This window comes from Phyllostomus hastatus, unplaced genomic scaffold (genome assembly GCF_019186645.2).
Source record: "Phyllostomus hastatus isolate PE091 unplaced genomic scaffold, TTU_PhHast_1.1 phas_contig_308, whole genome shotgun sequence".
In the NCBI taxonomy this organism is placed as follows: Eukaryota; Metazoa; Chordata; class Mammalia; order Chiroptera; family Phyllostomidae; genus Phyllostomus; species Phyllostomus hastatus.
The window spans coordinates 1868398-1940486 of record NW_025333848.1 but is presented as its reverse complement, the minus strand read 5'-3'; the positions used below and the strand labels follow the sequence as shown (position 1 = coordinate 1940486).

The window sequence follows — 72089 nt, the reverse complement described above, 5'->3', positions numbered from 1 at the left end:
AGGTAAATGTGGAAAGTTGTGAATTTGTCATATGAATAAATAAGAGAATGATCATAGAGAGATTGTTGTATCTATTTGTATATTTCATTATTCAAATATATGCATTAAAAATCTAAAAGACCATATTGATAAATACAAATTAATTCTTGAGATTGGTTAAACCAATATTTTTAAGAATGGTACAGTGTGATCCAAAGTGTTTTGAAATATTCCTCCCCTAAATATACATTATTTTATTAATTTTCCTTGGGGAAACCAATTTTATTTCAGATTTTACTGCTCCTAAACAATATACCAAATTTTAAACTAAGCAACTAAAATTTGAGCCCTGGCTGGTGTAGCTCAGTGGATTGAGCATGGGCTGTGAACCAAAGTGTCGCAGATTCGATTCCCAGTCAGGGTACATGCCTGGGTTGCAGGCTATGACCCCCAGCAACCGCACATTGGTGCTTCTCTCTCTCTCTCTCTTTATCTTCCTCCCTTCCCTCTCTAAAAATAAATAAAATAAAAGCTTTAAAAAAAGAAACTAAAATTTGATGTTTTTTTAAAACTAGGTTTATTTTTATTAGACAATATTTGTAAAGCACTCTACTGTAACACACATTACTGGGTATTAAGACTCAATATTATACAGTCAACACTAAGCTATGGGTGAATATAGGTGAAACTCCTTTATGTATTTATTTCAGATTTGATAGTTTTCTTTGTTTAACTTTATTTAAATCATTGTTGCAGTACAATTTTCTATCTCTTACTCCAATCCCAACCCACCCAGCCAACCCTCCCCTCCTCCCTCCCATTTCCATCCACCCCTAGGTTTTATCCATGTGTCCTTTATACTTGTTCCTGTAAACCCTTCCCTTTTCTCCCTGAAATTCCCCTGAACTTCCCTCTCCTCTCCCCTTTGAACTCTGCCAGTCTGTTCTTTATTTCAATGTCTTTGGTTATATTTTGCTTGTTTCTTTGTTTTGTTCTTTAGGTTCCTGTCAAAGGTGAGATCAGATGGTATTTGTCTTTCACCACCTGGCTTATTTCACTTAGCATAATACTTTCCAGCTGCACCCATGCTGTTGCAAAGAGTAGGAGCTCCTCGTTTTAATTCCATCAGTATTAATTTTTATTTTGAGAATCACCGTAATGTTTTCCAGGTACTGTAAAACTGGAGAGCAGCAATTTGTCCACAGCAGCAAGGACAGAAAAAGATACATTATGATTTTCAAAGTTCTGTTTTTAGTACAGTTTATATTTTCTCTGTTTTCGGGAAGGCACAGATATAATTTGTGCGGAAGAATATAAATGATGAAATTAGCAATAAATATTCATAAATAATGATTATAGGAGAGTGATTTTTTTCTCATGCAATATGAAGTAGTATATATTTAAAATTACCATATCCAGGCCTGCCTCAGTGGCTCAGCTGATTTGACTGTCATCCCATATGCCAAAAGATTGCTGGTTTGATCCCTGGCCAAAGCTCATACCCAGGTTTCATGTTTGATCCCTTTTTATGGCATGTACAAGAGGCAACTCATCAATATTTCTCTCTCAAATCACTACTTCTCTCTCTCTTTTTCTCCCTTCCTCTCTCCTTAAAATCAATAAGCATATCCTCATGTTAGGATAAAAAATAAGTGAATGAAGTAAAATCACTCACCCTTTGAAACCAATTGGCTTATATGTCCTATGGCTCTAAAAGATGAACAAATAACATTACTATCCTACATAAGAAGTGGTTGCATTCATTGATGTTCTAGGCATTAGAGAATAGATATATTTGTTTATATGCTTTGGAATGTGGTCACAAACAATAGGAGATGAGAGATGACCTTCCTGCATGATGCGTATATGAATGCTTTTTGTTTACATGTATCAGCTTGTAAGTGTGCACAGATATTGTGCTGATATATGCATATACCTATGCATATATGTAGGATAATTTTGTTTTTTAATTCAAATTGTGTTCAGTTAAAAATTCATTGTTTTTATGTTCATCAGAGCTTCTAAACACCTCATAATATTATAAAGTCTCATTTTAAATTATGCCTATAGACTAAGAACAAAATTTTACTCTGTACAAAATTTGTCCAAGGTTAAATATCAGAACAATTTTAGAGAGTAATTTATAAATATATGTATCTATACATACATATCCCATATACATCCAAAGACACACACACACACTTGTATCATATTCAAGACTTTCTTTAGGACACATCATTGAGAAATACAAATAAGTTCTTCTTATTGATTAGATCAAAACTAAGAGATGGTGAAGTTTGATTCTCAAGGCTTTTGAGATATTATCCCCCAAATTATCATGGCTTCATTAATTTTTCTTGGTAAAATCAATTTTATTCTAGGTTTTTTTAATCCTAGAAAATATACCGCATTTCAAACTAAGAAACAAAAGTATTATGATTCATGTAAACCAACATTTCTTTTCTATAATCATTACTTCTTTTTCTAGCTAATGTAATACTGGTACAAAATAACTCTTCTTTCTTGTACATAATATAAATTATATATTACTTTAACAGGGAAACAGACAGTTACAGCAGAGAACCATACAGGGAATCAGACAACAGGGAACCAGAAAGGTACCTAATTATTTTCTATGTTCTGATATCAATACAGCTCCTACCTTGTCTCTAACACCGTCAATATTTATAGGGGGGTTTTTTGGTGGGGGAACATAAATTATGATACCATGCAATAAGTGTGCATAAATAATCAGTAAGAAGGGTATATTTCTTATGCAACAATATGAATATATATTCATTTAAATACAGTATGCTCATTGTTGCCAATTGATTGAAAGATAATTTTGGTATTATAAAAATGTGGTTTCATTCATTGACATTCAGGACATATAGAAAGTGGATATTTTTGTTTGTGTGTTTGCTTAATATGGGCACATAAGTGAGGGAGTGAGGGGCTGACCCTTCTCTGTGAGGGCATATGAGTGTGTATGAGTGTATTATGCTTTATATATGCCAGTCTGTGAGGGTCTATACATAAACTGTGCACTAATTTGTCTCTACCTATGCAAATACTGAAATTAATTTTCATTTTAAAATTCACATTGTTCTTGGATGACAATGTATAATCTTTCCTCAGCATATCATTGTGGTCGATGTCCAGCAGAGTGGTTAATGTACTCCAACAACTGCTATTACATCAGCACTGAAAAAAAAACATGGAATGAGAGTTTGATGGCCTGTGCTTCTAAGAGCTCTGACCTACTCTATATAGATAATGAAGAAGAAATGGTAAGATTTTTAATGTTTCCAACATTTTATTTGAAAGAGTATTTTATTTTATATTTCTATAGAATTCATTCATGTTTTTGTATATATCTAAATTATTGTAAAGATTGTCAGTATTTTATTGTTTGACTCTATAACATTGCAGTTCTTGATTTTCACAGACAATCAGGCTTCTATAAATAACTTTTTTTCCTAAAGTAAACTTTGCTACTTAGTTGTACCATGCATCATGGACAGTATAGATGTGATTGTGTGTGTTACAGACTGCAATTGGTCATGATATAGTAGTTTCCAGCCCGCTCCTGTGCACTCTCTCATAACTTCTCCTCTCTCCTCACTTAACCTCTATTCAGAGATTTTATATCACAAATTATTTGTGCTTAATTTTGAATTTTATGTAATGAGAATCATTCATTTTGCATTTTACATGTGTCCATTAACTGACTCATGATATATTATGAATTAATTCATATAACTGAATGTACTTGAAGTTTGTTCATTTTCACTGCTATATTTTATATACCTGGCATTCTTTAATCTATTCTACTCAGAATAGAAATATTTTTAATATGTGGTTGCTATGAATAATTATTTCTTAAAAATCATTCTGTATTTCTTTTTCCAAATAACATATATTTAAAATAATTTATACATAATAGTACATATAATATATAAATTGATATACTCTAGATGTTATGTTTGCAAAATGTAATAATAATTTATAAATGTAGTTATTCTGATGGTGTATGTGTATAATTAAAATGTATTGCCTTTTTGCATTAGAATGAAATTGCAGGGTCAAAAATACATGTGTATGTAAATTATCCCTGCACTTTCTAGTTTGTTGCATAAATACACATTATATTCAATAGTTTCATGATCCAAAGTTTAGTACTACCAGAAATTTTAGTGCCATCAGTTCTGATCTTTATATAAAAGCATCATTATGACTTCCATAGGTATTTTCCTTATACGGATCAAGTGAACACTTCTTTCAGAGCACCGTTCATTATGAATTTCTGTACTGTGAGAATGAGAAGTGCCCATTCATATCTCTTGACCATTTCTCCTGTATGTTACCTGTTATTTCCCTTCTTAGAAGTAATGATATTTTGGATATAACTCCTTTTTGAATTTCTGAGATGCAAATGGCTTTCTGGATTATTCATTACATTTTTCTTCTCATATTCGAGTTTTTTAATGACCAGGATTTATTAATGTTACCATAGTCTAATATCTCATTTTGGACATTGGTGATTATTTTGGACATATTTCACAAGTTGTTCAAAGTTCATGGAGGTAATCTATTGCATTACTCTGTATGGTTTATTTTTCTCTTTATTGATGGGCTTTTAGTTTTAGGTTTATAATACTTTGAGAATGAATACTTCTGAGATGCTGTGTTTGTGATACTGTGTGGTAGAGATGTAGTTCTCACTTTTCTGCATCATTACCAGTTGATACAGCATAATTTATAGCAGATGATCTTTTCTACATAACAACTTTATATACATCAGTCTATATATTTAACATAAAATTTAAGAAGATGATCACTCATTGTGTCTCAAAAATTGTTTTTCTGTCTTCTTTTGTCTTTCTTTTTGTTCACAGGCAATAATTACATCTAAGTAGGTTTTACTGATAAAGTTCTATAAAGGTCTCCGAGGTTCCATTAGTTTTTCTATCTCATTCTCCCTACCTGCAGGAATTAATTATTTCTGTCACTCCATCTTTATTTCATCAATTCTTTCTTCTACATGTCAATATTTATGTAAATATATTGAATTTTGTAATGTAGATAATGATTTTTCAACTGATAATTTTGTTTGATTCATCCATACAGTTTTTATTTCCCTAATTGTTCCATCACTGCCATCATATTGCCATAGAGTTATTTGAACATAGTTTTTAAAATACATTTTAGGTACGTATATCTTTATAATAACTAGTATTAAATATTTGTATAAAAAAACCCAATATCTTATCCCAGCAAAACTTATTTTGTATGGCTGATTTATCACTCTGACTATGGAAGGTATTTTTTAGTTTGTTTGCATGGTTTTAAAGTTTGGGTAAGTCCACATTTTCAATAAACATAGACCCTCCTACATGCTTATTAGATTTATACTTTTGTAACTTCAGTAAACTATTACTGTAGAATCATCTCTTTTGAAGTGTGCTGAGTTTTTGAAATTCTTGTTATAATTTTATTTTTAGGCTCAATTACTGGGATTTCCCTTGGGCCTGCATAGCTTACTTGACAACCAAGGATTTTTAAAAATATATTCAAATACCTCAAGTCAGTATGGCTCCACCCTCTGCTATTTGGTGAACTTCTGTGTGTGTGTGTGTGTGTGTGTGTGTGTGTGTGTGTGTGTGTGTGTTTGTAAGGTAGTACTCATAATTTAAAAACAGTTCTCGAATCAATTTTGGATTATGTTTTTTACTGGATCATCTTTGTTTCTTCTACACAGTGCAAATATTTTTTCCCACCAATCAATTAGGTGTAGATAGTTAATATCACCTCTTGTACTGTGCTCTCATATTGAGTACCTTCCTGTTTACAGCTGACACAGACTAGAAAAAGGATGGTCTTCCTCACTTTTAACCTAGTGAGTTCAGCACTTTGACATGAAAATAGAGTGGGCAGTTTAACCACCACTTCCAAAGTAATCAGACTCCCCCCGTGGCAACACCAGTGATGTCTCAGTGTTCCCCAAACAGTGAGAATTACACCTCTTACACACGAATTGAGATGGGTATTGGGGGCGTCTTAGACACGAAGAATACAAATTTGCTCTATTTTTACTGGAACATCTAGCTGCTTTTTCCAATAATAACTGCTCCTGGTATTTTTACTCTTTGATCAAGTTTCAGAGTTATAAAATTGTTATGCTTGTCCCTTCACTTAATCGTGCTAATACATTTTCTAAATGTGTCCAATATATAAAAGTATATTATAAATTGAATCACTCTAACCTAGAAAAAAACTGTATTTGGTTTTTCATTTTTTAAATCAGCTTTATTTACATTGCAAATATACAATTTAGTTACTTAATATATTTTTAATTCCATTTCAAGTATCATAGCTTGCCATATACAACATTACCTATTTTTGAAACTGCTATGTAAGAACACTATAAAATACAAACTGTAACCTATATAATTCCCTTTCTGTATTCTGATTCAAACCTTAAAACAACATTGATATAGCCCCAATCTTGGTAGGTCAGCTGGTTAGAGCATCATCAAACTACACACAGCATGCTGGTTGATGCCCCATTATGCATGCACACAGGAAGCTCCCAAGGAATGCCACACTAAGTGGACCGACTAACTGGTTGCTCTCTCTCTCTGTCTTTCATCAATAAAAACTAAATTAACAAACAATAGCATTGATTTAAAAAGGGAAGTTAGTTAATGGGCATACATCTATTTTTTCTAATGAAGAATGGTAAAAAGAGCTACCTATGTAAGTAAATTAAGAGTAGCTAAAAGCTTGTGAATTTTGAAACTTTTATCAAAAAGGTCTTTTGTAAATTGCCAGTTATAAAAATCAGTCACAACAATGCAAAGCACAACATGGAGAATATAGTCAAGAATATTCTAACAAATATGCATGGTGTCAGATGGGCCCCCAGATCCATGGGGGGTGGTCACCTCTCAAGGCAAACAGAGGGTCCAAAACAATATTGAATGTGAACAGTAAAGAAAAACATTTTTTAAAGTTGTTTTCAAAACAAGTTCTCTGAAATTATCATTGTCACATATTTTCTAAGGCCAATTTATTTTGTCCAAAATCATTCTCATTGTCTAATATTAAAACCTGCATTCAAATACTCAATGTACAAATCAAACCACAAGCAAAAGCATTATAATGCTTAATACAGTCATTTAGAATATAAAGTTTGTCCTGACTGGTGTGGCTCACTTGGTTGGACATTATTCTGTAAAGGGAAATGTCACTGGTTTGATTCCCAGTCAGGGCACCTGCCTGTGTTGTTGCAGGATTGGTCAGGGATCCAGCATAGGACAGGCAACCAATTGTTTCCCCGTTCTTTCTCCCTCTCTTCCTCTCTCTCTAAAATTAAATAAGTTGAATCTTTAAAAATAAATAAAATAAAATATAAAGGTTTAGACTTTTGTTTTATTCTCCCATGCTAATGCAGTCATAGATTTGTAGTTTTCTTAAAAGTCTTGTGCATCTCACAAACATGCAGGGTTCTCTTTCTCATATTCTGATACCCTTGATGGTTGCTGGTGGGCTTCTTGCACATGCACACCTGAATTTCCAACTTAGCTTCTAATGTGATCACACCTCTTTTTTTTTCATGAATTATCATTCCCAGACTTTTGAAAAGTTTATTAATATCCATAATATCAGCTTCCAGTTGCCTAAGAGAAGACTCTTTCATGAATAAGGTGGAGGTCATCCTCTGTAATTCCCCCACCCTGCCCCTGACCTTGAGGGTGAGTTTGGCTTTTCCAGAACACAAGAGTCCTTTTTTTTGAGCTCTCCTCAGGAGTTCCACCAGATGCTCTGGAGCAGGCTCCCCACTCATGCAGAACACTCTTTCTCTTTCTCAGCTGCTCACCTTTGGGGAGTTGGTCAGTGATGCTATGAATTCAGCCACTGAGAAGTAACCTGTATTTTTCCTTTCAGGCTGTTCACTGAGGGTGGTAAGAGGAGATATGGACTGTTTCATGGACTTACTTGTCTCTTTGGCCAGTTGTTTAGAATATTATTAGTTCTGCTGCAGCTGTTGCCTCAAATGAGGTGATTCTTCAGGTGTTCCACATTGATTCAGAGTCCTTAATTTTTTCACACAAGGTCCTGTGATCTTTGGGTGTTGGATATGCTCAGACAGCTGGGTGGGGTGACCAAGAAATCGTGGATGGCAGGGTGTGGTTGATTGCTTATTCACTAGTGTCATCAGATTTTGGAGGGCTGTGCAGTTTAGTTAGCTATCACCTCCCCCTCTAACTGTGAGCCCACATTTTTGTTTTGCAAATACAAATTAATTTTATGTAATTTCTCATAAAATTTCTTTTATCATAGAAGTTTTTGAACATTTTCAAAATATATCCATGGACTGGACTGTTCCAGACAAATAATACTAATTCTTGGGGGTGGACAATTGGCACAACTCTCTCTTCTGAACTGTAAGTTTCTTTAGAACTCATATATATTATTCCCTCATGCTTTCAATCATGACTTAATCTCAGAAACAAAAGACAATGATTGAACAAGTATGTGAAGGAATATTTAATTGTTTCTTAGAAAAATGTTAAGAAATATTCAAATTTACTATGCAAATAATACTATAAATATTTGTTTATTTAAATATTAAGTTATGTAGCCTCAGATTAATGATTTATTATCTCTGCATTTCAGATTTGCAAAAACTTCAGAGTTGGACAAGAATTGCGTATTTTGGAATTTTGAAACACACAACTTCTATTCTGAATCCTGTCTAGAAAACAAAACATATATTTGTAAGCACCAGTCACATTAGCTCACCTAAATTTGGTATAATGTTACTCTCACCATCCCTAAAGAACACATTTCTAGTTTCTTCAAGAATGCTGCAATTATTTTTGTAAAACTAAGTTTTAAGAATTATTTTGAGATCAGTTTTGGTTTCAGCACAAAAATAAAAGGAAGGTGCTGACATTTCCCATGTTCCCCTGCATGCAGAGCATCCCCACTATCAGCATCACTCAGCAGAGTGGGACGTTTGTCACTGAGAATGAGTCTGTGCTGACACATGGTAGTCACTTAAGTCCATACTTTATCTGACGCTTCATCCCTGGTATTACAGAGTTGTTTTGATATCTATATTTTTGTTAACCTTTCAAAGTCTATATCCAGGTGCATATTAAACATTTAAAAATCTTGTTATTAATTAAAATATATCAAGTATAAATCATGAATTGTAATATCAAGCACTGTTACTTCTAAGTCTAAATTAACATGAATAATTGTACACACACCTTCAATATAATTTTCCCCAGCCTTTGAATGTTGAAAATGGGGACTGAACATATCAGGATAACAAGGTGTATAAGGCAGTTGAGTCAGGGGAGAGAAACCAGGGATGATTTAAAGAATTATTAAATATTTTAGGGGGACAGCCTTCAGAGAGGGGTTGAAGAAAATTACAAAATATACCAAAGGTTAATCAAAGAAGATTACCAAAAGGAAGAATCATATATGACCAAGGCTATCTCCTCAGCAATGGGTTGCAGACTCATGTCAGTACAGAAGACTCTGTGGCAGACATGATGTTCACTGAATGGCTCTAGGAGAGAGAAGCTCACAGTCTGCAGGCTGATGGATCTCACAGTGTGATCGGCAAGTAGGATGACCTCTCTGACAAAGGGTCATCAGGCCCAGGTTGCAGAAGGGGGAGCTCTTGCTGTAAACAGTCACAAAATCTTGCTGGAGGGTGAATATTACAAGAACTTCCTGCATGCATGCAGATACCAGCCACAGCACTGGAGCCAAAGGAGAGAAAACAGCATGAAACCAGGAAGAGGAGTCCTTTCTCCCAGTGCCCTCCACTGACAAAGCATCAAGCCAGCTGACTGGAGAAGAGGTTGTAGGATCTGCTGCCATGATCTCAGAAAGGGCAATATGTGTAGATTTGGAGCAGAGAGAACTAAATTTCTAACTGCCCACTCGCTGTTACTATGCAACAACCCCAAGGTTTCTATAAGGAAAGCCATGTGACTATAATCCACTTGCTTGGACAACACAAGCAACACAAGTATCTTCTGAATCTATTTACTGCATCATTCTCAATGATTGTAGTCATTTTTTGGTAGAGACTAGTAGTTTCATTGGGAAATAATTAGTGTTCTTTGGTATCTCTTACATACCTGTTTTTTTCCTCTACTTGATTTTAGTTATTTTTGAAGGTACATTGCTTTATTAAGCTATTTGTTTTTCCCTTTTGACATTCTGAGTTACTATGTTTAGAAACCTACATTGATAGAAATAAATACAAAGTTAAAAAGGAGATATAAACCTTAAAAGGATAACATGTCCATGTGAGTTAAATAGTACTTATTGACAGAATGTGGGAAGAAATTTATTAATTTGACATCATTAAGTGGTAGTTTTACTATAATTCAATTACAAATGAGAGAGATCCTATATTTGTTTATCATGTGCAAAATGAATTAATAGTTTCCTATATTGATGTGTTTGAATATATAGTGTTTATACTCTCTATATTTATTCATTATGTTCATATAAAGGAAATATGTGAACATTCAAACTTTAATTCATTGTGATATGTGTATTGAATCGTATCTAATATCTGGCATTGTATTACAAAAAACCCAGTTGTACTGGCATTTGCAAACAAACATTAATTTTACTCTATTTTTTTTTCATTTGTCCATGTGTGGTTTGGTTGGTTTTCAGGTGATATAGGCTGAGCATGTATGGGTTTAGCTCCAGACCACAGATTCAGTTCAGAGCTTTTTATATCTTTTATTCTCTGAACAGTGGGCTACCTGACATGTGACCTTCTCAGAGCAACAATTAGCCACTCCCCACAGAACTAGCAGAAATGTGCTTCTTAATGCCTGTGCTCTGAACTCATAAACTGTTACTTTCACAAACATTTTATTAACCAAACTAGTCATGTGGTCAGCCTTGTTATTTTTCAGCAAAGTATACTCTTCTCATAGTGGTCAGAGAGAAGAAATGTAGATTCACTGAAAAACAATGTAATCTACAATAACAGCCATAGAAAGATGTGCAGATGGGAGTAGTGTCCCAGCAGCAGTGACCCCTGTGGGGGTTGTGGAAATCCCAGAGGTCAGAGTATGACATATCCACACCCACTGCAGACCACATTGGTCCTCAATTTACTTCAGTACTGTAAGGTATGTGTCCTGTATTTTAACACAATCAATTTGCAAATATAGAGAGTCATCATTCAATGATATAAATAATTTCTCAAATTTAAAGTACCTCTTGTCAATAGAGGGAAGCAAATAGAAATCATTAAACTTTTGTGGAGAACTCACCACACCCAATGATCAGGAGAATAAGTCTGAATAGGAAATTAGTTGATCAACAACAATATTTCCAACAAAAAAATTGTCACACTTCTTTGGGTGCTCTTGGGAAAATGGTGACTTTTGTGTTTATGGTGAAAGCCCCATTCATCTCAACAGCTGCTTCTCTGACACAGTGTGAGTCTGACACCAGCATCACAGAGATTGCAGAGTCTGTCTGAAATGCTCTGCCCTCACAGATGTTCAGTATAAATAAAAAAAGAGAAATAAATAACAAGCTCTGAGAATGGACAATGTATTTGAGACCATATCTCTTGCATACTGTGATGATTAGAGGTGAATTTACCAACGTTGCTGGTTTTTAGACCAACTTCACGTCTTCATGTAAATATTACATCCCCAGTGGAACCCAATGATACTGCAGTTTTCTCCCAGATGACATTCCCAGTTATTCTAACATTGTTCAAAATGTTTTCATACAACACTTATACCTCCAAACACGATGTTTTATTTTTATTTTATTTTTTATTATTTTAATTTTTATTCTTGTTCAATTGCAGCTCTCCCAACATTTTCCCTGTTGCCATCCCCTGCCCTGCCTTCCCACCCTGAGATCTATTCCCTCCCCATTGTCCCTGCCCATCAGTCTTCTCCTAATGTATTTTAATATTTTTCTGGGCTTGCACCAACAGTATTTCATCTGCCACAGTTGGAAGCTTAACCTCTGAGATCAAGGGGGTTGGCAGGACTATCTTCTCTGTGAAGATGCAGGGGAGACTCAGGACCATGCATTTCTCTCACTGTTGGGTGGAGCCCTCAGTCCTTGGCATCCCTTGGCTGACAGACATCTTACTCCAGTCTCTGCCTCTGTCATATCACTGTTCTCATCCTGTGCGTCTGTCTCTGTGTCCAAATGTCCCTCTTCTTATAGCATATCATATGTATTAATTAAGGGACTTCTTACACCAATATGACCTTATCTTAACTTGTTTCCATTTGCAAAGACCCTATTACAGAAGGTCACATTCTTGTCCTGTTGCGGACATTAATTCAGGGGGTTGGGAAGGTGTGGGGATGAAACACTAGAAAATGACTAAAATAAGCAGGTTAATATCCAAATCTTTTTTTATTTTATTTATTTTTTAGAGAGGGGGAAAAGGGGGGAGAAAGACAGGGAAATAAACATCAATGTGTGGTTGCCTCTCATACACCCCCACCCTGGGGACATGGCCCTGCAACCCAGGCATGTGCCCTGACTGGGAATTGAACCAGAGACCCTTTGGTTCATAGGCTGGTGCTCAATCCACTGATCCACACCCAACCTCCTAATGTCTAAATCTTTTATCTGAGTGTCATTGTAACTGGAGAGTGTATACTGTTTGTTGTTTCTAAAAACTCATTTCCAACCATGTGCTTATTGAACATTGGGAGTCTGATGTGAAGACTCTCAGAAGAGAGAGGAGAAAATATCCTGTGATAAAATCAGAACCAACAGTCCACTGAGAATCTATGTCTCCATGACATTTCAAGTCTTTCAACATTCTTAGCACTTTAAAATATAACAGACATGTTTAGATTCATGAGGAAATTTTGCACTGATTTCCACAGTGAGTGCACCAGTCAGCATTCCCACCAAAAGTGCACAAGGGCTCCCTTTTCTCCACATCCTCACCAGGACTTGTTATTTGCTGATTTACTGATGATGGCTGTATGACAGTTGTGAGGTGACATTTCAATGTAGTTTCAATTTGCATCTCTCTCATGGCTGTCATATTGAGCATTTTCATGTGTCTGTGGGCCTTTAGTGTATCCTCCTTGGAGAAGTATCATTTCAGCTCTTCTGCCCATTTTTTAACTGGGTAGTTTGTGTTTATGATTTTGATTCATTTCAGTTATTTATATACTTTGGAGATCAAACCCTTGTCTGATGTGTCATTGGAAAACGTGTTCTCCTACAAAATCAGTTCCCTTTTCATTTTGATGATGGTTTATTTACCCATGCAGTTTTCTAGTTTGATGTAGTCTGATGTGTTTATTTTTACTTCTTTTCCCTTGCACTAGGAGATGTATTGACAAAAGTATGGCTACATGGGATACCTGAAATTCTCCTGCATCTGATTTCCTCTAGGACTTTTAGGGTGTTCTGACTTATATTTGTCTTTCATTCATTTTGATTTTATTCTTGTATATGGTATAAGTGTGTGGTCTAGTTTTATTTTCTTACATGTACCAGTCCTGTTCTCCCATCACCATTTATTGATGGGGCTGTCTACTGCATTGTATCTTGTTGTCCCCTTTTCACATATTAATTGCTGTTAAAAACCTAAAAATTGAACTGCCTTTGACCCAGCAATTCCACTGGTGGGAATATACTGTAGGAATCCAGAGTCACCTGTTCAAAAAAACTTATCCACCCCTATGTTCACAGCAGCACAATTTACTATAAGGAAGAGCTGGAAACAGCCTAAGTGCTCATCAGTCAATAAGTGGATCAAAAAACAGTGGTACATTTACACAATGGAATATTACATAGCAGAAAAAAGAAGGAACTCCTACCCTTCATCACTGCATGGGTGGAACTGCAAAATATTATGCTACGTGGAAAAAGCCAGTCTGTGAAAGAGAAATACCATATGATCTCATTGATAAGCGGTACCTAATGAACAAAACAAATGAGCAGAATAGTACTAGAGACGTGGAGATAGTGAACAAACTGACAGTGACCAGTAGGATGAGAGAGGGACATAGTGGGGGAAAGAGGAGAAGTGTCTATGAAAGAATGTTTAGGAGGGACCCATGGGCATCAACAACAGCATGGGAATTGACTGTGGAAGCAGGGGTAGGTGGGGCAGGAGAGACCAGTGGTGGTGGGGGGATTGGGACAACTGTAATTGGACAACAATGAAAAACAGAAATTATCAAAATTTGAATTTATTTGAAGGTAAATCCTATGTTTAATATACCTCATTTTCAAAGACTGAGAGCTACATTTGTACAGTTTACAATGTGTCTGTTTTATTCCCCACTTAATATGACCAACTACACTTTCCACAGTTTCCTCATAACATTCAGCACCTGGCAATGATACAATCTGTTTAAAAGATATTTTTGTACTAATCACATACCAAGTGGAGAGATGATGTGGTGGCTGATATGGCTAAGTGGATGGAGTGGCAGCCTGTGAAGCAAAGGGTCCCTGGTTTGATTTCCAATCAGGACCGCATGCCTGGGTTGCGAGTCAGGTCCCCAGTAGCAGTAGAGGGGGTGTGACAGGCAACCAGACAGTATGTTTCTTTCCCTCCCTCTTTCCCCTCCCTTCTCTCTAAAAATAAATAAATAAGACCTTACAAAAGAAGTAGAGTTACCAGACCACATGGTGATTTTTTGCCCTTTCTGTTTCTGAGTATTAGTCCATGTTTTCCCTATCCTACAACATTTATTGATTTTGACAATTTAGAGACACAGTGAAAAGCAGAGAAAAAATAATTACAAAAAGAATGGCAACATATGTCATACCTGAGACTGCATAATTTTCTTTTGGGTGGGTATTTCCCAGATAACTCATTTTAGACTAATAGACACAGCTAAGCTAATTGTTTACAGAGTAAAAGCATCAGTCAAATGATGGTTTCTCTCTCCCAAGCTGTAATGTAAACAAACTTTTTGATGCTATAAAGACATTTCTTCATTTCATCCATTAAGTAAATTTAAAAACAGATTTCCCAAAAAATGAGCTTAGAACTTTATATAATTTTGCCTTCTCTTCCCAAAATAGAAAAACATCTGGAACCCCCTTTTTTTTTTTTTACCCAAATGCAGAAACATATCACAGCCTTAGGAAAGATGCATTGGCTTCTCAGTTCTTTTGGGTGAATGAATTACATCGTTTAAAGTCCATACATTTCATCCCATGATTTTCTGACTTAAATTATTTTCAGAGTCTAAAATGTAATAAGTAATAATGTTGTTCATGGGGCTTTCTAAAATTGCACCTATACAATGAGATCAGACCATATTACAGAATGTCTTTTTAATTTTGCAGATGCAATTTTACTTTAATTTTTATTTTTCAATTACAGATGACATCCAATAACATTAGAGAGTAGTTTCAGGTTACAGCATAGTGGTCAGACCCTTATATAACTTATGAAGTGATCACCGAATAAGTCTAGTCCCCACCCATCACTCTGTGTGATTATTTGAATATTATTGACCATGTTTCCTAACCTTTACATCCCCAAAACAATTTTGTAACTGCCCATTTTTAGAATTTACTTTTAGAACTTTTCATATACAGCAGGGTTCCGTATCAACTGAAAGTTTTATAATCTGTGTTTATTTGTTACCTTTTTCCCCTTTGGTAAGAACATTTCAGATCCATGTCTGAGTGACCTTCAGTTATGTGATACAGTGTTGTCTACTGCAGCCACCAAGTGATACATTAGATCCTTAGCCTTCTTCCTCTTCCAAGTGAAAGTTTGAACCTTTTTACCAACTTCTTGTATTCTTACTCTCAGCCCCTGACAACAATTACTCTCTGAGTTTGTTATTTTTAAATTTCACATATAAATGATACCATGCAGCATTAGTCTTTCTTTGTCTCACTTATTTCACTCAGCAAAATGCCTTCAGGTTCATCCTGGTCATCAGTGAGAAAAATTTATTTTTCTCCTAGCTGAATAATATTTCATTGGGTGTGTAAGTGTGTGTATAACTTTAATCCATTCATCCATTAAACACACTTAGGTTGCTTTTACACCTTGGTTATGGTGAACAGGCTTCAAAGAACCTGAGAATTCAGACACTTCATAATAAGTGTGTCCCTTTGGATATATACCCAGAAGTGGGATTGCTGGATGACATGGTACTTATACAATTGTAACTCACCAGGGATAATAGATAAACATTTCCTCTTTTCATGATACAACATGAGAAGGATGAAAATAATTCCATTTGATAGATACTAGATGAGTCACATTTAATGTTTAATTTCTTTTGAGATTCATGTGTCATTTCACTTGTGTTTTCAAAGCTACTTTTTTTGCCATCCCCCATTTTGATTAGGTTAAATTTTTTGAAATTACTTCTGTATTCATCCTACACCATTGTATTTTGGCTTTTGTCATTTACAACGAATATTTCTATTAAAATACAGATAGCAATTTATGATTGGAGGATGAATTAATGAATAATACAATGAGTAGCAATTTCATATTTCAATCTCTTTCATTGCATTATAGTACAATGTTGTTTAATGTTTTCTCCTTTAGAGACACTTATTTTTATCAGGGAAAATATAAATTCCTTATATAAAAATAACAAATTTAATTCAGCAATTAAAAAAATGAAGGGAGAGAAATTGAAGAGGTAAGTTTGGGCATTAATATTTCTGACAATAATCCTTAGTTGAAAATGCAGTCATTCCTCAGAATATTAGTGACAAATATCATTGAGTACCTGTTGCTAATGGGATTATGATTTTATCTTTTTCCATTATAACTAAGAGACAATGAGTGTATAAATAAATTAAAATAATGCCAGTATTTAGCAACATTTTCCAAGAGTAGGACTGAAACATCTAAGATATTGTTAACAAGGCCTAAAATTTCAGTGTTTGTAAATTTTAAGATGTAGGTAAGTTAAGAGTAGGGTAGACAAGTTTTTTTTCCCAGAAATCTTCAGGAATATGCAAGTGATTGATTTCTCAGGGGCACTTATGAATGCACAAACTAAATGACACTCTACAAGCTCACAGCCTCCAATGTTCTGGAGGTGTGTGATGAGATAAACCATCATAAAATTGCCCAAGTATAAGAGTTTCCTGTTGAAACTTTAAGTGACACAGTGATGAGAAATCTACTTTTTTTCTAATTTTGCCTCACTCTCAGTGTTCAGGGGGCAGTCTGTGAGGACCACAGACACTGCTTGTAGACGGGAGTCAGCAGGTCTCCTGTGAAGGATGCACGACTTTCTGGCTCCCAGAGGTATGTGTCTCTCCTCTCCTGTGTCTCTACAGACCCGATTTGTTTAAGGGGAAATTAGAAATGTGAGATGTGATAGAAATAAAGTACAATTAATACGCAATCAAATCAAAGAAAGCACTGGTATTCATTTCTGATACTTTAGGGTAAAGAGTAAAATAGGAAAAAAATTCAAATTTTTGCCTGTGCAAAATTACTAAGAAGCCACCACATGCATATTTTGGTTTGAAAATCAGGATAACTTAAATGGAAAGCTGTAAGCATCCTGACAAGGAGCAGTTAACTTTGGATTTTGTAATTAACAGATATAATAATTATGTGTATTACTTCATATTTAATGCAGACCATAAAATTAGATTCTTAAAATGAATTCATCCAATCATGAAGGTCAAATATAATTCTTCAAAAATTCATTTTAGTTAAATAAAAGCTATTTGACTTGCGGTAAAAATCAATTTATAGTCTCTGTAAAATGGTTATATACCTTAATTATAAATAATCAAAAGATTTTTAGAAATGGACAATATATTGCAAAAAGAGGTACCACATTGATAAGATGCTCCTGTGGCAGGAATTGTTACACTGTCTGATATAAGTAAAAATAGTAACATAGCAAATGTATTACAATTGAGTAACTTTGAAATTGAATAACTTTGAAATTAAGTAACTTTGGGAAGCTTGCAAATATATGATGGAGTATTAATTGTTTTACATGCATTGTATGTCACACGTTTTCATTCCCACCTTAATTAGCAAACTAGGTTGCTGGACACTAATTACTAAAGGCCATACATTATAAATTTCAAAGGCAGACTATATTCCAAATGTCACTGAGTGCAGCATCCAATGACCGAATTATTAAATTGCATTTCCTGATTTATTACATTTTACTGTGCACCACAGCTGCCTTCACAGAGTGTGACAGGTGAGGGGTCTTTCTGGACATTTGAAGCAACAGGTTTCTCTGTAAATGATCTACAACACGTTTATTTATCGTTTTGTGTGTTTTCATGTTTAACCATTAAATAAATTACAAGTTACTGGTGGAAAGTGTGTTGAATATCCTTTAATGTCCTATTGCTTTTATTATTTATTGAGCTTTGGGTAACTTTAGTGTATCATGTAACATTTCAACATATAAAGAATTTCATTAAAATTTAACTGATCTCTCAGGACTGTACAATTATTCAAAATAAAATATTTGATAGCACCTCTTCTCTCCTTTCACCCAATAATTGTTAAGTGACAAAATTACATTAATTTATTGCAGTTAATCACCATATATGCTAACACTACTATTCCTCCGACTTTAGATCACTCAGTCTTTAAACGTGAGTGGATTTAGAAATGTCATTAAAATTGGTGCATTTTTTTCATACAGTATTTTAGTTTTCACTGTTATTCTAACAATGTTAAAATATTTCAGTGGAATCTGACTTTATAAAGATATTATGATGAACTACTTTATTCTTGTTACTTTTCACTGCTTCAACCAATAATATCATGTCAAACATAGTATATCATTTTAAAAACCATTATTCTTCAGAATCACTGAGTTGAAGCTCTAAGTAAATGAAAACAAGACTTCATGTTGGTCAAATGCAAAGTGAGTACTGTTTCTTCTCTTACACTCCACCCACGCTGACTCTCCTAGGGATCCTGTCAGTGATATGTGAACATCACGTATTAACACTGAAGTACTTTCATCACAAGCACCACCCCTGACATTACTCAGCTGCAGAGATGGATCTTCAGAGAGAAAACGAGTCAGAACTGAATCTGGCTAAGGACTCCAGGAGACAGCAAAGGAAAGACAAGGGTGTGAAAAGTTTCATTTTACAAACAGAACAGCACCTGTCCTCTGTGGAAATCGAGTATGGAAATGCTTTACAAGATCTTCCAGGGAATAACAAGAACCACTGCACAGGTGACACATTTAACAGACACACAGTATAACTGTTCTGGGATGTGCAGTTGGCGTGAAGACGTGTGAGGGAAAGACTAGGGACTTAGCTGACATATTTTTTCATTTGTGAAGGCCAGAGCTTTAAGTTGCAAAACAGTGTCTTAATATGAAATCTGAGCAGTGATTTATTCAGACATCGTTGTAAGGTGCTGTCTTTGACCAGAAACTCAGTGAGGATTGTATTTCCTGACAAAAAGTGCTGTAACCTGGGGGGAAGATTGCAGTGGAAGACTTGGTTTGGGGGTGGTCCAAGTTTATTTATATGGATCCCTGTGCATTTGGGTTCTCTCTGAAATCTGTCCAACCAATGTCTCCATTTGTTTTTCTCTTGCTGCAGATTCACCATCCCCACCAGAAAAGCTCATTGCTGGGATCCTGGGAGTCATCTGCTTTACCTTGATGTACACTTTAGTAAGAATGATTCTGTGTAAGTAAGTTTTTGAAATATTCTAAGAGAACTTCTCACTTGAATGATTCTCTAAACATGTTAATATATTGTGGAATAGAGCTCTGCTTTTAAAGTAAGCATTTAGGTAAATGTGGAAAGTTGTGAATTTGTCATATGAATAAATAAGAGAATGATCATAGAGAGATTTTTATATCTATTTGTATATTTTGATTTCATTATTCAAATATATGCATTAGCAATCTAAAAGACCTTATTGATAAATACAAATTAATTCTTGAGATTGGTTAAACCAATATTTTTAGGAATGGCACAGTGTGATCCAAAGTGTTTTGAAATATTCCTCCCCTAAATCTACATTATTTTATTAATTTTCCTTGGGGAAACCAATTTTATTTCAGATTTTGCTGCTCCTAAACAATATACCAAATTTTAAACTAAGAAACTAAAATTTGATGTTTTTTTTAAACTTGGTTTGTTTTTATTAGACAATATTTGTAAAGCACTCTACTGTAACACACATTACTGGGTATTAAGACTCAATATTATACAGTCAACACTAAGCTATGGGTGAATATGAAACTCCTTTATGTATTTATTTCAGATTTGATAGTTTTCTTTTTATTAACTTTATTTAAATCATTGTTGCAGTACAATTTTCTCTTTTACTCCTATCCCAACCCACCCACCCAGCCCTCCCCTCCTCCCTCCCATTTCCTCTCTCCCCTAGTTTTTATCCATGTGTCCTTTATACTTGTTCCTGTAAACCCTGAAATTCCCCTGAAATTCCCTCTCCTCTCCCCTCTGAACTCTGTCAGTCTGTTCTTTATTTCAAAGTCTTTAGTTATATTTTGCTTGTTTCTTTATTTTGTTGTTTAGGTTCCTGTCAAAGGTGAGATCAGATGGTATTTGTCTTTCACCACCTGGCTTATTTCACTTAGCATAATACTTTCCAGCTGCACCCATGCTGTTGCAAAGAGTAGGAGCTCCTCGTTTTAATTCTATCAGTGTTAATTTTTATTTTAAGAATCACTGTAATGTTTTCTAGGTACTGTAAAACTGGAGAGGAGCAATTTGTCCACAGTAGCAAGGACAGAAAAAGACACATTATGATTTTCAAAGTTCTGTTTTTAGTACAGTTTATATTTTCTCTGTTTTCGAGAAGGCACAGATATAATTTGTGAGGAAGAATATAAATGATGAAATTAGCAATAAATGTTCATAAACAATGATTATAGGAGAGTGATTTTTTCTCATGCAATATGAAGTAGTATATATTTAAAATTACCATATCCAGGTCTGCCTCAGTGACTCAGCTGATTTGACTGTCATCCCATACTCCAAAAGATTGCAGGTTTGATCCCTGGTCAAGGCTCATCCCAGGTTTCATGTTCGATACCTGTTCATGGCATGTATGAGAGGCAACTCATCAATATTTCTCTCTCAAATCACTGTTTTTCTCTCTCTTTCTCTCCCTTCCTCTCTCCTTACAATCAATAAGCATATCCTCATATTAGGATAAAAAATAAGTGAATGAAGTAAAATCACTCACCCTTTGAGACCAATTTGTTTATATGTCCTATGGCTCTAAAAGATGAACAAATAACATTACTATCCTACATAAGAAGTGGTTGCATTCATTGATGTCCTAGGCATTAGAAAATGGATATATTTTTTATTTGCTTTTGAATGTGGTCACAAACAATAGGAGATGAGAGATGACCTTCCTGCATGATGCATATATGGATGCTTTTTGTTTTATATGTATTATCCTGTAAGTGTGCACAGATTCTGTGCTGATATGTGTATATACCTATGCATATATGTAGGATAATTTTTCCTTTTTTAATTCAAATTGTGTTCAGTTAAAAATTCATTATTTTTATGTTCATCAGAGCTTCTAAACACATCATAATATTATAAAGTCTCATTTTAAAGTATGCCTATAGACTAAGAACAAAATTTTACTCTGTACAAAATTTGTCCAAGGTATAAATATCAGAAAAATTTTAGAGAGTAATTTATAAATATGTGTATATATATATATGTACATATCCCATATATATCCATACACACACACACATACACACACACTTGTATAATAATTCAAGACTTTCTTTAGGATACGTCATTGAGAAATAAAAATAAATTCTTCTTATTGATTAGACCAAAACTAAGATGGTGAAGTTTGATTCTCAAGGCTTTGGAAATATTATCCCCCAAATTATCATGGCTTCATTAATTTTTCTTGGTAAAATCAATTTTATTCTAGGTCATTTTATTCCCAGAAAATATACCACATTTCAAACTAAGAAACAAAAGTAGTATGATTCATGTAGATCAATATTACTTTTTTATAATCATTACTTCTTTTTCTAGCAATTTACTTCTTTTACATAATTAATGTAATACTGGTGCAGAATAATTCTTCTTTCTTGTACATAATATAAATTATATATTATTTAACAGTGAAACCGACAGTTACAGCAGAGAACCATACAGGGAACCAGAAAGGTACCTAATTTTTTTCTATGTTCCCATATCAATACAGCTCCTACCTTGTCTCTAACACAGTCAAAATTTATAGGGTTTTTTTTTGGTGGGGGAATATAAATTATGATACCATGCAATAAATGTACATAAATAATCAGTAAGAAGGGTATATTTCTTATGCAAAAATATGAGGAAATATTCATTTAAATACATCATGTTCATTGTTGCCAATTGGTATTATAAGATAATTTTGGTATTATAAAAATGTGGTTTCATTCATTGACATTCAGGACATATAGAAAATGGATATTTTTGTTTGTGTGTTTGCTTAATATGGGCACATAAGTGAGGGAGTGAGGGGCTGACCCTTCTCTGTGAGTGTGTGTGAGTGTGTATGAGTGAATTATGCTTTATATATGCCAGTCTGTGAGGGTCTATACATAAATTGTGCACTAATTTGTCTATATCCATGCAAATACTGAAATTAATTTTCATTTTAAAATTCACATTGTTCTTGGGTGACAATACATAATCTTCCATTAGCATATCATTGTGGTCAATGTCCACTGGGGTGGTTTACATATTCCAACAACTGCTATTACATCAGCACTGAAGGAAAAACACGAAATGAGAGTTTGGTGGCCTGTGCTTCTAAGAGCTCTAACCTGCTCTATATAGATAATGAAGAAGAAATGGTAAGATTTTTAATGTTTCTAACATTTTACTTAAAAGATTATTTTATTTTATACTTTTATAGAATTAATTTTTTGTGTATATCTGTAGTTTATTATAAAGACTGTTAATGTTTTATTGTTTGGATATTATATTTGATTTATATTTATGTCATTAATGTACATTTGATAATTTTCAGTTCTTGATTTTCACAGATAATCATGCTTCTATAAATGCTTTTTTCTAAACTTTGCTACTTAATTTTACATGCATTATAGAAACTACAAATGTGATTGTGCGTGTTGCAGATAGAAATTGGTCATGAAATAGGTGTTGCCATCCTGTTCCTGCGCACTTCTCCTCTCTCCTCACTTAACCACTGTTCTGATATTTTATATCACAAATTATCTTTGTCTAATTTTGAATTTTATATAATGTGTATCATTCGTTATGCATCTTACATGTCTCCATAAACTCCCACATGATAGTTTTTCACATAATCCATATTATCAAGTGTACCTGATTTTGTTAATTCTCACTGATATATTGTACATATCGGTCATTCTTTAATCTATTCTGCTCAGAATAGAGATGTTATTAATATGTGGTTGTTATGAATAATTATTTGATTAAAATCCTTGTGTATGTCTTTTGTCCAAATAATATATCATATTTAAAATAATTTATATACAATACATATAATATATAAATTGATATGCTATAAGTGTTGTGTTTGTAAAAATATAATAATAATAATTTATAAATGTAGTTGTTATAAGGATATATGCATTTAATTAAAATGCATTGCCTTTTTGCATCAGACTGAAATTGCAGGGTCAAAAATATATGTGTATGTAAATTATCCTTGCACTTTCTACTTTGTTATGTAAATACACATTGTATCCAATAGTTTCATGATCCAAAGCTAGTACTGCCAGAAATTTTAGTGCCATCAGCTCTGATCATTATATAAAACATCATTATGACTTTAATAGGTATTTTCCTCATATTGATTAATTGAACACACCTTTCAGAGCACCGTTCATTATGAATTTCAGTACTGTGAGAATGAGAAGTGCCCATTCATGTCTCTTGACCATTTCTCCAGTATATTAACTGTTATTTTCATTCTTAGAAGTAGTTATATTTTAGATATGATTCTTTTTTGAATTTCTGATATGCAAATGGCTTTCTTGGTTAATTACATTTTTCTTCTCATATTGGAGTCTTTCAATGACCAGGACTTATCAAAGTTATCATGTTCCAATATCTCGTTTTGGGTGTTGGTGGTTATTTTGGACATATTTCACAAGTTAGTCAACGTTCATGAAGATAATCTACCTCATTATTCTTTATGGTTTATCTTTTTTCTTTGTTGATGGACTTTTACATTTAGGTCTATAATACTTTGGGAATGTATATTTTTGTGATGCTGTGTTTGTGATGCTGTGTGGTAGAGGTCAAGTTCACACTTTTCTACATCATTACCTAGTTGATGCAGCATAATTTATAGCACATGATCTTTTCTACATAAACAACTTTATATACATGGGTCTATATATTTTAACATCATTTTTAAATATAGTTTATTGATTATGCTATTGCAGTTGGTCCATTTTCCACCATTCATTCCCCTCCACCCTGTACACCCTCTCCACCCCACATTCCCACCCTTTAGTTCATGTCCATGCGTCATAAATTCTTTAGCTTCTACATTTTCCATACTATTCTTGCCCTCCCCCTATTTTCTGTCTACCATCTAGGCTACTTATTCTCTGTACCTTTTCCCCCTCTCTCCTCCTCCCACTACCCTGTTGCTAACTCTCTATGTGATCTCCATTTCTGTGGTTCTGTTCCTGTTCTAGTTGTTTGCTTAGTTTGTTTTTGTTTTCATTTTAAGTGTTGTTGTTAATAATTGTGTGTTTGCTGTCATTTTACTATACATGTTTTTTATCCTCTTTTTCATAGGTAAGTCCCTTTAACATTTCATAAAATAAGGGTTTGGTGATGGTGAACTCCTTTAACTTGACCTTATCTGAGAAGCAGTTTATCTGCCCTTCCATTCTAAATGAAAGCTTTGCTGGTTAGAGCAATCTTGAATGTAGGTCCTTGCCTTTCATGACTTGGAATCCTTCTTTCCAGCCCCTTCTTGCCTGCAAGGTCTCTTTTGAGAAATCAGCTGACAGTCTGATGAGAACTCTTTTGTAGGTTACTATTTCCTTATCTCTTGCTGCTTCTAGCATTCTCTCCTTCATTTTAATCTTGGTTAATGTAATTATGATGTGCCTTGGTGTGTTCCTCCTTGGGTCCAACTTCTTTAGGACTCTCTGAGCTTCCTAGATGTCTATTTCCTTTGCCAGCTTGGGGAAGTTCTCCTTTATTATTTGTTCAAATAACTTTTTCACTTGTTGCTCTTCCTCTTCTTCTTATGGTACCTGTATAATTCGGATGTTGGAACATTTAAAGATGTCCTGAAGGTTCCTAAGCCTCTCCTCATTTTTTTGAATTCTTATTGCTTCATTCTTTTCTGTTTGGTTGTTCCTTTCTTCCTTGTGGTCCACTCCATTGATTTGAGTCCCAGTTTTCTTCCCATCACTATTACTTACCTGTGCATTTTCCTTCATTTCACTTAGTGTAGCCTTCATTTTTTCATCTAATTTGCGACCAAAATCAATCAGTTCTGTGATCATCATGATCATCAGTGCTTTGAACTGTGCATCTGATAGGTTGGCTATCTCTTCATCACTTAGGTTGTATTTGTTCTGGAGCTTTGATCTGGTCTTCTTTTTTGGGCCTTTTTGTTTTTTGTCTGGGTATACCTGCTACATATAAGGGGCAGAGCCTTAGGTGTTCACCAGGGCGGGTCAACCCAGTTGCTAGGTTGTGATGCTGTTTGTGGGGCACAGGTCAGAGAGGGAACAAAGGCACTTGCTCTGCTCTGTGCCAAATTTCAGTCCCTTCCACCACTTCCCCCAAGTGAAGTGGCCCTTCTGGTGCTGATTCTCGTGTGGGTGGGCTTGTGTATGTTCTAAGACCCTGTGGGTCTCTCTAACAAACTCTCCTGTGAGGCTGGGAGTCTCTCCCTGCACCTCAACCCCCATGGGTGTTTTCAATCAGTGTTTTGAGGCTTTATTTCCCTGAGCTGGAACCCTGGGTTGCATGGTCTGTCTCGGTCCCCAGTTTTGCCTGATTTATCTGCACACAAATGTGTGAACCCCTGGTCAGCCAGCCCCCTTGAGCATCAGTGCCCCTCCACAATCCACTGCCTTGCTGGGTCTGCCCGCTGCTGTCTTGTGTGCCCAGGGTCTGCAAGCCACCACTCTTTTTGCCGATACCCCTCTTCCCCCAGCCGCCTGACTCCACCCTTCTCACTAGTCTGGATTAATGTGTCTATTTTAACACCTTGGTTGTTGGACTTCCATACAGTTCAATTTTCTGTCATTTCTGGTTGTTATTTTGTTTCTACATTGTTGTTCTTATTTTGGCTGTGGGAGGAGGCACAGTGTGCCTATGCCTCATTCCTAGCCGGAAGTCCCTGTTAACATTCTCCTACATGCTTATTAGATTTATACTTTTGTAACGTCAGTAAACTACTACTGTAGAATCATCTCTTTTGAAGTGTGCTTACTCAGTTTTTTTAAATTCTTGTTATTATTTTATTTTTAGGTTCAATTACTAGGATTCTCCTTGTTTATGCATATATTACTTGACAACCAATGATATTTAAATGGGTCCTTTATACATGTTCCTTGACAACCCTACCCCTTCTTTCCCATGTTATCCTGCCACCCCATCTCCCACTTCTCTGGTTATTTCAATGTCTCTGATTATGTTTTGCTCACTTGTTTGTTTTGTTGATTAAGTTCTACTTATGGGTGAGATCATATGGTATTTGCCTTTTACTCCCTGGCTTATTTCACTTAGCATAATGGTCTCCAGTTCCATCCATGCCGTTTGCAATGGGTAGGAGTCCCTTCTTCCTTTCTGCTGCATAGTATTCCACTGTGTATATGTAACACGGTTTTTTGATCCACTCATTTACTGATGGGAACTTAGGCTGTTTCCAGCAGCTTGCTATTGTAAATAGTGCTACTGTGAACATTGGGGTTCATAAGTTCTTTTGAAATGGTGTTTCAGGATTCTTAGTGTATTATCTCAGCAATGGTATCACTGGATCAAAATGCAGTTCTGCTTTTATTTTTTGAGGAAATTCCACACTACTTTCCACAGTGGCTGCCCCTGTCTGCGTTCTCACCTACAGTGCACTAGGGTTCCCTTTTCTCCACAATGTCTCTAGCACTTGTTTGTTGATTTGTTTATGATGGTCTTTCTGACAGGTGTGAGGTTGTATCTCATTGTGGTTTTAATTTACATCTCTCTGATGGCTAGTGATGTTGAGCATTCTTTCATATGTTTCTGGACCATCTGTATGTCCTCCTTGGAGAAGTGTCTGTTCATATACTTTGCCAATTTTTAAATGGATTTTTTATCTTCCTGATATTGAGTTATATAAGTTCTTTATATATTTTGGAGATCAAACAGTTTTCCAAGTTATCATTGACAAATATATTTTCCCATATACTTGGTTCCTTTTTCATTTTTCTGATATTTCCTTTAACTGTGCAGAAGCATTTTAATTTGATGTAGTCCCATTTGTTTATTCTTTCCTTTGTATCTCTTGCTCTAGGGACATATCAGGGAAAATATTTCAGCATGTAATATCTGAAGTTTTCCTGTGAATGTTCTCCTGTAGGACTTTTATGATACATGACTTATACGTAAGTATTTTATCCACCTCGATTTTATTTTTGTGTATGATGTAAGTTGGTGGTCAAGTTTCATTTTTTTTGCATGCAGCTGTTCAGATCTCCCAATACCATTTTTTGAAGAGACTATTTTCACTCCATTTTATGCTTCTGCCTCCTTTGTTATATATTAATTGGCCATAGAGACATGGGTTTATTTCTGGGCTCTCTAATTTGTTCCACTGATCAATGCATTTGTCCTTATGCCAGTACCAGACTGTTTTGATTACAGTGGCCTTGTAATATAGTTTAATATCAGGTATTGTGATTCATCCCAGCAATTTAAGATAGTACAATATTTGTAAATCAATAAACATAATACAGCATATAAACAAAACAAAAGACAAAAAAATCACATGAACTCATTACTAGATGCAAAAAAGCACTCAATAAGGAATAGCACGTATTTCTGATAAAAACACTCAGCAAAGTGGGAGTATAGGGAGCATACCTCTACATAGTAAAGGCCAATATCAGAGAAACCTACAGCCAATATCATACATACTCAATGGGCAAGAATGAAAAGCTTGCCCACTAAGATCAAGAACAAGACAAGAGCCCTGGCTGTCATAGCTCAGTGGATTGAGGATGGGCTGGGAACCAAAGTGTCCCAGGTTCGATTCCCAGCCAGGGTACATGTCTGGGTTGCAGGCCATAACCCCCAGCAACCGCACATTGACGTTTCTCTCTCTCTCTGTCTATCTCCCTCCCTTCCCTCTCTAAAAATAAATAAATAAAATCTTAAAAAAAAAGAACAAGACAAGAGTGTTCTCTTTCACCACTTGTATTCAACATGGTCTTGGAAGTCCTAGCCACAATGATCAGATAAGAAAAAGAAAAAAAGTCATCCAAATTGAAAAGGAAGAAGTAAAATTGTCATTGTTTGCAGATGACATAATAGTGAACACAGAAAACAGTGTAGATTCCACCAAAAACTATTCTACCTAACAAGTGATTTGGCAAAACAGCAGCATACAAAGTCAATATTCAGACATCGAAGGCATTTTTGTACACCAACAGGAAAATATCAAAAACAGAAATTAGAAAAAAAATCCCATTTTGTAGCAACAATAAAAATAAAGTACCTAGGAACAAACCTAGCCAAGGAGGTGAAAGATCTGTACTAAAAAATCTATAAAACACTGAAAAGGAAATTAAGGAAGACCCAAAATTGGAAGCATATACCATGTTCATGGATTAAAGAATTAGCATCATCAAAATGCCCATACTATGCAAAGCAATTTTTGGATTCAATGTAATCCCTGTTAGAATACCAATTACATATTTCATAAATATAAAACAAATGCATTCATTTTTAAGTATATTTTATTGATTTTTAAGGGTTATCATCTCTATTGTACTTTTTTTCACATTTTTCATTGTTGTTCAATTACAGTTGTCTCCATTCCCACCCCCAACATCCCCTACCCCAGCCATCCCCACTTCCCACCCTTGATCCTACTCCCGTTTGGTTTTGTCCATGTGTCCTTTATAGATGTTCCTGAAAACCCTTCCCCCTTTCCCTGCCTTTATCCCCTCCCATCTCCCTTCTGGTTATTGTCAGTTTGTTCTTAATTTCAAATAAAAAAAATAATGATAAATAAATAAATAAATAAATAAATAAATTACAGGGGGAAAAAAAAGAAACTTGGTGCCCTGGCTGATGTGGCTCAGTGAATTCAGCACTGGCCTGTGAACCAAAGGGTCTCCAGTTCAATTCCCAGTCAGGTGGGTGGTACATGAGAGGCAACCACACACTATTTCTCTCCTTCTCCTTCCCACTCCCTTTCCCTGTGTCTAAAAATAAATAAATAAATACATAAATAAATAAATATTTTTAAAAGAAAAAATAATAAAACAAACTTCATTCAAATGTCTCAACATACAGATAAAAAAAACAGAGGAAAAACACTTATGATACAGTTATTTCAAATATAAAGATTCCATTGACTAGTGTGGCTCAGTTGTTTGGGTGTCGTTCCACAAAGGGAAATGTCATGGCTTCAATTCCCCATCAGGACACATGCCTGTGTTGTTGCAGGATCAGTCCCCAGTCAAGCATTGGAGAGACAATCAATAGATGTTTCTCTTTCTTTCCTCCTGCCTTCTTTCTGTAAAAATAAATGAACAGAATCTTTAAAAGGAAAATAAAGTAAAATAAAATAAAATAAAATAATAATAAAAAATAAAATATAAAAGTTAAGAGTTTTGTTCTATTCTTCAATGCTAGCTATGTTCTAGATTTCTGTATTTCTTTAATGGCTTGTGTATATCAAAGCAACATGCAAAATACTTTTTCTGATACTCTGGTGCCCTTGATGGTTGCTGGTTAGCTTGTTGGACATACACCCCTGCATTTTTAGCTTTGGTTTCTATGCTATTGCACATCTTTGCCTATGAATTATCATTCTGCAAATTTAAAATATTCATTAATATCCATAATATCAGCTTCAAATTGCCTAACAGAGAACTCTCTCATGAATAAGACAGAGGTCATCCTCTGTAATTCCCTCATCCTGCACATGCACTTGAGGTTGAGTTTGGCTTTCCTAGCACACAAGATTCCTGTCTTTTGAGATCTCCTCAGGAACCCCACCAGATACTTGAAACTGGCGCCCCTCCAGAGCAACAAGCTCTCTTTCTCAGCAGCTGGCCTTTGGACCATTGCAAAGTTGGTAGGTGATACTCTGAACTCAGCCACTAAGAAATCTACTGTATTTTCCCTTCACACTGTTCACAGAGGGTGGTGGGGAGAGATCCAAACTGTTTAAGGGACTTATCTGTTTCTTTGGCTAGTTGGTTAGGATACTTCTGTTGCAGCTGTTGCCACAATTCAGGTGAATCTGAGGTGTTCCACATTGTTCAAAGTCCTTTATATTTCCACAGAATGTTGTTTGTTCTTCTGGTTGTTGGATATGGTGGGCTAGCTGGGTGGGGCTACCACCCCTTATTTGAGTGTAAGAGGTGGTTGATTTACTAATAATGTCATCAGATGTTGGTGGGCTATGCAGTTTAGTAAGCCATCACCTCCTCCTCCACTGCAGGCCAGCTTTATTTGTTTTTACCAATTCAAATTAGTGCACCAGCTTTTACTTAATTTCTCATGAAATTTTTTTTCATAGAATTTTTTATCATTTTTAATACACTTCTATGGATTGGAAACAATAATAATTCTTCCTACAGAATTATGTTCCTGCAGAAACAATAATAATTCTTGGGTGTGGACAAATGGCTCAACTTTCTCTTCCAAGTTGTAAGTTTTTTCAGAACTCACATGTTTTATTCTTTCATGCTTTCTAAATCAGGAATTAACTTTAAAAATTAAAAGCAATGTGTGAACAATTATATGAATAAACTATTTAAATGATTTTGTAGAAAAATATTATAAGAAATATTTCCATTTAGTATGTAACTCAAATTGTTTATTAATTAAAATATGAAACTACATATTACCCAGTTAATGATTTATTATCTTTGCATTTCAGATTCTCAGTAACATCAATGCTGGACAATAATTGTGTATGTGCAAGTTTTTACAAACACAAGGTCTCTTCTGCATCCTGTATAGAAACAAAACCATGTTTGTAAACACCAGGCACTTGAGCTCACCTAAATTCAGTACAATCATACTCTCATTATTTCTGAAATACACATTTGTAGTTTCTTCAAAAACACTGCTATTATCTTTGTGGAACTTTTTTTAACATATTATTTTGAGACCAGTTTTTTTCATAACAAAATTAAGAGGAAAGTATTTCCCATATTCCCCCTGCATGCAGAGCATCCCCATTATCGACATCACTCACCAGAGTGGTACATTTGCTATTGCATATGAGTCTACACTGACACATCATAGTCACCTAAAGTCCATGGTTTATCTGAATCTTCACCTTTGGTATTGTAAAATTATGTTAATATCTATATTTATGTTAATTTAAAAAATATATATATCCAGGCACATATTAAATATTCTAAAGCCTCTGCTATTAATTAAAATAAATCATGAATAAATTTTGAATTATAATATCAAGACTGTTATTTTAAGTCTATAATAACATGAATAATTTTACACACATTTTTAATTTAATTTATTTGACCTAGTTCTAATGTTGAACACCCTATGGTGGCAAGCTGTATAAGTTAGTTGAGTGAGGAGAGAGAAAGCAAGGAAAGTTTGATTTAAAGAATTATTAACTATTTGTTGGGGATAGTCTACAGAGAGGGATAGAAGAAAGTTACAAAATTTGCCATAGGTTAAATAAGAATACCAAAAAAAAGAAACATATGTGAGCTCGGTCTATTTCCTCAGAGATGGGTTTCAGACTTCATGGCAGACAGTGTCACTACAGAACTCTTAACAGCAGACGCATTCACTGGACGACTCTAGGAGAGAGCATTCCCAGCCTTCAGGCTGATATTAGTGAGGATGGATCTCACACTAGGACTGGAAGGCAGAAAGACCTCCCTGCAAAAACCTCAGCAGGAAGAGGCTGGAGGAACTATAGCTGTGACTAGCCACCAAACTTGCTGCAGGGTGAATACCACAAGAACGTCAGCACCCATGCAGCTCTGTCAATCACACCTCTGTAACCGAAGGCAAGAAAGCACCATGAAACTAGGAAGAGGTGTCCTTTCTGTCCATTGTCCTTTAGTGAAAAAATATCAACCCATCTAATAGGGAGAAAAAGGTTATGGGATCTGGTGCCATTATCTCAGAAGAGTCAATAAAGATAAATTTGGAGCTGAGAATAATAATTCTTAATTGGCACTCAATGTTACTATACAAAACCCCTAGGTTTTCTATAGAATAACCATGTGAGGATGCCCCACTTGCTCAAAGAAAGGAACGGACAGATTTCTTCTGATTCTACTTCGGTGTAATGCTATCAATGATTAGAGCCTTTTTTTTTTCCTGGTAGAGACTGGTGGTTTCATTGGGTAATAGTGTCATTCATATTATTTACATGTCTGTTTTTTTCTGTACTGAATTTCAGTTATTTTGGAAGGTACCTTGTTTTGTTAAATTCTCTCTTTCTGTTGATGTTCTTAATTACTATACTTAGAAAAATACTTTGATGGAAAAAATAAAATATTAAACAATGAAGAAAATAAAAATTAAAAGAATAAAATACCCATGTGAATCAAGTAGTTAGTTTTCGAAGGAATGTGGGTCGAAATTTCAATTTCATATTTCGTATTTAGTAATTTCACAATCTTAACAAATATTTTATTATAATTCAAATATATGTAGAAGAGATCCTATACATGCTTATTACTTGAAAATTATTAATAGATCCTATACATTCATCTCTTGAATATATTGTATTCCTATTCTCTATATTTATTCCTTATATTCATATAAGGAAATATGTGAATATTCTAAATTTCATATCATATGTATGTTGTAGCTATATTTAATTGCTGAAGTTGTGTTATAAACAACCCTGTTGCACTGAAACTTTAAAACAAGCATTTTATTTTATTTATTTATTTCTCATTTACCCATTTGTGGCTTGGTTGGCTTTCATTTGATATAGTCTGGGCTTAGCTCCTGACCACAGATTCAGTTCTGATCATTGTTACATCTTTTATTTTCTGAACAGTGGCCTGGCTGGTATGTGACCATCTCAGAGCAGTTCTTAGCAACTTTCAGCAGGTGTAGCAGAGATCTGTTTCTTAGTAACTGTACTGAGAACTCACAAACTGTTACTTTTATAATCACATTATAGTATCAAAACAAGTCACGTGGCTAACTTTATTAATTTCTTGCATAGTATATTCTCAGAGTGGTCAGAGGAATGAAATTTAGATTCACCAAAAATAATCTAATCTACAATAACAGCCATAAAAACATGCACCAAAAAGAGTAGTATACCAGCAGTTATGACCCCCTGCGGGAGTTATGGAAATGCCAGAGGTCAGAATATAACATATCCACATGCACTGCAGAGCCACAGTGTTTCTCACATCACTTCAATACTGCCAGATATGTGTCCTTGTATTTCAACTAAATTAATTAACAAATTAATAGAAATATTATTTCATGAGAGAAATTATTACTCAATTTAAAATACCAAATTATAGATTTCCATTTTTATTTGAGGCATGGTTAAACATGCTTCACCTCCTTCTTGAAACCACAAGAAGAATTACAACAAAACCTCAAAACAAATAACACCCAGAACTGTCAGAAAATCAAACTCTATGGTAGTCCAACAACAAAGGATTTAAAGAAGCCACTTTCATCCAAATGGGTAGGAGAGGCAAAGTTGCAGACACAGATGGAGAGGTAAGGAGATGCTGTGTGGCACTGAGAGGAGGAGGTGGGGACAGAACAGGCAGTCCCACATTCACATGTGGTAGATGAAAATCAGGAGGTACCACATGGGAGTGAACAATCCCAGGCCCTGGCCAGAGTTCACAGCCCAGGGTTCCAGAGCCAGGAAGACTGGCTGTAAAAATCGGTAGGGGTTGGGGCAGCAAAAGAAATGGCTGCATTTTCAGGAGAGTCCACAAAAAGAACCAGCAATAACTTAGAAGTTAAGCAAACCCACCCACTCTGGAATTCACCATCAGGGCAACAGCTAGAAGGGTGCCAGTTGCATACGAGAAGTGGGTGGAGTGACTGGAAAGAGGGTGAGTGTGGGACAAATCTCCAGAAGCCAGTCAGCAACAGTTTCCCTCTCCAAACTCTCCCCCTGCCACAAACAGCCACAAAATAGTGAAGGGGGTTGCCCCACCCTGGTGATTACCTAAGGCTCCATCTCATACAACTTAACAGGTGCACTAAGACTGGGAATCAAAGAAGCTCTACCTAATACACAGAAACAAGCATAGGAGGCTGCCAAACTGAGGAGACAAAGAAATATGGCCCAAATTGAAGAACAATACAATACCCCAGAAAAACAAATAAATGAATTGGAAATAGCCAATCTACCAGATACAGAGTTCAAAACACAGGTTATCAGGATACTCAAAGACTCATTGAGTAAGGCAACAACATAAAGAAAGAAGTGAAGGCTACACCAAGTGAAATAAAGAAAAATCTATAGAGAATCAACAGTGAAGTGAAGGAAGTTTGCATTCAGATAAACAATTTGGAAGATAAGGAAGAAAGAAGCATTTAACCAGAACAGAAAGAAGAAATAAGAATTAAAAAAAAAACAAGGATATTATAAGAAACTTCAGGGACATCTCTAAATATGGCAACATCAAATCATGGGGATGCCAGAAGAAGAAGAGGAAGAGCAGAAAACTGTAAACTTATTTGAAAAAAAAAGGGAAAAATCTTCCTTAATTTAGTGAAGAAAATAGACATACAAGTCCAGGATGCACAGAGAGTCCCAAATTAGTTAGATTCTAATAGGACCACACCAAAACACATAACAATTAAAATGTCAAACGATAAAGTGTTAACGATAAAAAGAGACTAAAAGCAGCAAGATTAAAGCAGAAAGTTACCTACAAAAGAGGTACCAAAAGACAGTCAGTTGATTTCTCAAAAGGAACTTTGCAGGCAAGAAGGGACTGGCAAAAAGTATTCAAAGTGATGAAAAGCAAGCACCTACAACCTACATTATTGTATCCAGCAAAGCTGTTATTTAGAATGGAAGGACAGATAAAGTGATTCCCACACAAGGTAAGCTAAGTAGTTCATCATCACCAAACCATTATTACAGGAAATGTAATAAGGCCTTGTTAAAATGGAAATGTTAAATGTTTAAATGGAAATGTTAAAAGGCCTTATTTAAGAATAAGAAGAAGACTTCTGGCCAAGATAGAGGCATAGGTAGATACACTGTACCTCCTTGCACAACCAACAGGACAAAAAAAACATTTAAAAAAAAAACAACCAGAACTGACAGAAAATCAAACTGTATGGAAATCTAACAACCAAGGAGCTAAAGAAGACACATTCATCCAGACCAATAGGAGAGGTGGGCAGAGATAGGCAGCCAGCCAGAATGGACTCACAGCAGGCAAGGTGGCAGCTGGTGGAGTGGGTGGTACCATATTTGCAAGCAGATGAACAAGGAGTAACTGAGGAGTGAGACAGACCACACAACCCAGGGTTCCAGTGTGGGGAAATAAAGCCTCAAAGCCTCTGACTGAAAACACCTGTGGGGGCTGAGGCTGTGGGAGAAACTCCCAGCCTTACAGGAGATTTTGTTGGAGAGACCCACAGGGCCCTAGAACGTACACAAACCCATCCACCTGGGAATCAGCACCAGAAGGGCCCAATTTGCTTGTGGGTAGAGGAGGAAGTTACTGAAAGCCAGCCAAGAGCTGACAGCAAGCAGCACTGTTCCCGCTCAGACCCCTCCCCCACATACAGCACCACAACACAGTAAAGGGGGTTGCCCCGCTCTGGCAAATACCTAAGGCTCAGCCCCTTACTATGTAACAGGCACACTGAGACAAAAAAAAAAAATGACCCAAATGAAAGAACAGATCAAAGCTCCAGAAAAAATACACTAAGTGATGAAGACATAGCAAACCTATCAGATGCATAATTCAAAACACTGGCAATCAGGATGCTCACAGAATTACTTTCTTTGGAGTTTTGTAGAAATCCCTATAGACTTTTAAAATATTTTCTTCTGAAAAGTTATTACTTTATTAACTTTCCTTGGTGAAATAAATTGTATTCCATATTATTCTAATCCTAAACAATATACCACATCTCAAAGTATTATGATTTATTTGGGTTAATTTTTTAAGAGTTACTTTAACTTGTGTAGCTGCTATAATACTGGAGCAGAAACATTCTTTCCTGAGAACAAAGTCCAAAAAGGTATATAATTTTCAAAGTTCTGATACTTGCACAGTTTATATTTTGTGTCTACCTTAGCCTAGGCAAAAATGTTACTAGATGTTTTTGGAGGAACATGAATTATAAAATGGGATATAACTGTTCACCAGTAATGATTTAGAAGAGTGTTCTTTCTTATTCAACTATATAAGGAAATATTCATTTAAAATCACCATACCCCCTATTGCCAATTGGCCCAAACTTCCCACTATTATGATATGATGGAGATATGTAATTTTACTCTTCTTAAGAAGCGATTTCATTCATTGACTTTTGGACATGCATAGAGTGGATATTTTTGTTGTGTGTTTGTTTTATAAGGGTACATAAATTAGGGGGAGAGTAGGTTACTCTTCTGTTTGTGTGTATATGAGTGTGTTTTGCATTATATGTACCAGCCTGTGAGGATGCTTAGATATATTATGTACATATATGTTTATACATGTGCAATTATGTAAGTTAATTTTCATTTTTAAACTTCAACTTGTTATTGGATAGTAATTCACAATCATTCTTCAGCATACCCTTGTGATTGTTGTCCACCAGAGTGGTTTACATATTCCAACAACTGATATTACATCAGCACTGAATAGAAAACATGGAATGAGAGTTTGATGGCCTGTGTTTCTAAGAATGCTAGCCTGCTTGATATAAAAAATGAAGAAGAAAGGGTAAGATATCACACTTTCTACATTTTACTAGAGGCTTGTGTCAGTCGATATTGTATGTGTAGAATTCATCTACAATTTGTGAATATTTGTAGCTATTTAAAGTCAGTATATTGTTTCATCATTTGACTTGATAATATTTTATTTTATTGCATACCAGTAATGCATATTTGCTTTTCATAAAACACTGTGCTTCTATATATGCTTGATTTCTAACAGTAACTTTGTTATTTAATTTTGTTATATCAAGAACACTAACCATATTGTAATTGAGCAGACTGATTACACAAGGAATGGAATCATGTGATTGCAAACCAGATGACAAAATGCAGTGGGCAGTCCTCCACAGCCCTGCTCCTGAGTGTCCATTCTCTCACTGCCTCTTCTCCCTCACCTCTCACCCACTGGGCTGACTTTGAGTATTTTAGATTCTCTTCACTTGTTTTTGAACCTCATATAAATGAAATCATACAGCAGACATTTTTCTTCCCAACTCTCTTCATTCCAATGTGCCATCGGTGCATTTTATACATATATATTGCATTTATCTGCTGTTTTTAAATTTTCACTGCTGAATTATGTGAACACAATGTTTAAAAGCCATCTATCTGATGTCTCTCATTGGGAATGTGAATCTTATGCTCTAAGGAATAAAGAGGAATAATGATAATAACAATTATCATTTTCTTTTTTGACTTTATGTTTATAGTTTACACTATTATTTATGTCCCATTCACCCCCTCCCACTTCCATCTGGCACCGGCCCCCATTCCCTCTGGCCATCACCACACTGTTGTCTGTGTCTGTGGGTTATGCCCATATGTTCTGTGGCTAATCCCTTCACCTTTTCTCATCCAGGGCCTTAAACCCCTTCCCCTCTGACAGCTGTCAGTTTATCCTTTGTATCCAGGCCTCTATTTATTTTTTGTTCATTAGTTTATTTTGTTTGGGATTTTTTGTTTGTTTGCTTGTTATTTTTGGTTCATTAGGTCTCATATATAAGTGAAGTCATATGGTATTTGTCTTTTTCTTACTGGCTTATTTCACTTAGGATACAAATCTCTAGTACTGCTATATTTGTAATGGTATTTTTCACTACTGATGTTATCAGAGCTTGAAAAATGCTTTTGTAGTAAATTTTATAAAATGAAGTCAATTCCTGCAATATGTACTTAATTTATTGAGATTGCTATTTGTTACAACCTCATATAATATTATTTAATTGGGTACACCAATGTGAGTGACTATAAGAATAAGTGTATCAATTTTATAAAGACAACTTAAGTGAGAAACACATTATTTGATATTATTAATAAATGACTTAATTGGTATAATTCTATAATGTAATGAAGAAAGATTTTTAATTTAATTTATAAAAATATAATGTTTCTAGAGACAAATGAAACTGGAAACACAACATACAAGAACAAAAGCATTTTAAGAGGGAAATTGATATCAATGAAGTGAGAAATGTCCCAAATAAGCAACCTATCTTATGCCTTAAGAAATCAGAAGAAACAAACTGAATGCAAAACCAGTAGAAGAAAGGAAATAACGTTTAGAATATAAATAAATAAATTAATAAAGAAAGAAAGAAAGAATGGAAAATCAATGGAGTACATTAACCAAACTAAGAGTTGGTTCTTTGAAAAAAATAAAGTTGACAAACCCCTAATTAGATTAACCAAGTAAAAAAGAGATAAGACCTGAATCAATAAAATTATGAATAAAAAATAAGACAGTATAACAAACCAAGATATTCAAAAGGTCATACAAGGCTATGATGAACAATTATATGCCAACAAACTGGAAGACTTAGAGGAAATGGAAATATTTTAGAAACATACTACTTACCAAGACTTAATCAGAAAGAAATAGAAAATCTGAATAGACCAATTACTGGTAAGGAGATTGAATCAGTAGTCAAAAACTGCCAAATGAAATTAAGCCCAGGACCATATGGCTTCACAGGAAAATTTCACCAAACTTTTAAAAGAAAATTAATACCAACTCTTATCAAACTCTTCCAAAAAATTGAAGAGGAGTGAACATTCCCAAATTCATTTTATGAGGTCAGCATTATCTTGAAACCAAAACCGTAAAAAGGTATATTAGAATAGAATACTACAATCCAATATTGCTGATAAATTTTGAAGCAAAAATTCTCCATAAAATACTGACAAACCCAATTCAGCAGTGAATTGAAAGGATCATTCATCATAATCAAATGGGACTTATACCTGGGATGCAAGTATGGTTTAACATAGACAAATTAATCAATGTGATACATTACATTAATAAAATGAATAAAAAACTATATGATTACCACAATATATGCATAAAAACATTTGACAAAATTCATCATTTATCATGATAAAAAGAAATATGTTCATAGAAGTGACATATCTCAACAAAATCAGTATCATTTCTATACATTAACAACAAATCTGACAAAAAATTAATTAATTCCATTTACAATAAAATCCAGAACAACAAAATACTAGGAATGCATTTAATTCAGGCAATAAAACAAGAACTCACACAACTCCACACCAGGACAAACAATTCAATTAAAAAGTGAGCAAAGGATCTGAACAGACCCTTCTCCAAGGAGGACATACAGGCGGCCCAGAGACATATGAAAGGATGCTCAGCATCACTAGCCATCAGAGAAATGCAAATTAAAACCACAATGACATATCACTTCACACCAGTCAGAATGACCATCATAACCAAATCAACAAACAACAAATGCTGACAAGGCTGTGGAGAAAAAGAAACCCTAGTGCACTGTTGGTGGGAATGCAGAGTGGAAAGATTTGCCACTGTGGAAAACTGTATGGAATTTCATCAAAAATCTAAAAATGAAACTGCCTTTTGACCTAGGAATTCTACTGCTGGGATTATACCCTAAGAATCCTGAAACACCAATTCAAAAGAATCTATGCACCCAAATGTTCACAGCAGCACGATTTACAGTAGTCAAATGCTAGAAGCAGCCTAAGTGCCCATCAGTAAATGAGTGGATCAAACAACTGTGACACATTTGCACAATGGAATACTATGCAACAGAAGGAAAGAGGAGCTCCTACCCTTTGCAACAGCATGGATGGAACTGGAGAGCATTATGCTCAGTGAGATAAGGCAGGTTAAGAAAGACAAATACCATATAAGTTCACCTATAAGTAGAACATAATCAACAAAACAAAGAAATGAGCAAAATAGAAACAGACACACTGAAATAAAGAACAAACTGACAGTAACCAGAAGGGAGGAGGGAGCCAGATAATGGGGCAAAGTAGGGGGTGGGTCATCAAGGAACATGTATAAAGGACCCATGGACAAAGACACAGGAGGGGAAGAGGATTGAGCATGGAAGGTAGGGATGGGTAGGGCAGGGAGAATAATGGGAGGAAAATTGGGACAACTGTAATTGCACAATAAGAAAAGAAAGATCTCTATCCAGAAAACTATAAGATATTGATGAAAGAAATAGAAGACAGCAATAAATATGTTTATGTATTAGAAGTATTAATATTGTTAAATTTCCAACATTACCCAAAACCATCTATAGATTCAATGAAACTTTTATCAAGATACCAATGGCATATTTTACTGAAGTAGAAATAAAAACACATCTACTTACATGCAACCACAAAAGACCTTGAATAGTCAAATACATCTGAGGAAAAAGAACAAATCAGGGGTATCACTCTTCCTGATTTCAAGCTATACTTTAAAGCTATAGTCATCAAATACTGTATGATCTCATACGTAGAATCTAAAAATAACAACAGAAAACAAGCTCATATAAAAAGAAATAAAACTTGTGGTTGCTAAATATATAGGTCATTTTAATAAGGGTACATCTTATTGGTCATGTAGCATGATAAGCTTGCATGTGATTGGCTGATTCTTGGTATCAGAAATCCTTATATACAACTATAGGCACCTGAAGTTGTGAAAACACACATTGAAGCAAGAAGGGTAGGAAATTACTACTATTTTTTTCAAGAAGCAGTCAAAATTATACCTAGTTTTTGCCAGATTGGAAATACACACACACACACACACGCACGCACGCACGCATGCACGCACATGCACATATATATGCAACAGAATTTTGGTAATTAGTTTATGTGTGCCATCAGATGAAAAGGGTTAATAATAGTTGGTCTATCTAATAACCTAGATAGCTAGCATGTGATTAATAAGTGGGTAACATACACACTGTGAATACACTTTATCTTCCTTATTTTCTTTTTATTTTATCTATATGCAAAGATGGATGTTAGCTGAACCTAGTGTGGTAATCATTTTGCAATATATACATGTATCAAGCCATCAGGCAGTAAAGTTTCGTATCTTTTGATGCTCATGTGTCATTTAAGTTGTCTTTTAGAAGTCTTTTAAAATGTAGTAGTTTTTCAGACTATTGGTGAAAAATATCATTAAAAACCTACTGTTTGTGGAATTATGATTTTAGAATTGTTTCCACTGTAATAGAAATGCCATATTGAGAGTATAAAGAAAAGAAGTATGGAAGATTTAGTAAGCCTAAGAGTAGAATTTAAACATCTAAGATATTTTTAACCAGGCCTAAGATTTCAGAGTCTGTAATGAAGATGGAAGTAAGTTCACAGCATGGGTGGTCCAGTCTTTTGTCCCCTAACACCTTTCAGATTAAGAAAACAATTTCCAGATACATTTGCCAATGGACAAACTGAATGACACACTGTCAGTCCAAAGTCTCCTAGATTCTGGAGGTCTGTGATGAGCTACTCAGTCTTCAAAATAGCCCCAGTGTAAGAATTTCCTGTTCAAATGTTAAGTGACACATTAATGAGAAATCTACATTTTCCGCTCATGCTTCACTCTGAGCCTTCACAGGTCAGTCTGTGAAGACTGCAGATATTGTTTATTTGTAAGAGTAGCTTGTCTCTCACTAAAGGATGCAGTACTTTCTGGCTTCTAGAGGTATGTATGTATCTCCTGTCTCTTTCTTTGATCCATTTCATGTACGGGGTAATTACAAGTGCTAGATGTGATACAAGTGAGGAACAATAAGTATACAACCAAATCAAAAAGAACATTGGTATCTTTATTTAAATAATTTAGGGCAAAAATCAAGAATAAAATATGAAATGTGTTGGAGGATATCTTGAACTTTTCAAACTTTTGCCTAGGAGAATTACTCAAGTATGCATAATTGAGTGTGTTAAGGCAATTCAAAGTAAAATATTGTAAGAATCATGGAATTGTTATTTTTAAATTGTATAGTCAATATAGATATAATCATATGCATATGTTATTTTTATTTAGCCTAGCTTTTAAAAGGAGATTTTTCAAAATGAATTATTTGGGTTTTAGTGGTCAAAATATTTTATACACTTAATTAAATGAAATAAAAGAACTTGCCCTTTAATAAAAATCAGGATCAAGTACTCCCTTAAAATTGTAATTAAAGCTTAGTTATAATCAAAAGACTTTTTTAAAACTGAGCTACCATTGTAAGTAAACATACCACATGGATAAGAAGACTCTGTCAAAAAAAAATGTTACAGCATTTAATTGATATGAATCAGTACTAACATGAAAAGTGTGTTCAAATAATAATTAGCCTAACTAAAATATTATGGGAAACTTATACAAAAGATGAAATATTAAATGTTATCCATGCATTATATCTATATACTTTATTCCCTCTTTATATTAGTAAACTAAGTTGCTAGACACTAAGTAGTTTTGTTAATGGGCATGCATTGCAAATTTCAAAGCCACAATTAATTCTAGAAATCTCTGGCCACAAAGCTCATTGACTGAATTATTAAATTACACTATCTGATCCATTACTATTGCTTACCCAACTGAAGGTGCCTTCACTGACTTTGACATCAACATTACCTTTATGGAAGTTTGAAACAACAGTGTTCTAATATAAAGGATCTACACATTTATTTATCATGTTATGGTTTTATAATTTTCCCTTAACTCAATTGCTAATTTCTTGTGTAACATAAGTATTTTAAAAATTTCATTGTTATTGTTTTGTTGTCAGTATGTTTAGGTTTTGAATAAGTTCAGAGTGCCAAAGATTTTTTAACATATGAAATATTTTTATTGTAAAAATTTCTCAAATTTTATAATTTTTCAAAATAAAAGGTCATTGATAATAACTAATGCCTTTAATAAACAACTGTATGTCATGAAATAAAATTAATTTAGTTCATAAAATTATTATATATGCCAACATGACTAATGCCCCATCTTTAGAACATTCAGTCTTTAATCATTATTAGATTTCAAATTATCATTAACATTGTGTCTCTTTTTTCCAATATAGCATTTCAATTTTTAATGCAAGCATTCTAATGTTATTAAAATATTTCTGTAGAATCTGACTTTAAATGAATAAAGATGTTATTATTTATGAAAGTGTTTATTTCTCATTAAGGAATTGCTTTTTGTTACTCAAACAAATAATACATTGTCAAATGCAGAATATCTTAAACATTGTATCTACCACAAGGCACTTGTTTAAAGATTTAAGACATTTATAACCAGAACTTTAGATTCTTCAACTGGGAAATGAGCTAATACTCACCCTCTACCCCTCCCAATTCTACTCAGTAAGTACATTTTACTTAGAGCACAGTCTTGGCCACCACTAAGCTGCCGAGATGAATGACCAGAGAGTAACATACGCAGAACTGAATCGGGTTAAGGACTCAAAGAGACAGCACATGAAACCTAAGGGCACTAAAGGCTCCATTCCAGGAACTGAGCAGGAACTAACCTATGCAGAATTAAATCTTCAAAATGCTTCTCAGAGTCTTCGAGGGAGTGACAAGAACGATCGCTGCAGAGGTAACACATTCAGTAGACACAGTGTAAATGTTCTAGGATGTGCAGCTGGGTGCGGATGGGTGGGAAAAAGTAGGGAATATGCTCATACATTTTTCATCTTAAGGATCAGGACCTGAAGTTGGAATATGGTATGTTAATATGAAAGCTAAAGACTAATTTTATTCAGACATTCTTATAGGTTGTAGTCTTTGACCAGTAACTCATAGAGCATTATACTTAATGAATATACAATAGTATATCCTGTGATAAACATTACAGTGGTAGATATGGGTTTGGGGTTCAAGTTTATGGATATGATTCTCTGTGTGTAAGTTGTCCAAACAATTGTCTCTATCTCTTCTTTCTCAGTGTTTCCATTTCCCTACCTGCAGCATCTTTGCCACCTCCAGAGAAGTGCATTGCTGGGATCCTAGGGGTCATCTGCCTTGTCCTGATGTTCACTGTGGTAACATGGATAGCTGTTAATCGTTGTGAGTAATTTTTTGTAAGATTATATAAAACGTCTTACTTTTATGTTCATGAGTGCCTCCAAACACTACATAATATTACAGAATAGAACTCTCATTTTAAAGTATTCCTTTAGACTAAGTGCAAAATAGTTATTCTGAAATTTTCTAAGGTATAAATATCAGAATGATTTTAGAAAGTAGTTTATAAATATATTAATATGTGCATATATATCTCATATGTATGTTTATATTCTCATGTTACAATTAAGGCATGCTTTAGAATACCTTATTGAGAAATACAAATTAATTCTGTATATTGGCTAACCCAAATACTGTAAGAGATGGTGATGTCTGGTTTTCTGGGCTTTTGAAATATTTTTACCCCAAATTATCATTGCTTTATTAATTTTCCTTGTTAAAGTAATTTTATTCCAGATTATTTTGATCCCAGTGTATCACATTTCAAAGTCATAAACACATTGTTATGATTTATTTTGATCCATATTAATTTTTATAAGAATTATTTTCTTTTCTAGCTAATGTAACACCAGAGCAGAAAAATACTTCCTTGAAAACAGCGATCCAGAAAGGTACATAATTACTTTCTAAGTTATGATATGAGTACAGTTCATACTTTGTTTGTAACACAGGGTAGTCAGAATAGTAGGTTTTATTATTTCATGATCACAAATTATAATACTGGGCAATGTATGTTCATAAATAATAAGTATAGAAGAGTGTTTTTCTGATGCAAAAATATGAAAAAATATTCATTTAAAATCATCATACCCATTGTTGCCAATTGTCTCAAAGATTATTTTGGTATTCTAAAAGAGTGGTTTCATTTATTGACATTGAACACTTATAAAAAGTGTATATTTTTGTTTGTGTGTTTGTTTAATGTGAGCATATAAATTATTGGATGAGAGGCTGAACCTTTTCTGTGTGTGAGTGTATATGAGTGTATTTTGTTTTATATGTATGTCTGTGAGGGTATGTACATACACTATGCACCTAATGTGTCTATACCTATGCAGATACTGAAATTAATTTTGATTTTAAAATTCACCTTGTTCTTGGATAGCTATAAATAATCTTTCTTCAGAATATCATTGTGGTCAATGTCCACCTCAGTGGTTAATGTATTCCAACAACTGCTATTACCTGGGTACTGAACAAAAAACATGGAATGAGAGTTTGATTGCCTGTGCTTCTTGGAACTCTAACCTGCTCTATATAGATGATAAAGAAGAAATGGTAAGATTTCCAATGCTTTTAACATTTTATTTAAAATATATTATTTTAGTTCATATTTGTAAGATTCATATTTTCTATACTTTTGTGGTTTATTTATTTTAAAGGCTGTTAAAATTTCATTGTTTAACTCTATGATATTTTATTTATATCTTCTGCCATTAATGCACACTTGATAATTTCCAGTTACTGCTTTTCATAAACAACCATGCATCTATAAGTGCTTTTTTCCTTCTAAACTGTGTAAATTAATTTTACCATACATCATGGAAACTAAAGATATCATGGTTGTGTGTGTTACAAACTGAAAAAACCCAGATAATTACAAATGCGATCATGAAATAGGTGTTGCCAGTCCACTCCTGTGCACTCTCTCATAACTTCTCCTTCCCTCCATTCAAACACTATTCTGATATTTTATATGATAAATTATCTTTGTTTAATCTTAAACCTAATGGGAATCATCCATTATGCATTTTTATGTCTCCTTTAACTCCCACATGAAATTTTGCACAATTTATACATATTACTGTGTATACCAGTAGTTGCTTTTTATGTTTGTTTTGTATACATGACATTTTAATCTACACAGAATACAGATTTTTTAATATCTGGGTATTATGAATAATTATTTTATAAAAATCTTTGTGTGTTCCTTTGCCAAAAATTATATTATATTTAAAGTAATTTATATTACATACAAATAAAATATTATATATTTATATACTATGAATATTAAACTAATACAAGTAAAATTATTAATATAGTTATATTATAATTGTATATGTGCATAATTATAATTTATTGTCATTTTGTTGTGTCAGAATGACATAACAGAATCACAAATATATACATATGACACATTTATTAGATTATCCCATTTCCCTGTTTCTGTAAATATACACTTTATCCAATAGTTCCACCTTCCAAAGTGTAGTGCTGCCAAGAATTTTAATGGCATAAATTTACATTACATCACTATATAAAAATATCATTATGACATTAGTAGGCATTTTCCTGATTACTGGTACAAAGAACACACCTTTTGGAGCACTATTCATTATGAAATTCTTAGTTGTACCATTTCTCCTGCATATTGCCTGTTATTTTCTTACCTAGAAGTTGTTATATTTTGGATATGAGCTCTTTTTTGAACTTGTAAGATGCAACTACTTTTTTGACTGTTAACTACATTTTTCTTCTCACATTGGAAACTTTTAACGACAAGAACTTACTAATGTTGCCATAGTCCAGTATCTCATTTTGGGTGTTCATGATCAGTTTGGACATATTTCAGAAGTTAGCTGAAGTTCATGAAGATAATCTGTAACACTACTTTTTAGGTTTTATCCATTTTCTTTATTGATTAAGTTTTATATTTATGTCTATAATAGCTTGAGAATATATATTTTTATGATGCTGTGTGTGTGATGCTGTGTGATAGTTTATACTTTATATATATGTATATATATGTGTGTATATATTATTGTTTTCAAGTATAGTTGTCTCAGATTTCACCCCACCACAGCCCCTCACCACACCCATCCCCGCTGCCCACCCCTGAACCTTCCCCCTTTGGCTTTGTCCATGTGTCCATTATACATGTTCCTTGATGGACCGTCCCCTATTTTCCCCCATTATCCCTCTCCCCCTCCCCTCTAGTTACTGTAAGTTTGTTCTTTATTTCAATGTCTCTGGTTGTATTTTGCTAGCTTGCTTGTTTTGTTGAGTAGATTCCTCTCATAGGCGAGATCATATGATACTTGTCTTTCACATCCTGGCTTATTTCACTTAGCATAATGCTCTCCAGATCCATCCATGCTCTCACAAAAGGTAGGAGCTCCTTCTTTCTTTCTGCTACGTAGTATTCCATTGTGTAAATGTACCACAGTTGTTTGAAACATTCATTTACTGATAGGCACTTAGGTTGCTTCCAGAACTTGGCTATTGTAAATTGTACTGCTATGAACATTAGGGTGCATAGGTTCTTTTGGATTGGTGTTTCAGGATTCTTAGGGTGTAATTTCAACAGTGGAATTGCTGGGTGAAAAGAGAGTTCCGGTTTTAGTTTTCTGAGGAAATTCCATACTGTTTTCCACCGTGGCTGCACCAGTCTGCATTCTTACGTACAGTGTACTAGGGTTCCCTTTTTTCTGCAACCTCTTCAGAACTTGTTGTTTGTTGATTTGTTTGTGATGGCCATTCACCTGTGTGAAGTGGTATCTCACTATCGTTTTAATTTTCATCTCTCTGATGGCTAGTGATGCTGAGCATCCTTTCATATGTCTCTGGGCTCTCTGTATGTCCTCCTTAGAGAAATGTCTGTTCAAGCTCTTTGCCCATTTTTTAATTGTGTTGTTTGTCTTCCTGGAATGGAGTCGTGTGAGTTCTTAATATATTTGGGAGATCAAACCCTTGTCTGAGGTATCATTGGCAAATATATTTTCCCATACATTTGGTTCCCTTTTCATTTTATTACTATTTTCTTTAGCCTTGCAGGAGTTTTTTATTTTGATGAAGTTCCATTTGTTTACTCTTTCTTTATGTCCCTTGCTCTAGGGGACATATCAATGAGAATATTTCTGTGTGGAATATCTGAGATTTTCCTGTCTATGTTCTCCTCTAGGACTTTTATGGTGTAGTGACTCATAGTGCAGTCTTTTATTCGTATTGACTTTATTTTTGTGTATGGTGTAAGTTGGTGATTGAATTTCATTTTTTTTGCATGTAGCTGCATGTAGGTCTCCCAACACCGTTGGTTGAAGAGGCTATTTTTACCCCATGTTAGGCTTCTGCCCCTTTTGTTGAATATTAATTGACTATAGGGACCTGGATTATTTCTGGGCTCTCTGTTCTGTTCCACTCATCTATGGGTTTGTTCTTATGACAGTTCAACATTGTTATTTAATTGATGCAGCATAATTTATAGCAGGTGATCATTTCTTCATAAATAACTTCATATGCATGGGTCTATATATATTTTTAACATGAAATTTAAGAAGTTCATTTTTATGTCTCAAATATTATTTTTGGTCTTTTTCTGTGTCTCTTTTTAGTCTCAGGAAATATTTACATCTGTTTCAGTTTTCCTTATAAAGTTCTAAAGGTCTCTGGGCTCCATTATTTTGTCTCTCTTTTTCTCTCTACCCTCAGGAATTAATCATTTCTATCACTCCATCTTTAATGTCATCAATTCTTTCTTCTGCATCTCAAAATTTATGAAAATGTATTGATTTTTAAATGCATTTTCAACTGAGAATTTTTACTTGATTCATTCATACTGTTTTTATTTCTCTAATTGTTTTGTCATTACCACCATATTTTCATATAGTTATTTGAACATAGTTTTAAATATTTTATAATATGTTTATAATGATTACTATAAACTATTTTTCTAATAAATCCAACATCTTCTTCCAGTAAAAATTAGGTTCTATTGACTGATTTTTTTCCCTGAATATGAAAAGCATTTTTCAGTTTCTTTGCATATTCTTAAATTTTCTTTGTAAGTACATATTTTCAATAATATAGTATAGTAAATGTAGATTCTACATCTTTCTTAGATTTATTAACTTTTAACTTGAATAAACAATTATGTAGAATCCTTTCTTTTGAAGTATGCTTATTCAGTTTTTTAAAACTTCATTATATATTTTCATTTTTAACCTGACTTACTAAGGATTCCCATGTGAGTGCATAGTGTAGTTGACAGCCAATGATTTTTTTAAATGTATTCAAATACCTCAAGTCAGTTTGGCTCCTCTGTCTGCTATTTGATGAATTTGTGTGTATATGCAGGGGAGTGCTCATAATTTGAAAATCCCTTTTGGTTTTTATTTTTTATGTTTTCATCTTTTTTTCTTCCATACATGTGTACAGTTTTCCCATTAATCAAGCACATGTAGAGAGCTAATGTCATCTTTTCTATGATGCGGTCATTTTTAGTATGTTCCTATTATATTTATGGTAGGCATGGTGCTTGACAATATGGAGAACACTACCTTGTGCTAGAAAATGGGTGGTTTGCCTCATTTGGAACCTAGTAATTCAACACTTGGAACTGAAAAAACTGTGGGCAATTGAGCAACCCCTTCCACTGCTCATCAAGTCTGCCCCTGTGGCAACAACACCATTGATATTTGACTGTTCCCCAACTTGTAAAAATTACAATTCTTACTCACTGACCTGAGATGGGGATCGGAGGAGACATGGGAGCAGTCCTAGACTAGAGGACTTCAAATTTGCTCTATTCCTACTTGAATCTCCAGCAATTTTTTCAATAACAAATAATTATGTTATTATTAGTGTTTGATCAACTTTCAGAGCTGTGAAACTGGTATTGTTGTCCATTTGTCTTCTTCACTTTTCACACTAATGCATTTTCCTAATGCATCCAATGTATAACAATATATTGTAAATTAAAAGAATGTAACTTGGAAAGAGTTAACTTGTTTTTGCTTCCATTTTAAAAGTCATTTATTTTTTTTTAATTTTACTTATTTCTTTTTTAGAGAGGTAGTAAGAGAGGGAGACACACATCAATCAGTTGCCTGTAGCACACCCCCAGCTGGGGACCCAGCCCACAACCGAGCCATGTGTCCTGACTGGGAGTCCAACTAGTGAGCCTTCACTGTGCGGGACATGTCACAACCCACTGAGCCACACCTGTTTCAGAAGAATCATCTTTATTTTGTTTGCAAATATACAGTTTTATTAGTTGCTTAGTACTTTATTTTTTCCCATTTCTAGTGCCATAGCTTGCCATATACAACATTGCCTTTTTACTATCAAATTGCTATATAAGAATGCTGTAAAATACAAACTATAAACTAAGATAAACCTCTTTACAGTATTCAAATTAGTGCATTAAAACAGGCCCTAGCTCAGTAGGTCAACTGGTTAGAGCATTGTCCCAAACACTGGTGTTGTGAGTTTGATCTCCTGTCAGGGCACATAGGAAGCAATCAATGTAAGTGGGACAACTGTTTGAATTCTCTCTCTCTCTCTCTCTCTCTCTCTCTCTCTCTCTCTCTCTCTCTCCCCCCCTCCTCTCTCACACACACCCAAATAATAAAAATAAAGTAAAAAACAAAATAAAACAAAATTGATTTAAAAAGTGAGTTAATTGCCAAACATCTAATTCCTTTTTAAAGGAAGAATGGTAAAAAAAAAAAAAGTTACCTACATATGAAAATGAAGAACAGCTTAAAAGCTTATGCATTTTTAAAACTTATCAAAAAGTTGTTCTTTAAATTTCCAGTAATAAAAGCAGTTACAACAATGCAAAGCAGAGCACAGATAACATGGTCAACAAGAGTCACATGGGCCCCAGACCCACTGGGGTGGTCATGTCCCAAAGTGTCCAATCCCATGTTGGACACCCAAAACTAAAGCAATATTGAATGACAACTGTAACCAAAAACATTTTTTAAAAGTTTCTCTTTAAAATGAGTTCCCAGAAAGTATAAATTTAACATTTTTCCTAAGGTAAATTTATGAGGGGGAACCAAGAAAAGAAATATCTTCCAGAGGGTAGGCCCTTGGTAGTAGTACAAGCTTTCCTGCTGGGTGAGTGTTCTAGGAACCCATCTGTATCAGAGTGCCAGCTGGCTTTATCGTGAAAGGCTGCATTGGGCTCCAGAGAGTTTTTTTGAAGGCTCTTTCAACACATTTGCCCATTTCACAATGGGTGATTTACAAGCACACCTGCCCACACTGTGCTAAGTGTTCAGCAGTTTTTGATCAAAAAAAGTCATGACCCTCATTTCTCATGCTCCTTATTCACTCAATCAGGCCCTAAGTGAATTTTTTTTGTTTCCCTGAATGAAAAAAGCCCTCAAAGGGAAATGTTTTGCCAATGTGGAAGAGGTAAAACAAAAAAACAGCAGAAGCACTAAAAGGAATCAAAATTGATGAGTTCAAAAACTGTTCTGAGCAGTGGAAAAAAACATCTTCTAAGTTTATGGCATCACATAGAGAGTATTTAGAAGGTGACAAAAGATTAAATTTGTAATAATAAATAAGCAAGTTTTTATAAATAAATTCGGCTTTTTTGTCCCTCCTTATATTACTTTCAAAATCATTCTCATTGTTTAATAATATTGGAAATTGCATTCAAAATCACAACATACAAATAAAAAACAGAAGAAAAATTATTATAACGTAATCAATTAATGTATAAAGGTTAAGAGTTTTGTTCCTTCCATGTTAGCACAGTTGTAGATTTCTATATTTCTTCTTCTGTAGTTTTTTTTTATTGTTGTTGAAGTACAAATGTCTTCATTTTCTCCCCACCACTACCCCCCGCCCCAGCAATTCCTACCTCCTTCCTCTGGTCCCACCCCCTGGGTTTTGTCCATAGGTCCTTTTGTTCCTGAAAACCCTTCCCCCATTTCCCCCCATTACCCCCTCCAACCTCACCTCTGGCTACTGTCAGTTTATTGTTAATTTCAATGTCTCTGGTTACATTTTGCTTGCTTGTTTGCTTTGTAAGGGAAATTATATTTGCCAGTGATACCTCAGACAAGGTTTTAATCTTCAAAATGTATAAAGAACTCACATGACTCCACACCAGGAAGAAAAACAGCCCAATTAAAAAATGGGCAAAAGACATAAGCAGACACTTCTCCAAGGAGGACATGCAGAGGGCCCAGAGATAAATGAAAGGATGCTCAGCATCACTAGTCATCAGAGAGATGCAAATTAAAACCACAGTGAGATACCACTTCACACCAGTCAGAATGGCCATCATAACCAAATCAACAAACAAGTGTGGAGAGGATGTGGAGAAAAATGACCCTGGTCCACTGTTGGTGGGAATGCAGATTGGTGCAGCCACTGTGGAAGCAGTGTAGAATTTCTTTAGAAAACCACAAATGGAGCTACCTTTTGACCCTGCAATTCCACTGCTGGAATTGGATCCTAAGAACCCTGAAACACCAATCCAAAAGAACCTATGCACTCCAATGTTCATAGCAATACAATTTACAATAACCAAGTTCTGAAAGCAACCTAAGATAGCTATATGCCTATATGCCTTTAGCTATATGCCTTTAATGGCTTCTGCATCTCACAGCAACATGAAGGATCCTTTTAAGATATTCTGCTGCCTTTGACAGTTGCTGGTTGGATTGTTGGAAACATGCACTTGCGATTTCCTCCTTGCTCATGAATTATCATTCCCAAGTCTTTAAATAGTTCATTAATATCCATAACAACAGCTTACACTTGCCTAGTAGAAGTCTTCCTCTGATGACAAGGCTGAGGTCATCCTCTGTTAATTCCCTCATCCTTCACCTGCACTTGAGGGTGAGTTTGGCTTTTCCAAGACGCAAAATTCCTTTCTTTTGAGCTCTCCTCAGGAAAATCACCAGATGCTCTGGAACTGTCTCCCCACTTGAGCAACCAACTCTTTCTCTGTCTCAGCAGCTGGACTTCAGACCTTTGGAAAGTTGGTCAGTGATGTGAACTCAGTCACTAAGCAATCCTACTGTATTTTCCTCTGATGCAGTTCACTGTGTGTGGTGGACACAGGTTCGAACTGTTTAATGGACTTCTTTGTTTCTTTGGCCAGTTGGTTAGGATACTGTTGCTTCTGCTCAAATCCTGGAGAAATGTGAGGTGTTCCAAGTTCCTTCAGAGTCATCTGCATTTCCACAGAACATTGTGTGATCTAATGTTGGATATGCAGCGTCAGCTGGGTGGGGTCACCTACAATTCCTGGAGTGCAGGAGGTGGTTGATTTGCTTATTCACTTATTTTGTCAAATGTTGGTGGGCTGTGCAGTTTACTTAGCCATCACACCAGAGTCCTCAGCTTCCTTCTCCTCCTTCTGCACAGCCAACTTCCATTGTTTTTACAAATTCAAATCAGTATACTAACATTTACTTGATTTCTCATAAAATTTGTTTTCTCATAGAATTTTATGCATATTTTCAATGTGTTTATATGGATTGGAGTCTCCCATAGAAACAGTAATAATTCTGACTTGTGGACAAATGGCTCAGTTTTCTTTTCCAAACTGTAAGTTCTTTGAGAATGCATTTATTTTATTCATTCATGCTTTCTCCATCAGGTATTAATCTTAGAAATAAAAAGCAATGTGTGAACAACTATATGAATGAACTGTTTCTGTGGAAAAATTTTAACAAATATTCAGTATTAGTATGTAACTGTTACTCTATATACATTGTTTATTACTAAAATATTAACATATATTATCAGATTAATGAATTGTTATCTCTGTATTTCAGATTTTCAAAAACTTCAGAGTTGGACAAGAAATGTGCATTTGGGGATTTTGAAGCACAAAAGCTCTACTTGGCATCATGTTCAGGAAAAAAACACTATGCTTGTAAGCACCAGGCAGTGTGGCTCACCTAAACTTGGTACAATGTTACTCTCACCATCTCTAAAGAACACATTTCTAGTTCCTTCAAGAATGCTGCAATTATTTTGTACTACTTTTTAAAGAAATTATTTTGCACCAGTTTTATTTTCATGAAAAAATGAAGAGGAAGGTACTAAAATTTCCCATGTTCCCCTGAATGCAGAGCATCCCCATTATCAGCATCACTCAGCAGAGTGGGATGTTTGTTACTGAGAGTGAGTCTGTACTGACACGTCGTAGTCACTTAAAGTCCATGCTGTATCTGACACTTCATCCTTGGTATTGGAGAGTTGTTTTAAACTTATATTCATGTTAACTTTTAAAAATATGTATCCAGGTATATATTATACATTTTAAATTTTCTGTTATTCATTAAAATAAATTGTGTATACATTATTAATTATAATATCAAGAATTTGTTATTTCTAAGTATATAATGACAAGAATAATTTCACACACCTTTTCAAATTAACTGATTTGTCCTGGCCTTGAATGTTGAAAATGAAGACTGAACATCTGATGGTGGCACAGTGAGTAAGTCAGTGGAGTCAGTGCAAAGAAAGCAGGGGAAGTTCAATTTCAAGGTTTATTAACTATTTTTCAGAGATAGCCTGCAGAGAAAGAAAGAAGAAAATTATAAAATGTGCCATAGGGTTAATTAAAGAAGGGTACCAAAAGGAAGAGTCATGTGGGAGCCAGGTCTACCTCCTCAGGGATGGTTTTCAGACTTTCTGGCAGAGAGTGGTCACTACAGAAAACTCTATGGCAGACATGTTCACTGGACGGCTTCAGGAGAGAGCAGGTCCCAGTCTGCAGGCTGATGTGGGTGAGGATGGATCTCACAGTGTGACTGGCAAGTAGGATGACCTCTCTGACAAAGTGTCAACAGGCCGAGGCTGGAGAAGCGGAGCTATGGCTGTGACTACTCACAAAAACTTGCTGGAGGGTGAATACCACAAGAACTTCCTGCATGCATGCAGATGTCAGCCACAGCACTGTAGCAAAGGAGAGAAAACAGCATGAAACCAGGAAGAGAAGTCCTTTCTCCCAGTGACCTTTACTGAGAAAATGTCAAGTGGGATGACTGGAGAAAAGGTTGTAGGATCTGTTGCCATTATCTCAGAATGGGCAATATGTATAGATTTGGAGCACAGAAAACTAAATTCTTAATTGGCACTCAAGGTCACTATACAACAACCCCAAGGATTCTATAGAAAAGCCATGTGACTATACTCCACTTGCTCAGAGAAAAGAACTAACACAAATATCTTCTGAATCTATTTTTATGCAATATTGTTAAAGATTAGAGTAATTTTTTGGTAGAGACTGGTCTTTTCACTGGATAGTAATCAGTGTCCTCTGATACTTTTTTACATGTCCGTTTTTTTCCTTTCCTGGATTTTGGATATTTTGGAGGGTACTTTGTTTTACTAAATTCTCTGTCTCCCCTTTTCATACTCCTAATAAATCTGCTTTGAAGTATACTTTGATGGGAAATATAAAATGTTGAATAATGAAGAAAAAATTTAAAGGATAATATATCCATGTGAAAGTTAGTTATTGAGAGAATGTGCAATAAACTTTCATAGTTTGACAATAACTCTGAGATAATTTTACTATAATACAATTCTAAATAAAAAAGATCCTATACCCACTTATTATTTGCAAAATAAGTTAATAATTCCTACACAATTATCTCTTTGAATGTAGACATAGTCTTTATATTCTCCATATACATTCCTTATATTCATATGCAGAAAATATGTGGGTATCAAAATTAATTTTATGTAATATGTATATTGAATCTGTATCTACTTACTGAAATTGTGTTAACAAACAACCCAATTGCACTGGCATTTACAAACAAAAATTTATTTTACCCAATTATTTCTGTTACCCATTTGTGGTTTCATTGGCTTTCAGTTGACAAAAGGTAGGCATGTATGGGCTTAGCTCCAGACCACAGATTCAGTTCTTATCTTTTTCTATATACTTTATTGGTATGTGACCTTCTCATAGCTATTATCAGCACTTTCAGCAGTTGCAGCAGAAATGTGCTTCTTAATAACTGTGCTTGGAACTCATAAACTAGTACTTTTGCAATTAAATTATACTATCTAAACAAGTCACATGGCCAACCTTATTAATTTTCTGCAAAGAATATAATCTTCTTATAGTGGTCAGAGAAAAGAAGTGTAGATTCACCAAAAAATAATGTCATCTATAATAATAGCCATAGGAACACGTGCAGAAGAGACTAGTGTACCAGCAGTTATGACCCCCTGTGGGAGTTATGGAAATCTAAGAGGTCAGAGTATGACATATCCACATGCACTACAGAGCTACATTGTTCTTCAGATCATTTCAATACTGCCAGATATGTTTCTTTGTATTTTAACTGAATTAATTATCAAGTTAATAGAAATATCATTTCATGATAAAAAAAAATTCTCAAATTTTAAGTATCAATTCTCAATAAGTGTAGAGAAATAAACAGAAACCATCACACTCTTGAAGAGAAATCACTAAATGAAATGATCAAAGACAATATTTCCAAATAAAAGTGGTCAAGCTTCCTGGGATGATCTTGGAAAATGGTGACTTTTGTTAAAATCTGTTCATCTCAACAGCTGCTTCTCTGACATAAAGTGACTCTGACAGCAGCATCATAGAGATTGCAGAGTCTGTCTGAAATGCTCTGCCCTCACAGATGTTCAGTGTAAATTTAAAAAAAAAGAAATAAACAAGGTATGGGAGTGAGGAATGTCTTTGAGACCATAAAGACTGATATTTTATGAAATTAGGGGCATTGCTAGTTTTCACACCAACTCCATGTCTCTGTCCAAATATTGCATTCCCAGTGGATCCCAACAGAATTGCAGTTTCCTCTCAGGATGGCACTCCCAATTATTCTACATTTTTTCAAAATGTTTTAAATCAGGAGTTATAGCTCCAAACACCATATATTTTAATGTTTTTTTTGCCTTACACCACACACATTTACTCTATCAAAGTTGTGAAAACTTGACCTTTGAAATCAGTGTGTCAACAAGATTATCTTCATTGTGAAGATCCAGGAGAGACTCTGGACCAAGCATTTCTCTTACTGTTGGGTGGAGCCCTCAGTCCTTGGCATCACTTGGCTTCCAGACATCTTACTCCAGTCTCTGCCTCTGTCATCTCATTGTTCTCATCCTGTGTGTCTGTCTCTGTGTCCAAATGTCCCTCTTCTTATAGGATATCATATGTATTAAGACTCTTCCTACACCAGTGTGATTTTATCTTAACTTGATTATATTTGTAAAGTCCTTATTCCCAAACAAGATCATATTTCCAGGCTCTAGTAGTCATTAATTTTAGGGTTGGAGAAGGTATGGACATGTGATAATATAAAATGACTTAAATAAGCAGATTAATGTCCAAGTAGTTTGTTTGGGTATCATTGTAACTGAAAATCATATTTTGTCTGGTGAAAACTGAATTCCAACCATGTGTATATTAAAGGTTGGGAGTATGATGTCAATGGTCTCAAAAGAGAGGGGGGTGGAAATGTTCTGTCATAAATTCAGAAGCAACAGTCCACTGAAAATTTATGCTTCCATGACATTTCTAATCTTTCAACATTTTTAACACTTTAAAATATAACAAACAAAACCCCAAATAAACTGCTTTTATTAGAGAGAAATGATAATTACTTTTGAGTAATTACCTAATGCACAGGTGCATATATATCACATTTTGCACAAAACCTAAATTTCTTAATTTTATCAACATTGTGTATTTTATTTTTTCCACAGATGAAACTCTTTTATTCCTTTAGGGGCTGATAAGATACATTCTATAAAATTTAAATGACACAAATCAATCTATATAAGTATCACAAAAGGTGATTGGTAATAGAGACCAATTAACTAGAATTACTACCGTAAAGTGGGAGAAAATCCACAAATATGCAAAAATCCACATGCTGTCTGATGATGTAAAATTACAGGATCTCATCCACATGTAGGTTATTCAGCATTTTCTGGTTAATATAAAAGATTGCTGTATAAATTACTTAAGTAGACTGTCATTTCCTTAATCTGAGTTGATCTCATGTCAAGAAATATCAAAATTTAATTTGAAATACAGGCAAATCTGTCTTTAATATACCTACCTTATAGTTCAAAGATGTAGATGTACAATTTATATAGTTTGCAATGTGTTTATTACCTGCTTAAAATGACCTACTCTTTTTATAGTTCCTTCATAACATTAGCACCTGTCGATAAAGTTTGTTTAAAAGATTCTTTTCCAAACCGAATGGTAATTCTTTGTCTATTTATGCTTCAGAGTTTAAAAAGTCTTGCTTGTACTATCCTATAATATTTACTCATTCTGACAGTTTAAGGAAAGAGTGAAAAAGCAGAGAGGAAGATAACTACACAAAGAATGGCAACACACCTGATACCTGAGGCTAGATATTATTTTGAGTGAATATTTCCATGAATACTCATTTTAGACTAATTCATACAGCTAAGCCAATTGCTTACAAAGTAAAAACATCAGTCAGATTATTGTTTCTATCTCCAATGTTGTAATGAAAATAATTTCCTCGATACCATAAATACATTTTTTTATTTTATTTGTTAAGATAATTAAGAATTAATGTATTAAAATTTAACCTTAAAACTTTAAATAGTTTATTCTTTTTCTCTCAAAATAAGAAAACATCTGTTAACCTTTTTCCCCTCAAAGGACAGGCATATCATATTCTTAAGGAAAGTTGTTTGTGTTAGCTTTTCTAGTAATGAAGTGCTTGTTTTTAAGACCATAGTTTCTTCACTTAATTTTCTAAACTCAATTATGCTTCTAAGAATCTAACAGGTAATGAGTAATAAGATTGTTCACAGGACTTTCAAAAGTTGCACTTGGAAACCAACCATATGGGTAAACACATTTGCCAATGATACCTAGGACAAGGGTTTGATCTCCAAATATATAAAGAACTCACATGACTCTACTCCAAAAAAACAAACGATCCAATTAAAAAATAGTCGAAGGACCTGAACAGATGTTTCTCCAAAGAGGACATACAAAGGGCCCAGAGACATATGAAAGGACGATGACCATCACTAGCCATCAGAGAGATGCAAATTAAAACCACAGTGAGATACCATTTCACCCCACTGTGAATGGCCATCATAAACAAATCAACAAACAACACATGCTGGCAAGGTTGTGGAGAAAAGGGAACTCTAGTGCACTGTTGGTGGGAATATAGATTGGTGCAGCCACTTTGGAAAACAGTATGGAATTTCCTCAAAAAACTAAAAATGCAACTACCTTTTAATGAAGCCACTCCATACCTGGGATTATACTCTAAGGATCCTGAAACACCAATTCAAAAGAACTTATGCACCCCAATGTTCATAGAAGCACAATTTACAATAGCCAAGAGCTGGAAGCAACCTAAGTGCCTATCAGTAAATGAGTGGATCAAACAACTGTGGTACATTTACACAATGGAATACTATGCAGTAGAAAGAAAGAAGGAGCTCTTACTTTTTGTGACAGCATGGATGGAACTGGAGAGCATTATGCTAAGTGAAATAAGTCAGGTGGTGAAAGACAAATACCATATGATCTCACCTATAATTAGACATTAATCAACCAAGCAAACAAGCTAGCAACATAGAACCAGAGACATGGAAATAAAGAACAAACTGACAGTGACCAGAGGGAAGGGGAGGAGAGGGATAACAGGGAGAAAGAAGGTAAATAAGCAAGCCAAGGAATAGCAATAGAGGACTCATGGGCATAGACAATTCAGTGGTGATTGACTGTGGGAGTGAGTGGGATGGGGCAGGGGAGAGTAATTGGAAAAGTGGGGGGACAACTATAGCTGAACAACAATTAAAAAGAGTAGGATTTCTGAGATTTTATTTAGAAACTATTCCTACTAGATATTTATGTTTTGAGGATAGGTTATATAGGAAACATTAATATAGAGGATCAAGAAACTATAATCTGTTTAGTAAAAAAGTTGCAGTTGGAAAATGCAATAAAACCATATTATAGAATTTCTTTTTTAACTTTAATAAATGCAATTGTATTTTATGTTTTTATTTTTCAATTCATTTCATTATTTTTCATTTTATTTTTCACTCCATTTTATGTTTTTTATTTTTCAGTTGACCTCTAATGTTATTAGTTTCAAGTGTACAGCATAGTGGTTAGACATTTTGTACTTATAAACATTCCCAAGTCTAGTACCCATGTGGTAGTATATATAGTTATTTCAATATTATTGACCATATTATTTATGCTTTACATACCCATGACAATTTTGTAAGTACCAATTTATAAAATTTAATGACTTATATGCAGCAGGGTTGCATAATAACAGGGCTTTTGTCATTTATAGTATATATTTCTATTAAAATATTGACAACTAATTATGATTGGAGAATGGATTAATGAATAATAAGTAGTAATTTAATATTTTAATCTCTTACATTATGGTATAGTGCAATGTTGTTTAATATTTTCTCCACAGAGGCATTTATTTTTATTAAGGGAAAGATTAAATTACTTATAAAATAATACAATTAATGCACCAATTATAAAAACAAAGACAGAGAGATTGAGAAGATAAGTTTGTAATGAATATTTGCAACAGTTACCATAGGTTGAAAATGTAGACTTTTTTCATAATGCTAGTGACAGATATCATTAAGTACCTATTGTTAATGAAATTGTGATTTCACATTTTTTCATTATACAAAAATAAAATTAGGCAATGCCAATATTTAGCAACCTTGTCTAAGAGTAGAACTTTAATATCTAAGACATGCTTAACAAGGCCTAAATTTTCAGTGTTTGTGATTTTTAAGCTGAAAATAAGTTAACAGTGTGGGTGGTCAAGTCTTTGGCCCCACAAGTCTTTTAATATGAAAACAATTTCTCAGAGGAACTTATCAATGGACAAACTAAATGACACTCTACAAGCTCACAGTCTCCTAGATTCTGCAGGTGTGTGATGAGATAAACCCTCTTCAAAATTGCCCAAGTATAAGAATTTCCTGCTCAACTTTTAAGTGACACACTGATGAGAAATCTACATTTTTCTACTTTTGCTTCATTCTCAGTCCTCAGGGGGCAGTCTGAAGACCACAGACATTGTTTGTTTGCCGGCGTAACTTGGTCTTCCCTAGAGGATGCATGACTTTCTGGCTTCCAAAGGTATGTGACTACTTTCAGATATCTCTGCTGAACTAATTCATTTAATCGAAAATTACAAATGCTAAATGTGATGCAACTGAAGTACAACTAATACATAATCAAATAAAAGAAAACATTGGTATCCTTTCCTGTACAATTTAGGGTAAAAAGAGTAAAATATGAAATACTTTGAAGGATATTTTAAAATATTCAAATTTTTGCCTATGCAAAATTACTAACGAACATACATACATGCATATTTGGGTTTGAAAATCATTTTAACTTAAATGAAAAGCAGTAAGCATCAATACAAGGAACCGGTAACTTTGGATTTTATAATTAATAGATATAATTATATATGTATATTACTTTATATTTACTGCAGACTATAAAAATAGAAGTGAATTCTTACAGTGAATTCATCATATCATTCATGGAGGTCAAACATAATTCCTCATACATGCACTTCAATGAAATAAAGCAGTTTCACTTGAAATAAAAATTAGGGTTTAGTGGCCTCTGTAAAATGCTTATTAATCTAAACTACAAATGATCAAAAGATCTTTAGAAATTGAACAAAACAGTGCAAAAACCGCAGTGCACTGAAAAGAGACTACTGACATTTATTTGACTTATGTTGCATGGTCTGATATAAATAAAATGGTAATATGGTTATTGTTTTATCTTAGTTAAAATGAGTAATATGTTGAAAGTTTATAGATGTCAGATTGAGCATTGTGTTTTACATGCATTGTATCTTACACATTTTATTCCCAATTTAATTAGTAAACTAGGTAAGAAGACACTAATTTTTAAAAGTCAGACATTATCAATTTCAAAGTTAGCGTTTAATCCAGATCTCACTGACTGCAGAGCCCAATGTGTGTGTTACATTTGCCTGCGCACTGAAGCTGCCTTCACAGAATGTGACAGCCGTGGGACCTTTCTGCACTTTTGCACCAACAGTGCTCCTCCGTAAATGATCTACAGCACATTTATTTATCATTTCATGGTTTTATATCTTCACCATTAAATAAACTGCAAGTTACTTGTGTAAAGAATGTTAAAAAATCCTTTCTGCTCTATTGCTTTTGTTATTTATTAAGCTTTGGATAACTTTAGTGTGTCATGTAACATTTTTAATAGGTGATGTATGTCATTAAAATTTAAATGATTTCTCAGAACTCTACAATTATTCAAAATAAAATATTATTTGGTGGCCCCTCATCTGTCCTTTTACTAAATAATTATAAGTGACTAAATTAAATTAAATAATTGCAGTTAATTACCATGTATGCTAACACTACTATTCCCCTAACTTTAGAACACTCGATCTTTAAATATTAGTGGATTTAGAAATTGTCACAGAAATAGGTGCATTGTTTTTTTCCATACAGCATTTTAATTTTCACAGTTATTCTGTTAAAATATTTCAGTGGAATCAGACTTTAATAAAAGTATTATTCTGAACCTCTTCACTAACATATTACTTTTCATTGATTCAACCAATAATACCATGTCAAGCACAGAGTAAAATTTTCAAAATCATTATTCTATCCTGAAACATTTAAATGCCTAAGTCAATTACAACAAGACTTCACACTGGTCAAATGAAATGTGAGTACTGTTTCTTCCCTCACGCTCCACCCACACTGACTCTCCTGGGGATCCTGTGAGTGTTCACATCACGTATTAACACTGAAGGACTGTCATCACAGACACCATCCCTGACGTTACTCAGCTGCAGAGATGGATCTCCAGCGAGAAAATGACTCAGAACTGAATCTGGCTGAGGACTCCAGGACAGAGCAAAGGAAAAGCAAGGGCATGAAAAGTTCCATTTTACGAACTGAACAGCAAATGTCCTCTGTGGAAATAGAGTTTCCAAATGCTTCTGAAGATCTTCAAGGAAATGACAAGGACCACTGCACAGGTGACACATTTAATAGACACACTGTATAACTGTTCTGGGATGTTCAGTTGGTGTGAAGAAGTGTGGGGGAAAGAGTAGGGAAGTAACTCACATATATTGCATTTGTGAGGATCAGAGCTTAATATTGCAATACAGTATTCTAGTATGATATCTGAGGACTAATTTATTCAGACATTGTTGTAAAGTGTAGTCTTTGACCAACAACTCAGAGAGCAAATATTTTCTGACAATGCAATGCCGTATTCCGAGAAGACTGCAGTGGTAGACATGGTTTTAGGGAGCTTCGAGTTTATTTATATGAATCTCTGTGCATGTGGGTTCTTCTCTATAAAACTTGTCTAAACAATATCTCCATTTTTCTTTTTTCTTGCTGCAGATTTGCCATCACCACCAGAGAAGCTTATTGCTGGCATCCTGGGATTCATCTGCTTTATCTTGATGTACACTGTATTAAGAATGGTACATTTTATTCCCTGTAAGTTTTTGTAATATTTTAAGAAAATTTCTCACCTTAATGAAACTCACTCCTTCTAAACATTTTATAATATTACAGAAAAGAATTCTCATTTTAAAGTAAGCATTTAGATAAATGTGAATGTTATTCTGAATTTGTCAAATGCATAACAATGATTTCAGAGAACATTTTACATATATTTATATATTCTGATGTCAGAACTAAAAAGCATGGTTTAGGAAATTAAAGACCTTATTGAGAAATACAAATTAATTCTTGAGATTGCTTAGACCAATATTGTAAGAAATGAGAAAGTGTGATCCTACAGCCTTTTGAAATATTTTTCCCCAAATCTTCATTATTTTATTAATTTTTCTTGGTTAAATCAATTTTATTTCAGATTTTTCTGCTCTTAAATGATACACCAAATTTCAAATTAAAATTATGCCTTGACTGGTGTAGCTCAGTTGGTTGGTCATCATTTCACAAAGGAAAAGGTCTCCAGTTTGATTCCCAGTCAGGGCATATACCAGGGTTGCGGACCATTCCCCAGTAGGAGCACGTAGGGGAGGCAACCAGCCGATGTTTCTGTCACACATTGATGCTTCTCTCCCCCTCTTTCTCCCTCCATTCCCTGTTCTCTAAGAATAAATAAAAACAATATATTAAAAAGAAACTAAATTTATGATTATTTATTTTTATAAATATTAATTTCATTATAAGAATCACTGTAAATTTTTCTAGGTACTATAAAGCTGGAGCAGAGTAATCCATCCACAGTAACAATATTGGAGAAAGGTACATTATGATTTTCAAAGTTCTCTGGTTAGTACAGGTTATATTTTTCTCTATTTTAGGGAAGGTAAGAATATAATCTACTTTTAGGGGGAGAACATATGACAGTAAATGTGCATAAATAACAATTGTAAAAGAGTGTTTCTTCTTATGCAATAATATGAAAAACTATATATTAAAATCACCATGCCCAGCCCTGGCTGGCGTAGCTCAGTGGGTTGAGCGCGAGCTGTGAGCCAAAGTGTCGCAGGTTCAATTCCCAGTCGGGGTACATGCCTGGGTTGCAGGTCATGACCCCCAGCAACTGCACATTGATGTTTCTCTCTCTCTCTCTATCTCCCTCCCTTCCCTCTCTAAAAATAAATAAATAAAATCTTAAAAAAAAAATCACCATGCCCAGCCCTGACTTGGTGCCTCAGTCCTTTGGAGTATAGTCCTGTACACCACAATGTTGCAGTTTCAATCCCTAATGAAGCCACTTACCTAGGTTTTTGGTTCAATCCCCTTTCAGAGCATGTACAGGAGGCGACCATTTGATGTTTCTCACATCATGTTTCTCTCTCTCTGTTTATCTCCCTTCCTCTCTCCTTAAAATCAATAAGCATATACTTGGGTTAGGATAAAAAAATAAATGAATAAAATTAAATCACCACTCCCATTGTTGCCAGTAGGTTCAAATGTCCTACTGCTCTAATATGATGAGACAAATAACATTGCTATTTTAAAAAAAGAAAAAAGTGGTTTCAATCATTGACTTCCTAGGCATAGAAAGTGGATATTTTTGTTTGTGTGTGTGTTTTATATGGGCACATAAATTAGGGGATGAAGTGTGCATGTGAGTGTTTTTTGTTTTATATCTTGAGCCTGTGAGTGTGCATAGGTAGTATGTAAGTTAATTTTTGTTTTTAAATTCAAATTGTCTTCAGTTTAAAAATTCATACTCTTTCTTCAGAACACTATTGTGGTCTTTGTCTACCGGAGTGGTTTATGTATTTCAACCATTGCTATTACCTTGGTACTGAACAAAAAACATGGACTGAGAGTTTGATGGCCTGTGCTTCTAAGAACTCTAACCTGCTCTATATAGATAATAAAGAAGAAATGGTAAGATCTCCAATATTTCCAACATTTTATTTAAAATATCTTTTAGTTTATGTCTGTAGAATTCATTCATTTGTTTGTATACATTTGTAGTTTATTTATTTTAAAGGCTGTTAATCTTTTATTGTTTAAATCTATAATATTTTGTGTATATTATTTATATTTACATTTTTTATATTTATATTTTCTATCATTAATTCATGTTTGATAATTTCTAGTTCTTGCCTTTTGTTGACAACCATGCTTCTATAAATGCTTTCTTTCTAAAGTAAACTTTGCTACTTAATTTTACCATGCATCATGAAAACTAAAGATATCATGGTTATGCTTATTACAAACTGAAGTGACCCAGGTAATTACAAATTAGATCATGAAATAGATGTTTCTAGTCCACCCGCTCCTGTGTACTCTCTTATAGCTTCTCCTCTCTCCTCACTTAGCCACTATTCTGTTATTGTATAGTAAAAATTATCTTTGCTTAATTTTGAACTTTATATAATGGGAATCATTAATTATACATGTTATATGCCTCTTTTAATTCCCACATGATATTTTTACAATATATCCATATTATTGCATATACCTGTAGTTGATTAATTTGCACTTCTGTATTATGTATACATGACATTTTTCACCTATTCTACTCCAAGTATAGTTTTTTAAATATGTGGATATTAATAATTATTTTATAAAATTATTTTTCTTCTAATATATTTGTCCTTTCAAATATATTGTATTAAATAATTTATTATATGAATCTTACACATAATATACATTTATATTTTATAAATATATTATTAATAAAACAAAAATTTATAAATATATTTATGTTATTACCATTGTATACATGTTTTATTATGATGTACTATCCTGTTTGCATCAGAATAAAATGGCAGGGTCATAAATATATGTATATGCCAATTTATTAGATTATCCCATCATTTTCTAGCTTATTGTGTAAATACACATTTTACCCAATAGTTTCATGATCCCAAACTTAGTACAGCTAGGAATTTTAATGCCGTCATTTCTGATCATTATATGAAGGTATTATTATAACATTAATAGCCATTTTTCTGATTACTGGTAGAACAAACACATTTTTTGGAGCACTATTCATTATGAAATTCTCTATTGTGAAAATGAGAAGTGCCTGTTCATGCTTCTTGGCCATTTCTCTTGTATGTTGCCTGTTATTTTCCTTCCTAGCAGTTGTTATAATTTGGATATGACTCGTTTTTGAAATTGTAAGATACAAATAGCTTTTGACTGTTCATTACATTTTTCTTCTCACACTGGAGTCTTGAAATAACCAGAATTTAATGTTACCATAGTCCAATATCTCATTTTAGTTGTTAGTGATTATTTTGCACATATATCAGAAATTAGTCAAAGTTCATGGAGATATCCACTACATTACTTTTTAAGGTTTATATGTTTTCTTTATTCATCAGCTTTTACACTTAGGTTTATGATAGTTTGAGAATTCATATTTTTGTGATGCTGTGCTTTGATGCTGTGTGGTAGAGTTGAAGTTTATACTGTTCTACATCATTATCTAATGATGAAGCATAATATGGGAGATGATATTTACTTCATAAACAACCTTATATATGTTTATATTTTTTAACATGAAATTTAAGAAGTTCACTTATTGTGTTTAAAAAATTATTTTTCAGTCTTCTGTCTCTGTATTTTCAGGCAACTTTATTTCTATGTTGGTTTTCTTAATAAAGTTCTGAAGATCTCTGAGGCTCTATTACTTCTTCTCTTTTTCCCTGTGTAGCCTCAGAAATTAACAATTTCTATTAATCCATCTTTAATTTCATCAATTCTTCTGCATCTCAAAATTTATGTAAATATAGTAAACTTTTTAAGGTAAGTAATGAATCTTTTAACTCAGAATTTTTATTTGATTCATTCATATATTTTTATTTCTTTATTGTTCTTTCACTGCCATCATATTTTCATATAGTTATTTGAACATAGGCTTTTAATAATTTATACAAATATATATTTATAATAATTACTATAAAAATTTTCTGATAAATTCAACATCTTATCCATGTAAAAGTTAGATTCTATCAACAGATTTTTCCTGTGAATATGGAAGGCATTTTTCAGTTTCTTTGTATGTTTTTTAATTTTTGTAAGGACATATTGTTGATGATATAGCATAGGAAATCTGGACTCTCCTTCCTCTTTCTTAGATTTATATTGTTGTACCTTGAGTAAACTCTTACTGTAAAATCTCCTTTCTTTTTTGGAAGTGTGCTCACTCAGTGTTTAAAATTCTCATTATTTATTTTTATTTTTAGCCTGGATTACTAGGGATTCCCCTTGTATATAGACATAGCTTAGTTGACTATCAATGATTCTATAAATGTCTGAAAAAATTCAAGTCAGTATGGCTTCCTCTTTCTGTTGTAATTCAGTGTGTATGTGTGTGTCAGGGAGTGTTCATAGCTTTCAAAGCAGTTCTTAAGTCCCCTTTGACTGTTTCTTTTTGCTGGATCACCTTTGTTTCTTCTCCACATTACACCCTTTTTTTCCCATCAACCAAGCACATGTAGAGAGCTACTGTCATCTCTTCCGCCATGATATTAATTTTTAGTGTGTTTCTGTTATATTTATGGTGGGTATGGTGCTTGACACAATGGAGAGCTCAGTCTTGGGCTAGAAAAGGATGGTTTGCCTCACTTGGAACCTAGTAAATTCAACATTTGAACTGAAAAAGCAGTGGGCAATTGAGCAACCCCTTCCACTGCTAATCAGGTCTGCCCCTGTGGCAACAACACCATTGATATTTGCAACATTTCCAAAGTTTTATAAATTACAGTTCTTACTAACTGAACTGAGATGGGGAGGGGGGTCTGGGAGCAGTCCTAGACCAGAGGACTACAAATTTTCTCTATGCTTATTTTAATCTCTAGCAGCTTGTCCCAACAATAAATGCTTATGTAATTATTAGTCTCTGATCATCTTTCAGAACTGTGCTGTTATATTTGTCCATTTGTCTTCTTCACTTAAGCACACTAATACATTTTCCTAATGTGTCCAATATGTAACAATATATTATAATTTGAAAGATTACAATTAGTAAAAATTAACTTTATTTGATTTTCATTTGTAAGATCACATTTATTTTGGTGGTAAATATACAATTTACCTAGTTGCTTTATATTTTATTTATTTATTAAATAAATTTATTATTTATTGAAGTCTCATAGTTTATCATATAAAACATTGCCTTTATTTTCAAACTACTATATAAGAACATTATAAAATACAAATTATAAACTAATAAAGTCCTCTTTACAGTATTCATATTAGTACATTAAAACACCATTGATCTATGTCCTGGACAGGTAGATTAGCTGATTAGAGCATCGTCTCAATACACTAAGGTTGAGGATTTGATTTCCTGTAAGGATACATACAAGAAGCAAACAATAAATGAATAAATAAATGGAACAACAAAATGATATTTCTCTCCCTTCTCAAATCAATAAAAATAAATTAAAAAACAAAGCAAAATAACAACATTGATTTAAAAAGGCAAGTGAGTTAATTGGCAAACATCTAATTCCTTTTTTAATGAAGAATATTAAACAATGGCCACCTTTGTATGAAAATGAAGAACAACTTTAATCTTATACATTTGGAAACTTGTGTTCTTTAAATTACCAACTTTAGAATAGTCACAACAATGTAAAGCTCAATATAGAGAATATAGTCAACAATATTCTAATAACCATGCATCATAACAATTGGACACCAACCCATTGGGGTGATCATCTAGCAAGGTATACAAATATCCAATCAATGCACTGTATACCATAAACCAAAATGATATTGAATGTCAACAGTAACTGAAAAACAATTTTTTTAAAGTTGCTCTTCAAAATGAGTTCTCTCAAAATATCAATGAGGCATTTTTTCTGAGGTAAATTTATTTGTTTCCAAAATCATTCTCATTGTCTAATAGTAACAAAAACTACATCCAAATCTCAACATACAAATGAAAACCAGAAACAAAATATAATAATATACTCATTTTAAATATAAAGGTGGTACTAACTGTTGTAGCTCACTCAGGTGGTTGTCATTCTGCAAAGTGGAAAGGTTACTGGTTCGATACCCAGTCAGAGCATATGCTTGGCTTGATGCGAGTTCAATCCATGGTAGAGTGACAACAGATTGATATTATTCTTTCTCCTTCCCTTCACCTCTCTCTAAAAATAAACAGATAAAATATTTAAAAGATAAATAAAATAAAATATCAAGGTTAAGAGATTTGTTCCATTCTTCAATACTAACCCATTTGTAGATTTCTATATTTCTTTAATGGCTTGTGAATCCAACAGCAACATGCAAGATTCTTTTTCTGATGTTCTGCTCTCCTTGACAATTGCTGGTTGGCTTGTTAACTGCACCCGTGCATTTTCAACTTTGGCTTCTATGCTATGTATCATACTTCATTGCTCATAAAGTACCATTCCCAAATGTTTAAATAGTTCATTAATATCCATAACACCAGCTTAAACTTGCCTAGCAGAAGTCTTTCTCTGATGACAAGGCTGAGGTCATCCTCTGTTAATTCCCTCATCCTTCACCTGCACTTGAGGGTGAGTTTGGCTTTTCCAGGACGCAAAATTCCTTTCTTTTGAGCTCTCCTCAGGAAAATCACCAGATGCTCTGGAACTGTCTCCCCACTCGAGCAACCAACTCTTTCTCTGTCTCAGCAGCTGGACTTTAGACCTTTGGAAAGTTGGTCAGTGATGTGAACTCAGTCACTAAGCAACCCTACTGTATTTTCCTTTGATGCACCTCACTGCAGGTGGTGGACACAGGTTCAAACTGTTTAATGGACTTCTTTGTTTCTTTGGCCAGTTGGCTAGGATACTGTTGCTTCTGCTCAAATCCTGGAGAAATGTGAGGTGTTCCAAGTTCCTTCAGAGTCATCTGTATTTCCACAGAACATTGTGTGATCTAATGTTGGATATGCAGCATCAGCTGGGTGGGGTCACCTACAATTCCTGGAGTGCAGGAGGTGGTTGATTTGCTTATTCACTTATTTTGTCAAATGTTGGTGGGCTGTGCAGTTTACTTAGCCATCACACCAGAGTCCTCAGCTTCCTTCTCCTCCTTCTGCACAGCCAACTTCCATTGCTTGTACAAATTCAAATTAGTATACTAACATTTACTTAATTTCTCATAAAATTTGTTTTCTCATAGAATTTTATGCATATTTTCAATGCATTTATGTGGATTGGAGTCTCCCATAGAAACAGTAATAATTCTGACTTGTGGACAAATGGCCCAGTTTTCTTTTCCAAACTGTAAGTTTTTTGAGAATGCATTTATTTTATTCATTCATGCTTTCTCCATCAGGTATTAATCTTAGAAATAAAAAGCAATGTGTGAACAACTATATGAATGAACTGTTTCTGTGGAAAAAATTTAACAAATATTCAGTATTAGTATGTAACTGTTACTCTATATACATTGTTTATTACTAAAATATTAACATATATTATCAGATTAATGAATTGTTATCTCTGTATTTCAGATTTGCAAAAACTTCAGAGTTGGACAAGAAATGTGCATTTGGGGATTTTGAAGCACAAAAGCTCTACTTGGCATCATGTTCAGGAAAAAAACACTATGCTTGTAAGCACCAGGCAGTGTGGCTCACCTAAACTTGGTACAATGTTACTCTCACCATCTCTAAAGAACACATTTCTAGTTCCTTCAAGAATGCTGCAATTATTTTTGCACTACTTTTTTAAGACATTATTTTGGTACCAGTTTTATTTTCATGAGAAAATGAAGAGGAAGGTACTGACATTCCCCATGTTCCCCATGTTCCCCTGCATGCAGAGCATCCCCATTATCAGCATCACTCAGCAGAGTGCGACGTTTGTTACTGAGAGTGAGTCTGTACTGACACATCGTAGTCACTTAAAGTCCATACTGTATCTGACACTTCATCCTTGGTATTGGAGAATTGTTTTAAACCTATATTCATGTTAATTTTAAAAATATATATATCCAGGTATATATTATACATTTTAAATCTTCTGTTATTCATTAAAACAAACCATGTATAAATGGTTAATTATAATATCAAGAATTTATTTTTCTAAGTATATACTAACATGAATAGTTTCACACACCTTTTCAAATTAACTGATTTGTCCTGGCCTTGAATGTTAAAAATGAAGACTGAACATCTGATGGTGGCACAGTGAATAAGTCAGTGGAGTCAGTGGAGAGAAAGCAGGGGAAGTTCAATTTAAACATTTATTAACTATTTTTCAGGGATAGCCTGCAGAGAGGGTAGAAGAAAATTATGAAATGTATCATAGGGTTAATTAATGAAAACTACTGAAAGGAAGAATCCTCTGGGGCCCAGGTCTACCTCCCCAGGGATGGGTTTCAGACTTTCTGGCAGAGAGTGGTCACTACAGAAAACTCTATGGCAGACACGTTCACTGGACGCCTCCAGGAGAGAGCAGGTCCCAGCCTGCAGGCTGAT

At 34.2% G+C, this 72089-nt stretch overlaps 4 protein-coding genes and 4 pseudogenes across 5 annotated transcripts in view; 4 read left to right on the top strand and 4 right to left on the bottom strand.

Annotated features, from left to right (window-relative positions):
• LOC123819368 (NKG2-A/NKG2-B type II integral membrane protein-like) overlaps positions 1-4898 on the top strand; it is a 5619-nt gene extending 721 nt beyond the window's left edge. Inside the window, exons 3-5 of the mRNA XM_045839693.1 lie at positions 2538-2597; positions 3118-3269; positions 4878-4898. Of these exons, the coding sequence (XP_045695649.1) occupies positions 2538-2597; positions 3118-3269; positions 4878-4898 (233 nt within the window). The remainder of the gene's footprint in view (positions 1-2537; positions 2598-3117; positions 3270-4877) is intronic.
• A 2574-nt stretch (positions 4899-7472) lies between these two features.
• Positions 7473-8200, bottom strand: LOC123819367 (annotated as a pseudogene).
• A 10824-nt stretch (positions 8201-19024) lies between these two features.
• Positions 19025-19682, top strand: LOC123819365 (NKG2-A/NKG2-B type II integral membrane protein-like). Its single transcript, XM_045839692.1, has 2 exons — positions 19025-19208; positions 19585-19682. Exons 1-2 carry the CDS (start codon positions 19025-19027, stop codon positions 19680-19682), a joined length of 282 nt encoding a protein of 93 aa, XP_045695648.1.
• Positions 19683-29849: 10167 nt separating this feature from the next.
• On the bottom strand, positions 29850-31494 carry LOC123819364 (annotated as a pseudogene).
• A 10507-nt stretch (positions 31495-42001) lies between these two features.
• Positions 42002-54379, top strand: LOC123819381 (NKG2-F type II integral membrane protein-like). Of its 2 annotated transcripts, none has more exons than XM_045839703.1 (7): positions 42002-42080; positions 43734-43970; positions 44342-44440; positions 44956-45009; positions 45525-45676; positions 53592-53695; positions 53926-54379. In XM_045839703.1, the coding sequence occupies exons 2-7, from the start codon at positions 43784-43786 to the stop codon at positions 54053-54055; spliced, it is 726 nt and encodes a 241-aa protein (XP_045695659.1). In that variant the 5' UTR covers positions 42002-42080; positions 43734-43783; the 3' UTR covers positions 54056-54379. The 2 variants fall into 2 exon arrangements, with proteins under 2 accessions (XP_045695659.1, XP_045695658.1); XM_045839702.1 differs by having other exon boundaries at positions 45504-45676.
• Positions 46785-53471, bottom strand: LOC123819353 (annotated as a pseudogene).
• An 8617-nt stretch (positions 54380-62996) lies between the features above and the next one.
• LOC123819393 (NKG2-F type II integral membrane protein-like) lies at positions 62997-71616 on the top strand. The gene is made up of 6 exons (XM_045839731.1): positions 62997-63198; positions 63575-63673; positions 64397-64450; positions 65400-65551; positions 70787-70890; positions 71121-71616. Exons 1-6 carry the CDS (start codon positions 63015-63017, stop codon positions 71248-71250), a joined length of 723 nt encoding a protein of 240 aa, XP_045695687.1. The 5' UTR covers positions 62997-63014; the 3' UTR covers positions 71251-71616.
• On the bottom strand, positions 69864-70666 carry LOC123819352 (annotated as a pseudogene).
• Positions 71617-72089: the final 473 nt, after the last annotated feature.

Bases quoted from the DNA above. Each gene is read 5' to 3' on its own strand.
- LOC123819365 (XM_045839692.1), top strand. From the start codon at position 19,025: ATGGATCTTCAGAGAGAAAACGAGTCAGAACTGAATCTGGCTAAGGAC. The intron at 19,209-19,584 runs GTGACACATTTA...CTCTTGCTGCAG, and splicing joins TAACAAGAACCACTGCACAG to ATTCACCATCCCCACCAGAA.
- LOC123819381 (XM_045839702.1), top strand. From the start codon at position 43,784: ATGAATGACCAGAGAGTAACATACGCAGAACTGAATCGGGTTAAGGAC. The intron at 43,971-44,341 runs GTAACACATTCA...CCCTACCTGCAG, and splicing joins CAAGAACGATCGCTGCAGAG to CATCTTTGCCACCTCCAGAG. The intron at 45,677-53,591 runs GTAAGATTTCCA...GTTTTCTCATAG, and splicing joins TAGATGATAAAGAAGAAATG to AATTTTATGCATATTTTCAA.
- LOC123819393 (XM_045839731.1), top strand. From the start codon at position 63,015: ATGGATCTCCAGCGAGAAAATGACTCAGAACTGAATCTGGCTGAGGAC. The intron at 64,451-65,399 runs GTACATTATGAT...CTCTTTCTTCAG, and splicing joins AGTAACAATATTGGAGAAAG to AACACTATTGTGGTCTTTGT. The intron at 70,891-71,120 runs GTAAGTTTTTTG...TCTGTATTTCAG, and splicing joins CCAGTTTTCTTTTCCAAACT to ATTTGCAAAAACTTCAGAGT.